The sequence below is a fragment of the Schistocerca gregaria genome, chromosome 4 (genome assembly GCF_023897955.1).
Source record: "Schistocerca gregaria isolate iqSchGreg1 chromosome 4, iqSchGreg1.2, whole genome shotgun sequence".
NCBI classification, from domain to species: domain Eukaryota; kingdom Metazoa; phylum Arthropoda; class Insecta; order Orthoptera; family Acrididae; genus Schistocerca; species Schistocerca gregaria.
In genome coordinates this window covers 635,516,725-635,588,813 of record NC_064923.1, presented here as the reverse complement: position 1 = coordinate 635,588,813, position 72,089 = coordinate 635,516,725, and the positions used below count along the sequence as shown (strand labels likewise).

General features: G+C 39.3%; 1 long non-coding RNA gene across 1 annotated transcript; it reads right to left on the bottom strand.

Annotated features, from left to right (window-relative positions):
* Nucleotides 1-31,162: 31,162 nt before the first annotated feature.
* Nucleotides 31,163-61,272, bottom strand: LOC126267258 (uncharacterized). The gene is made up of 3 exons (XR_007548972.1): nt 61,051-61,272; nt 34,593-34,756; nt 31,163-31,521 (listed from the first exon to the last, which is right to left on the bottom strand). It is a non-coding gene; the product is annotated as an uncharacterized LOC126267258 (long non-coding RNA).
* Nucleotides 61,273-72,089: the final 10,817 nt, after the last annotated feature.

Here is a 72,089-nt window from a genome sequence, read left to right as displayed (position 1 = left end):
TCCTCTTGGGTAAAATATTCCGGAGGTAAAATAGTCCCCCATTCAGATCTCCAGGCGGGGACTACTCAAGAGGATGTCGTTATCAGGAGAAAGAAAACTGGCGTTCTACAGATCGGAGCGTGGAATGTCAGATCCCTTAATCAGGCAGGTAGGTTAGAAAATTTAAAAAGGGAAATGGATAGGTTAAATTTAGACATAGTGGGAATTAGTGAGGAACAAGACTTCTGGTCAGGTGACTACAGGGTTATAAACAGAATATCAAATAGGGGTAATGCAGGAGTAGATTTAATAATGAATAGGAAAATAGGAATGCTGGTAAGCTACTACAAACAACGTAGTGAATGCATTATTGTGGCCAAGATAGATACGAAGCCCACACCTACTACAGTAGTACAAGTTTATATGCCAACTAGCTCTGCAGATGACGAAGAAATTGAAGAAATGTCTGATGAAATAAAAGAAATTAATCAGATAGTGAAGGGAGACGAAAATTTAATAGTCATGGGTGACTGGAATTCGAGAGTAGGAAAAGGGAGAGAAGGAAACGTAGTAGGTGAATATGGATTGGGGCTAAGAAATGAAAGAGGAAGTCGCCTGGTAGAATTTTGCACAGAGCACAACTTAACCATAGCTAACACTCGGTTTAAGAATCATGAAAGAAGTTTGTGTACATGGAAGAACCCTGGAGATACTAAAAGGTATCAGATAGATTATATAATGGTAAGACAGAGATTTAGGAACCAGGTTTTAAATTGTAAGACATTTTCAGGGGCTGATGTGGACTCTGACCACAATATATTGGTTATGACCTGTAGATTAAAACTGAAGAAACTGCGAAAAGGTGGAAATTTAAGGAGATGGGACCTGGATAAACTGACTAAACCAGAGGTTGTAGAGAGTTTCAGGGAGAGCATAAAGGAACAATTGACAGGAATGGGGGAAAGAAATACAGTAGAAGAAGAATGGGTAGCTTTGAGGGATGAAGTAGTGAAGGCGGCAGAGGAACAAGTAGGTAAAAAGACGAGGGCTAGTAGATATCCTTGGGTAACAGAAGAGATATTGAATTTAATTGATGAAAGGAGAAAATATAAAAATGCAGTAAATGAAGTAGGCAAAGAGGAATACAAACGTCTCAAAAATGAGATCGACAGGAAATGCAAAATGCCTAAGCAGGGATGGCTAGAGGACAAATGCAAGGATGTAGAGGCTTATCTCACTAGGAGTAAGATAGATACTGCCTACAGGAAAATTAAAGAGACCTTTGGATAAAAGAGAACCACTTGTATGAACATCAAGAGCTCAGATGGAAACCCAGTTCTAAGCAAAGAAGGGAAAGCAGAAAGGTGGAAGGAGTATATAGAGGGTCTATACAAGGGCGATGTACTTGAGGACAATATTATGGAAATTGAAGAGGATGTAGATGAAAATGAAATGGGAGATACGATACTGCATGAAGAATTTGTCAGAGCACTGAAAGACCTGAGTCGAAACAAGGTCCCCGGAGTAAACAACATTCCATTGGAACTACTGACGGCCTTGGGAGAGCCAGTCACAACAAAACTCTACCATCTGGTGAGCAAGATGTATGAAACAGGCGAAATATCCTCAGACTTAAAGAAGAATATAATAATTCCAATCCCAAAGAAAGCAGGTGCTCCCAGATGTGAAAATTACCGAACTATCAGTTTAATAAGTCACAGCTGCAAAATACTAACACGAATTCTTTACAGACGAATGGAAAAACTGGTAGATGCGGACCTTGGGGAGGATCAGTTTGGATTCCGTAGAAATGTTGGAACACGTGAGGCGATACTGACCTTACGATTTATCTTAGAAGAAAGATTAAGAAAAGGCAAACCTACATTTCTAGCATTTGTAGACTTAGAGAAAGCTTTTGACAATGTTGACTGGAATACTCTCTTTCAAATTCTAAAGGTGGCAGGGGTAAAATACAGGGAGCAAAAGGCTATTTACAATTTGTACAGAAACCAGATGGCAGTTATAAGAGTCGAGGGGCAGGAAAGGGAGGCAGTGGTTGGGAAGGGAGTGAGACAGGGTTGTAGCCTATCCCCGATGTTATTCAATCTGTATATTGAGCAAGCAGTAAAGGAAACAAAACAAAATTTCGGAGTAGGTATTAAAATTCATGGAGAAGAAATAAAAACTTTGAGGTTCGCCGATGACATTGTAATTCTGTCAGAGACAGCAAAGGACTTGGAAGAGCAGTTGAACGGAATGGATAGTGTCTTGAAAGGAGGATATAAGTTGAACATCAGCAAAGGTAAAACGAGGATAATGGAATGTAGTCGAATTAAGTCAGGTGATGCCGAGGGAATTAAATTAGGAAATGAGACACTTAAAGTAGTAAAGGAGTTTTGCTATTTGGGGAGCAAAATAACTGATGATGGTCGAAGTAGAGAGGATATAAAATGTAGACTGGCAATGACCTAAAAGATGCCGAGTCCTGCGGGGAACCTCAATGGCATCCTCATACATTGCACTCCGTCCACTCACCCGTCCTGCTGAGTGGTCGTTTGTACATGACTGACATTTTGTCATGGCTCACTTTCCTATTCGACACTGGTGCTGACGTGTCTATCATACCTACATCGATGGCTCCCCCTGTCTTTTCACTTCTATGGTCACTTCTATGAGCTGCCAATGCATCAACATTACAAACCTCAGGATTCTGTCAAAGTTATGGTGCACCTACCCCATTCTCTGTGTTTTCCATGGACTTTCTGCATTGCTGACATTGATGAACCAATTCTTGGTATGGATTTTTTGGTCCCATATAAACTCTCTCTGAACATAGTTCAGGGCTCAGTGCTACCCCATCCCACTAACATTCAGATACTGTGCTCCCGCACTTATGTTCCCCGCTGCACTTCTCTCTTGACGTGTGAGTTAGTACGAGAGTGCTCCACCCTCGCGGGTGACATTGTCATCTGTGTAACTAATCTAGTGTCAGAATATGACTCGGCGGCACAACTCCGCCGGGACAACGATGACCTGAAACAACAAATTGCATACACCTACAATGAGCTCGTCACAGCTTGTAACTCACTGTTGAAACTGCAGTCCACAGTTCTGCCACCTAATCAAGCTTCTCTGGCAGACACCAGCTCGAACACTCATCAGTTTAGTCCAAACACATTAATTGTGTGTGACAATATGCGTCCTGTATACTTCGCACCCCAACGCACTCGCCATGTTCAGTGCCTTGTGTTTCAAACAGTGCTCCTAATGACAGATGCGCATGCGACGCAACCACGTGCACTGTGCAAGCAGCCACCCCGCGTGTTGATAAATATTCCCCCTCTCTCATGTGCCAGCCATGTGACTCAGCAGTCATCGCTGTTCCACACATGACGCCAACACCGCTGTCGCCTGCGCCGGTTATCAAGTGCTAGGTCGACAGCAGGCACTCACCACACATTCTGACCCACTCCACACTATGTGCACAGCTGCCCTCTCCACACAAGTACACACCGTGCTCACATACTAGGCCTCTGACTTTCAGAATCCTCTTTCCCATTCATGCTAATGGCTACACCTCATCTCGCCCTGCTTATCCAAAACTTCATGTCAGAACAATGATCAGTCTTGTGTGCAGTTCTCAGTTTCTTCCGTCACTGATGGAATGATGCACAAGATAGTTACCACTGCCAGCCCTCCTATTAGGCACAAGGTTAGACGCCTCAACCCTATTAAGTTGCACGCAGCCCAGCAGCAAATTAAAGATTTTTTGGAGGCAGGTATCCTGCAACCATCAGACAGCAACTGGTCTTCACCGATTCACCTCGCTCTCAAATACGACGGTTCTTCCTGAATGTGCAGTGATTACAGACATCTAAACGCTCATACTGTCATGGACAATCACCCTGTGCCTAACAGATATGATTTCACTCATATGTTATCGGGTGCTACATTCTTCACTGTTATTGACTAAACATGCCTACCACCAGATTCCCGTAGCACCGGAAGACACCCCTAAAACAGCTATTATCATGCCACTTGGTTTGCTCCAATACAACGTCATGCCATTCGACCTGAAAAACGTGGCGCAAATGTGGCAGTGATTCATTGAATCCATCTTACAACAGTTCGAGTTTTGCTTTGCATATCTGGATGACATACTCATTTTCAGCAAGTCGGCTGAGGAACATAAAAATCATTTATCGATGGTCCTCCAGACTTTGAACCCCAACAGTGTCGAGGTCAACAAAGACAAATTCCAATTTCACCAGCCTTCCGTCAATTTCTTGGGTTATACCGTCTCCACCAACGGAATACAGCCTCCCAAATCTTGCATGCAGGCCATCACGTCAATGACGCCCCGTGCTACTTACAAAAAACTCTGACGTTTCCTGAGCACAATAAATTACTACTGCCATCACCTGCCCTCTTCCGCTGCCATGCAGGCCCCACTGACGGACTCGCTGTCGGGTAAACAAACTTCAGGACTCAAACCCATTCGCTGGACTGCACCTATGCTGTAGACTTCTTTAGCTCATGCCATGACACTAGCCCACCCTGACCCCTCAGCTGAGTTGTTCATCACTGTGGACGCCAGTAATATTGCGGTGGGAACGGTACTACAGCAACGCAAGGCAGACACGGTTTCCCCTCTTCATTTCTTCTCTAAAAAACTATTAACATCTCAGAAGAAATACTCCACTTTCGATAGAGAACTCCTTGTGATCTATGAAGCCATCAAACACTTCTGCCCCAACGTGGAGGGTTGCTTGTTCTTCATCCTCACAGATCACAAACCAGTCGCAGACACTTTCTGCACCTCCCCGAGGACCCACCCCCTCAGTGTTTCCGACACTTTGATCTAGTCTCCCAATTCAAATCCAACGTTCCCTACATCAAAGGCACAGACAACATCACCACAGATTTTTTTCTTGCGAATCAATACTATTTCGTGCATCACAGGCTTATCCAACCTGGCTGCCCTACAACCTTCAAAAAGGAATCTCAAGCTCTCCTCGTGGACCCTCCAACATCCCTTGTGTTTACCAAAGCTAAATTCCCTGGCACTGTGGATGAGGTGTGGTGTGACCCTTCTACCGGTACCATACGCCACAGATACATACTACACACAATCGACCACATGTCCCACTGGGTAGAAGCAGTTCCTTTACCTAACATAATGGCCGAGACCATGGTCTAAGGTTTCATCTACTCATGGATTGCTAGGCTCAGTTGTCCAACCACCATCACCACTGACCAGGGTTGGTAGGTCGGTAGGTCATATCAACCATGAACAGCATGATCTTTGAGAGCGGACATTCAAGCCGCCATGTTATTCTACCAGTCTGCTTCTATGTATCTTGCTGTGTACATGTGTATGACTACTGTGGAAATATATATATTTATGTGCAGATATTTGTGGGACGGTTTGTTCAGTATACCTCTACACCCATCACATTCCCATAGTACCTCTGTTCTTCTTCATTGTGTGGAGACCCTGCAAGAAGGGGTTGTAAAAGGAATTTGAGTCATTTTGTGAGGCTGCAGAAAGCAGATTTATTTTTTATTTTGTCTGTTTAAACTGTGCCATCATAATACGTGTAATGCTGCAGAATACAAATTTTTAAAAGTCCGGATATTTTATTTCATTTAGTATTTTGAGAATTACCTGATTTCCACAATCCTTTCATCGGTTAATGTTCTCTACACTAGAAGACAACTTGCAGACATTAATATGCCCCCAAAGAAGACAACAAAGCCAAAACCGAGATAATCATTTAAGTTGTTGTTGTTGTTGTTGTTATCTTCAGTCCTGAGACTGGTTTGATGCAGCTCTCCATGCTACTCTATCCTGTGCAAGCTTCTTGATCTCCCAGTACCTATTGCAACCTACATCCTTCTGAATCTGCTTAGTGTATTCATCTCTTGGTCTCCCTCTACGATTTTTACCCTCCACGCTGCCCTCCAATACTAAATTGGTGATCCCTTGATGCCTCAGAACATGTCCTACCAAACGATCCATTCTTGTGGTCAAGTTGTGCCACAAACTTCTCTTTTCCCCAATCCTATTCAATACTTCCTCATTAGTTACGTGATTTATCCACCTTATCTTCAGCATTCTTCTGTAGCACCACATTTCGAAAGCTTCTATTCTCTTCTTGTCCAAACTAGTTATCGTCCATGTTTCACTTCCATACATGGCTACACTCCAAACAAATACTCTCAGAAACGACTTCCTGATACATAAATCTATATTTGATGTTAACAACTTTCTCTTCTTCAGAAACGCTTTCCTTGCCATTGCCAGTCTACATTTTATATTCTCTCTACTTCGACCATCAGCAGTTATTTTACTTCCTAAATAGCAAAACTCCTTTGCTATTTTAAGTGTCTCATTTCCTAATCTAATTCCCTCAGCATCACCCGATTTAATTTGACTGCATTCCATTATCCTCGTTTTGCTTTTGTTGATGTTCATCTTATATCCTCCTTTCAAGACACTGTCCATTCCGTTCAACTGCTCTTCCAAGTCCTTTGCCGTCTCTGACAGAATTACAATGTCATTGGCGAACCTCAAAGTTTTCACTTCTTCTCCATGAATTTTAATATCTACTCCAAATATTTCTTTTGTTTCCTTTCCTGCATATACAGATTGAATAACATCGGGGAGAGGCTACAACCCTGTCTCACTCCTTTCCCAACCACTGCTTTCCTTTCATGCCCCTCGACTCTTATGACTGCCATCTGGTTTCTGTACAAATTGTAAATAGCCTTTCGCTCCGTGTATTTTACCCCTGCCACCTTCAGAATTTGAAAGAGAGTATTCCAGTCAACATTGTCAAAAGCTTTCTCTAAGTCTACAAATGCTAGAAATGTAGGTTTGCCTTTTCTTAATCTTTCTTCTAAGATAAATCGTAAGGTCAGTATCGCCTCACGTGTTCCAACATTTCTACGGAATCCAAACTGATCCTCCCCAAGGTCCGCATCTACCAGTTTTTCCATTCGTCTGTAAAGAATTCGTGTTAGTATTTTGCAGCTGTGACTTATTAAACTGATAGTTCGGTAATTTTCACATCTGGGAGCACCTGCTTTCTTTGGGATTGGAATTATTATATTCTTCTTTAAGTCTGAGGGTATTTCGCCTGTCTCATACATCTTGCTCACCAGCTGGTAGATTTTTGTCATGACTGGCTCTCGCAAGGCCGTCAGTAGTTCTAATGGAATGTTGTCTACTCCGGGGGCCTTGTTTCGAGTCAGGTCTTTCAGTGCTCTGTCAAACTCTTCATGCAGTATCTTATCTCCAATTTCGTCTTCATCTACATCCTCTTCCATTTCCATAATATTGTCCTCAAGTACATCGCCCTTGTATAGACCCTCTATATACTCCTTCCACCTTTCTGCTTTCCCTTCTTTGCTTAGAACTGGGTTTCCATCTGAGCTCTTGATATTCATACATGTGGTTCTCTTCTCTCCAAAGGTCTCTTTAATTTTCCTGTAGGCCGTATCTATCTTACCCCTAGTGAGATAAGCCTCTACATCCTTACATTTGTCCTCTAGCCATCCCTGCTTAGCCATTTTGCACTTCCTGTCGATCTCATTTTTGAGACGTTTGTATTCCTTTTTGCCTGCTTCATTTACTGCATTTTTATATTTTCTCCTTTCATCAATTAAATTCAATATTTCTTCTGTTACCCAAGGATTTCTAGCAGCCCTCGTCTTTTTACCTACTTTATCCTCTGCTGCCTTCACGACTTCATCCCTCACAGCTACCCATTCTTCTTCTACTGTGTTTCTTTCCCCCATTCCTGTCAATTGTTCCCTTATGCTCTCCTTGAAACTCTGTACAACCTCTGGTTCTTTCAGCTTATCCAGATCCCATGTCCTTAAATTCCCACCTTTTTGCAGTTTCTTCAGTTTTAACCTACAGGTCATAACCAATATATTGTGGTCAGAGTCCACATCTGCCCCTGGAAATGTCCTACAATTTAAAACCTGATTCCTAAATCTCTGCCTTACCATTATATAATCTATTTGATACCTTTTAGTATCTCCAGGATTCTTCCATATATACAACCTTCTTTTATGATTCTTGAACCAAGTGTTAGCTATGATTAAGTTATGCTCTGTGCAAAATTCTACCAGACGGCTTCCTCTTTCATTTCTTAGCCCCAATCCATAATCACCTACTATGTTTCCTTCTCTCCCTTTTCCTACTGACGAATTCCAGTCACCCATGACTATTAAATTTTCGTCTCCCTTCCCTACCTGAATAATTTCTTTTATCTCACCATACATTTCATCAATTTCTTCATCATCTGCAGAGCTAGTTGGCATATAAACTTGTACTACTGTAGTAGGCATGGGCTTTGTGTCTATCTTGGCCACAATAATGCGTTCACTATGCTGTTTGTAGTAGCTTACCCGCACTCCTATTTTTTCATTCATTATTAAACCTACTCCTGCATTACCCCTATTTGATTTTGTATTTATAACCCTGTATTCACCTGACCAAAAGTCTTGTTCCTCCTGCCACCGAACTTCACTAATTCCCACTATATCTAACTTTAACCTATCCATTTCCCTTTTTAAATTTTCTAGCCTACTGCCCGATTAAGGGATCTGACATTCCACGCTCCGATCCGTAGAACGTCAGTTTTCTTCCTCCTGATAACGACGTCCTCCTGAGTAGTCCCCGCCCGGAGATCCGAATGGGGACTATTTTACCTCTGGAATATTTTACCCAAGAGGACGCCATCATCATTTAATCATACAGTAAAGCTGCATGTCCTCGGGAAAAATTTCGGCTGTAGTTTCCCCTTGCTTTCAGCCATTCGTAGTACCAGCACAGCAAGGCCGTTTTGGTTAATGTTGCAAGGCCAGATCAGTCAATCATCCAGACTGTTGCCCCTGCAACTACTGAAAAGGTTGCTGCCCCTCTTCAGGAACCACATGTTTGTCTGGCCTCTCAACAGATACCCCTCCGTTGTGGTTGCACCTGCGGTACAGCCATCTGTAACACTGAGGCACACAAGCCTCCCCACCAACAGCAAGGTCCATGGTTCATGGGGGGATCATTTAAGTAAAACTTCATATTTCCACATGTGGATATGCCCTACAAGGCAACTCATTTCCGAATAGCAACTAACATCTGGTGAGGGCAAGTCACTGAATATGTTGCACTGAAGAGGCCCATTATAATAAGGATTACAACCCTTCACCAATAAGATAAAACTGTATGTGTCCATATGAATTAATTTTGGATCTTCAAAATGAGTTTTTGTAAATTCATAGTTAACTTGGTACATGTGGAGTTTAGATAAGATTTAGTCCCATTTAAAATTTCGCCAGGTGATCAGTTCTCTTCCACTACAATGACCATCTCATGAACTCACTAAGTATATATCGAGATGGTTTCTAATTTTCTGCATTGTTTTCCCAAAAATTGCATTAGTCATTAAGTTTTAAAAGTCTTTTTTCAGATGTAGCCATCACACAAACACTCTCTTCAATATTTTTATCAATCTATGCCCTCAAGCAAAGAAGGGAAAGCAGAAAGGTGGAAGGAGTATATAGAGGGTCTATACAAGGGTGATGTACTTCAGGGCATTATTATGGAAATGGAGGAGTATGTAGATGAAGTTGAAATGGGAGATGTGATACTGTGTGAAGAGTCTGACAGAGCACTGAAGGACCTGAGTCGAAACAAGGCCCCGGGAGTAGACAACATTCCATTAGAATTACTGACAACCCTGGGAGAGCCACTCCTGACATCCGGTGAGCAAGATGTATGAGACAGGCAAAATACCCTCAGAATTCAAGAAGAATATCATAATTCCAATCCCAAAGAAAGCAGGTGTTGACAGATGTGAAAATTACCAAACAATTAGTTTAAGAAGGCACCACTGCAAAATACTAATGCGAATTCTTTACAGACAAATGGAAAAACTGGTAGAAGCTGACCTTGGGGAAGATCAGTTTGGATTCCTTAGTAATATTGGAACATGTGAAGCAGTACTGACCCTGCGACTTATCTTATAAAATAGATTAAGTAAAGGCAAACCTATGTTTCTAGCATTTGTAAACTTAGAGAAAGCTTTTGACAATGTTGACTGGAACACTCTCTTCCAAATTCTAAATGTGGCAGGGGTAAAATACAGGGAGCAAAAGGCTATTTACAATTTGTACAGAAACTAGATGGCAGTTATAAGGAAGTTGTTTCTGGTAGTATTTGTATGGAGTTTAGCCATGTATGGAGGTGAAACATGGATGATAAATAGTTTAGACAAGAAGAGAATAGAAGCTTTCCAAATGTGGTGCTACAGAAGAATGCTGAAGATTAGATGGGTAGATCACATAACTAATGAGGAGCTATTGAACAGAATTGGGGAGAAGAGGAGTTTGTGGCACAACTTGACTAGAAGAAGGGATCAGTTGGTAGGACATGTTCTGAGGCAGCAAGGGACCACCAATTTAGTATTGGAGGACAGCGTGGAGGGTAAAAAACGTAGAGGGAGGCCAAGAGATGAATACACTAAGCAGATTCAGAAATATATAGATTGCAGTAGTTACTTGGAGATGAAGAAGCTTGCACAGGATAGAGTAGCATGGAGAGCTGTATCAAACCAGTCTCAGGAATGAAGACCACAACAACAACAGCATGCCCTCAATCAGGAGTGCTGCTTGAACTCAATAACACAGATCTTCTTTGTAGAAATGTCTAAGTATTTGGGCCTTGGCAGGTGTCATTCAATATATTTTTATAGCTACCACAGCTGCTATTTTAATACCTATGATTCAATAATGTGAGTGTTAATTACTCTTGCATACTAGATGATCAATATTTCCTTTTAAACTTATCTTGAAAATTATTTTGGGAAAAAATTTCTTCCAAATGAGCAGTTCCCCATTCAGCTGTGACCTCTTCCAAATTACTCAGGACAAAGTCAGTTTTCTTGGAATCATCTAAATACTTGGGCAAAGATTTAGAAAATACTCTTAAAACATAAGTGGAGTGAATGTCTGCTTCAGATTTAAATTAAGGAAATTGTTTGGCCAGGTTCATTCCACTTCCCTCTTCCGAGATGCCATTCATGTATTAATTCTGCAGGCAGCCCACTTTCTGTTTAACTCCTCCTTCAGTTTTGCTAGTTCATTCCACAGATTTTTCAGTTCACCTGCAGCCCTATTGATTTCAAATGTAGAATGATGTGAATTGACAGTTGATTCAATCTTTTCCTGTTTCTTTTGCTTAATTAAATCACTATCACAATTAAATTAAGCCACTAGAGTAGAACCTAATATTGCAGTTAAATCTGAATCTTTTTTCTACTCTGCAACATTTAATTGGAGCATGATGCCTTATGCTTATGCACTCCCATAAATTCCTGTTCAGTGAAATCTTTAATTTGATTTACATATGTATTTACCTGTCTAAACTGCTCATTATCTTCACTCTTACTAAGTGATTCTGCTTAATCACCTTCAAATGTAACTCATCTGCTGAAGGTGAAATAGCAGATGTAGTCTGGATATCTTATTGTGTATTTCTAACTGTTTTTGCATCAGTTCCTTCGGTGGTCATCAAATTTTTCTCATGCAACTTTTAACTTAATGCTTAATTAATCTCCTTGGGTCTCTAATTGTCCTACTACATTTGGATTACTGCTTCCTAATTTAGTATTAAATTTGGATTTTACCTAGTCACCCTGAACTTTTATTCTTGTATTCGTAGTGTTTAATTCATCACTTTGAGATTTTAATTGTCCCACTAATTCAGTTTTATTTGGATTTAGCTTGGTATCTAACACAGTTAATCAAGTTTCTGTTTCTTTCCCCTCTCTCTCTCGAATCCCGAACTTGTGTTTCTTAATTCAACATTCTGAAAAACTGTGTATTTAGTCTTAATGTGGACTTCTTCACTGTATCTATGCTAGAACTCTGAAAACTCTTTCAGCTTTCTACTAAAGATTGAAAACACTTCTAAAGTACAATTATGTCAGTCCTCCAGTTAGAATAAGTTGTGTGTGGTAGCTCATTACATACAATGCATAAACATATATTCATCTGACATTGCATCAAATATGTATGACATTCATGAATTGTAGCTCTGAACTGTCTAACAACTAGGCTTTCTTTGTCCTCTGTGACATCACTTCAATTGTCACAGTATGCACCATTTCATGGTGAACCTTGCTTCTCTGAACAGGCACATGGCTGTGTGGAATAATTGTCCCGCCAGCTACCGCAATGCCATCATTATCATCCCATCTTGAAGACACGTGACATTCATCCAAGCCAGAAAAATGGACAAATAGTAATAAACCACCAAACAGTACATGGTTTGAAACTCATTATCAAATAAAAGTATTTTCAACTATCAGGACCATCACTAACCCAGTATGTACATGTTGGGTAACACGTTATGATATTCAAAATGATATGCTACACCAAAAAGATTGGTTTTAGGCATGTTTTCTCTACAGTTCCTCTGAAAAGTGGTCATAGACACTAGCAAGGACAGCAAAATCTGGTCGCAAAATAAATTTTTATCTAATGAAATATTTGCATTTCAATTAATTGAAAATGTAGATAAAATACAACATATGTTTTCCCATCCATCAACACAAAATACACAAAAATAAAGAATGACTCTTAACGACACTTTGGTGTCCAAGAGAGTGTTTATGATGCCTTTGCAGAAAGTGGCAAAAAATAACTCATGTGGTCTGAGGTTTTCCCGGCATACAGAAATCCTGAAAATTTCTCGGGTATCAAGCTCACGATGAAGGTAGAAGAAAACAACCAGCTTCCATTTCTAGATGGGCCCATCACGCAATGACCAGATGGCACACTAGGACACAGCGTCTACTGTAAGCCAACACATACAGATTTGTACCTGCATGCCTCTAGCTATCATGCTCCTTCACAGTGAGGCAGTGTTATGAGCACACTGGTGCACAGAGCACATGAAATCTCAGACTGTGACAGCCTAGCAGCTGAAATGCAGGACTTTCAAGCCATGTTCCACTGAATGGTTACAACAACCAGCAGATAAAATGCGCCTTAAGAGCAAAGAAACCAAGACAGCAGCCTTGACAACAAACCGGTTGCAATGGTGATTATACCATACGTCGAGAACACATCAGCAAAGATTCACAGAATACTCAGAGAATACAATGTCAAGTGCGTGTTTTTCCCTCCATCCAAAATGAAAACATTATTAGGATCAGCCAAGGATGACTTAGGACTCTGGAAACTGGGAGTTTATAGCATCCCTTGCCAGTGGGGAAAATGTATATAGGCCAGACCATCCAGCATCCAGACAGTACAGAAGAGATATAGTGAACATAAATGCCACAGAGACAATGCACAGCATCTCACATGGACATGATAAGAACTATGATGGCACAAAGGTGTTACAGCAATTGAACACCTTCTGGGATTGTATCCTCAAAGAGGCAGTGGAGATCTGTCTGCATGATGAACTAATAAATAAAGACAGCAGTTTCAAGTTACACAAAGCCTGGGATCGAGCTTTGAGTATGATTAGAACAAGACAGTCTACAGGGAAATCTGCTCCTGTCGTCAGGACATCTGAAGAAGAAGAAGCATTGTCACCACAATGGCAGAGTTCTGCAAGCGACCACAGCCATGGAAGACCTCTCAGAAGCGCAAAGACAGAGGCTGTGGGAAAGGGGTGGAGATTATATAAAGTCGGCATCCATCAGAGATCAATTTGACTCCAAGAATGCCTGAAGATGGCAAGAAGTCGACTTGCCAAAATACTGTGCCTTTTGGACGATGCTGCCTGGCTGAATACCCGAGCAATGGTCCAAAAAAATAACACACCTGCAACTTTTTCTTCTGTCTGTGCAATGCGATTTAATGCAACCCAAACATAAAAATTAACAAAAAAGAAATGTTCCTTGTTGCTGACAATCTGATATTCGATAACTGGCACATTGCTAAGTGATAGAACAGATTACAGAACATAGTTTTATTTATCATCTGTATAAATAATAAAGAGTCATAAGATAGGAAACACTTACTTCACTGTAATGCTCCTTGGAATTTTCTTTCAGTTCTTCAAGCTTTTGTGGGGCGGTGGGTGGAAAATTAGAATTATTATTTTCTATTATTGTATGCTGTTCTCAACACAGCCTCTCTAACTACAATGTTGGCAACCAGAAAGCGATTAGCATAAACGTGATGCCTCTAATTAAAGTTCACTGAGCCCACTCTGATGGAGAAAAAGTTATTGATTATTGAAGCACATTACTCTGTGGATTTAGGATGATGTCTAGAATTAATAGAAAATGCAGTTTGCTATAACAGTTTTCACTATATTCTGAAAATAATAAAGTGTAAAACTCCAGACAAATAATTACCTATACCTACTATTGTACTATCAGAGCTGTTCAGAGTCTATTACATGGATCCTATTATCCCTAGATAATGAAACTGTTCAATAATCGTTATCAATGTAAATGTTCAAAGTGAATGCTCGCCAAAATTTGATGTTAATACTCATCAAACGCCATGCTGGTAATGGTAGAAAGTCTGTCCAGTGGTGACACATGAAAGTACAACATACGCAAACTGAGACTAAATCACTGGAGTTGTTCTGCTATTAACACTTTACCCCAATGCAAACTCACTGTTAAGTGCATCTCGAGTTACATAATATGGCATCCAAGGCTGTTCCTGGCAATTGCACATATGTGATGCAGCTTCCGACACAGAGTGCGCGCTGATACGAATCTAGAAGAGAACTGGGGCCTTACTCTAGCTCGCACACTCTTATTTACAGTAGAACCCCTCTAATCCGACCTTGGATGGTCCGTCACTCTGGTTAGTCTGGCGATGCTGAGGCTCGCGAGCCTGTGCCGACTTGGCACTGACTGGACGACTGTTGGGCCATTGTTCTGGTGTCTATCACTGTGCATATTGTTACACTGTACGTTATTGTGCAGTTTTATCCTTTGTTCGGATTAAACTTCATTGTTTGCTTTATTCCGTATTCTCTACCGTACTTATTACTGTAGATTCACTGTGTGTACAGTTGTCTGTTTTTGAACATGTCTGGATTCGAACGTAAACACGTACCTCTTTCACTAAATGAAAAATTAGCAGCGCTACAAAGACTGGACAAAGGAGATTCGCTCCAAAAAATTGCAAAGAAACTGAATGAAGGTGTTACGACAATTAAAGATTGGAGGAAGAATCAGAAAGACATTGACTGCTATACAGTTATGATTGATGGTGAAAACACTCTGAAGAATCACAAAACATTAAAAAAGCCTAAACTTGAACTGCTTGATAATGCATTGTGGATATGGTTTTGTCAAGGAAGAAGGAAAGGAACTCATATATCCGGGCCAATTCTCAAAGAAAAATCAAAGCGATTAGTTTTGCACAAAAAACTGGAGGCCGATAGTAAATTTGCTGCCAGTGAAGGCTGGTTTGTCCTTGGAAACCTTGTCAAAAATGTATCCCTGACTTTTTTCCAAGTAATTTGTTTTCGCTTTTACTGTAAAAACAATGCATACAGTATAATCATGTCTTAGTTTATACATACAGTAGTGGGTGGAAAATTAGAATTATTATTTTCTATTATTGTATGCTGTTCTCAACACAGCCTCTCTAACTACAATGTTGGCAACCAGAAAGCGATTAGCATAAACGTGATGCCTCTAATTAAAGTTCACTGAGCCCACTCTGATGGAGAAAAAGTTATTGATTATTGAAGCACATTACTCTGTGGATTTAGGATGATGTCTAGAATTAATAGAAAATGCAGTTTGCTATAACAGTTTTCACTATATTCTGAAAATAATAAAGTGTAAAACTCCAGACAAATAATTACCTATACCTACTATTGTACTATCAGAGCTGTTCAGAGTCTATTACATGGATCCTATTATCCCTAGATAATGAAACTGTTCAATAATCGTTATCAATGTAAATGTTCAAAGTGAATGCTCGCCAAAATTTGATGTTAATACTCATCAAACGCCATGCTGGTAATGGTAGAAAGTCTGTCCAGTGGTGACACATGAAAGTACAACATACGCAAACTGAGACTAAATCACTGGAGTTGTTCTGCTATTAACACTTTACCCCAATGCAAACTCACTGTTAAGTGCATCTCGAGTTACATAATATGGCATCCAAGGCTGTTCCTGGCAATTGCACATATGTGATGCAGCTTCCGACACAGAGTGCGCGCTGATACGAATCTAGAAGAGAACTGGGGCCTTACTCTAGCTCGCACACTCTTATTTACAGTAGAACCCCTCTAATCCGACCTTGGATGGTCCGTCACTCTGGTTAGTCTGGCGATGCTGAGGCTCGCGAGCCTGTGCCGACTTGGCACTGACTGGACGACTGTTGGGCCATTGTTCTGGTGTCTATCACTGTGCATATTGTTACACTGTACGTTATTGTGCAGTTTTATCCTTTGTTCGGATTAAACTTCATTGTTTGCTTTATTCCGTATTCTCTACCGTACTTATTACTGTAGATTCACTGTGTGTACAGTTGTCTGTTTTTGAACATGTCTGGATTCGAACGTAAACACGTACCTCTTTCACTAAATGAAAAATTAGCAGCGCTACAAAGACTGGACAAAGGAGATTCGCTCCAAAAAATTGCAAAGAAACTGAATGAAGGTGTTACGACAATTAAAGATTGGAGGAAGAATCAGAAAGACATTGACTGCTATACAGTTATGATTGATGGTGAAAACACTCTGAAGAATCACAAAACATTAAAAAAGCCTAAACTTGAACTGCTTGATAATGCATTGTGGATATGGTTTTGTCAAGGAAGAAGGAAAGGAACTCATATATCCGGGCCAATTCTCAAAGAAAAATCAAAGCGATTAGTTTTGCACAAAAAACTGGAGGCCGATAGTAAATTTGCTGCCAGTGAAGGCTGGTTTGTCCTTGGAAACCTTGTCAAAAATGTATCCCTGACTTTTTTCCAAGTAATTTGTTTTCGCTTTTACTGTAAAAACAATGCATACAGTATAATCATGTCTTAGTTTATACATACAGTAGTTTATTTCTTCGTAAAAAATTACTTTTTACTTTTACAGTATATATCGTTTATACGTTATCATGTACAGAACAGTGCTGTAATTTTTTGTCGTTTTTCCTTTTAAAACCAATACATATTATAGTGCGTGTAGACTTTTTTAGTTAATATACTGTTTAACACTGTGTAAAATAATCTTTTTATATTACTGTAACATCTTTTAGTTCTTAAATCGTTTAATTTTTTGTACTAAATGTCTTTTTATATTTTGTGCGATAAATATTAGATTTTTCGGATAATCCGATCTTTTTCTCATTCCGACCATAGTCCCGGTCCCGAAGGTGACAGATTAGAGGGGTTCTACTGTATATAGATGCGGTGCGGACTGCAAAAAGCGCAGCTGACAACATCTGTCTTCTTGACCAGCCGCTCGGGCTAGTAAAACGTCACTTCAAGTTACTAAACAATTAATTGCTTCATTCGCTGAAGGCCAATGAAGCTCTCGATTTAATTGTGCTATCAGCACACAGATAAGTATCTATAATAAAATTCTAATGTGGCTAGGTTAAATACTTTTGGTGGGAGAATTATTTTAGTTGTACTGCACGCAATAGATGAGCTCTGAACTTACCCTTTGGAGGGACGCTACAGCTATAGTTTTATAGCTACCTTTTTGAAACTTCTCACATCTTTGTTATTATAGCGTATCTCCATTCCACCTAAACCTAAACATCCTAGCTTTATCTAATCACTTACTTAATCTATCTTGCTTCTGTACTTTTGGGACACAAAAACAGAAAATCATGAATTTCAACCAAAATATTACTTTCTGAGACCCAGCATGCTGTTTCCATTAAATTACAATGGACAAGAAATCCTAATAAAAATTTTGAAGTTTTTAGCTCCTTCCTGTTGCGCTGATGATTTTTATGTAGAACGTCCAAATTTCGAAAACTGTTAAAGTTACTAAACTGAAACTTAACGCATTATTATTTTAGCATCACTCCTGACATGCTATTAACTTTTCAGATTATTTACTTTACTTTTAAGGTATTGTGCAACATTCATAACATCATAGCTAGTTACATCAGACTAGGCTCGCACACAATGGAAAGCATATGAACTTCATATGGCGTATGTAGGCTGCTTCCCTACACTTTGACTGGCGTTCCTCTTGCGACAAATTTTTGAACTGATCTTCAAGAGAGGTATTAAAGTGCCATTCAATTGAGTACTTTTTTGAATACATGAGGTTCCGATGACGTACTAAACATTAGGCATGTTTTTCGACAGCAGTGCAAAAGACATTAACTTCCCACTCAGGTTAAATAATGCTGACACGCCGCACCCCCTCTTTTTTGTCTGCTGCTGTTGACCATCCATCTCGATCCACAGTAGTGTTACATCTGTTGACTAACAGTTTTGTGTTGTATCAGTGCTTTTGACTATCAACACTTTTGAACGCTGTTGATGTGGTGGTCTGTCTTCCATACAAAGAGTACATACAGCGGCATGACGAGGCATGGCAGGCAGGCCACATGGTCAGCTAAGCAACACAGTTTGGCCACTACAACAACATACGAATTCACCCAGGTCACTGGCCTCGAGCGATCACGGGCACTAGCACCCCAGGGGCGCAGTTTGAATGATCCTGGCCTAAATGTTAGTGCTGGAGCCTTTATTGCAGCACTGGACACAGTATTAGGACCAGAACTGCTGGACAAAGTGACATTCTATGTAGATGATTTTTTATTAGGTACAGCTACATGGGAGGAGCAATTGGAGATAACAGAAAAGGTATCACGCACTTTTGCATTTCAGAGTAATTGTTAACCTAGAGAAATCTGAGTTTAGAACAGAGATTAAGTAGTGAAGGTTGCAGAGGATGAAATAGGGAAATGACGGAGCTCAGCAGACAAGCATTAAAAATGAGATATTGAATTTAATTGATGGAAGAAGAAAACATAAAACTGCAGTGAATGAAACAGGTAATAGGTACTATCAACATCTAAAACATGAGAGTATAGAAAGTGCAAAATGTCTAAGCTGGAATGGCTAGAGAACAAATGTGAGGCTGTAGAAGAAAGCATAACTAGTCAAAAGATAGATGCCATCTATAGGAAAATTAGAGAGACCATTGGAGAAAAGAGAAGCAACAGTATGAATATCAAAAGCTCAGAATACAAGCCAGTAGTGAGCAAAGAGTGGAAGTCTGGATGGTGGAAAAAATAAAGAGATGTGTATAAGGGGACCAAACTTGAGAACAATATTATAAAAACAAAAGAGGAAGTAGATAAGATGAGCTGAAGGATATGATGCTGTGAGAAGAATTTGACAGAGCACTGAAAGACCTAAGTCAAAACAAGGCTCTTGGAGTAGACAACATTCCCCAGAATTATCAGGATTATTGGGAGAGCCAGTGATGACAAAACTATTCTGCCTGGTATGCAAGATATAAGGGACAGCAAAATACCCCCAGACTTCAGGAAGAATGTAAACAATTACAGTTATGTAGGCAGCTGGTGACAGATTTGAATACTTCCAACCATCAGTTTAATAAGCCACACTTCCAAAATATTTACATGAATTATTATTTACAGAAGAGTGACAGGACTGGAAGAGGCCAGCCTTAGGGAATATCAGTTTGGATTCTGTATAAATAAAGGAACACTTGAGGCAATACTGCCCAATGACTTATCTTAGAAGATGGGTTGAAGAAAGGCAAATCTATGTTTAATGCATATGTAGACTTAGAGAAAGCTTTTGACAATGTGGACAGTGCTACACTCGATGAAATTATGAAGGCAGAAGGTATAGAACACAAAGATCAGAAAGTTATTTACAACTTGTGCAGAAACCAAATGCAGCTACAAGAGTTGAAGAACTTGAAATGGAAGCCACAATTGACAAGGTGTGATGATCGCCTACTTTATTTCTTCGTTGATAGTCTTAGGTGTCGATGTAATGTGTTGTTATGTTGTTATACTGGCTGAAAAAGAGATAAGAGGGGGCGGTGGGGCGTGGAAGTTCAACACTGACTACTGTAAATGGCCGAGAGTTGCATTTCACAGTTCACCCCCCCCCCCCCCCCCCCCAGTATTACACAGTTAATATGGCCAGTTAACTTTGGATAAGCCTCATTAATGGTTTGCAGGCAAACATTAGCATACTGCTACAGTAGTTTACCATTGAACATCTATGAGGAGCAAAAACCTAACCATACAGATCCTGCAGAATAATACGATACATGTAACACTATTGAACAGACACTTCTTAAGGACACTGTCATTATTTTAACACACGTCCTATTTGTGTTACATTTATTTCATGGTTAAGTTGATGCATTGTTGTTGATCTAACCAGTACTGCTTTCTCACCCTGAAAATCGGCCATGGACTGACTATCTCAGGACCAAAAATCGGGCCTTTATATATCCTCACAGTAATAGGTACTGAAACTATACATTGTTTGATGTTTAATTTACAGAAATTACAATTAAAACATAGCTCATTCAATTAACTGAATACATTGCAAAATACCTCCTTTTGAGCAGTTCCTTCTAGCACCAAGATTGGGCTGAATTATTTGTTTAAATAATGACATTAACAGATATAGTCATGCAAACAATGTTTTTGACGAATCTGGGAATTATTTTGGAATTAATTAAGGGCTGGCTTTTCTAATATGTTTTCAAATGGAGCTAAATAAACACTTAAAGACTCCTAGTAGTTTTTCTTCCAAAAGTTTATAATTAGTACAAAATTTATATTTGTTTATAAGTCAACAATAGAATCTAGGTCACAAAACAATTGCTGATTTCACTCTGTAACAAAAGTATTAGCTAGGAATGATCAAAATGAATTAGGAAATTGAGTACATACACAAAACTAACCACAAAATTAGATCTGGTGGTATATTCCTTAAGACTGAGGGCCAACCTTTCTCTTTTATGAAAATGCAGATTATACACATACATGTTAGTGGTAATTAGTCAAAAACTGAACAAATGAATTTAGGGAGACAGATGACAAAAAAAGAGAGGAAGTAAAAAGATCCCAGCTTGCTGCATCACATTAACCCCCCCCCCCCCCCCCCCCAATTGGGTTGACCAGATGGACAATTCAGTTACGACAAGTGAGCCCAGAAAATGGATGTAACTATCTACACATGTACACACAAAAAATTTACATAAGAAATCTTGTCAAAAACTACAGTACATATATTTTTCAAATTTCTACTTATGTGAACTGGCCATTGAAAATACCCATACAAAATATTTACATATAGTGTATTGTACAGTGGCATAAAATATCCACAAATTATATTTCTAATAAAATTAGGCATCTTCATCATGTGTGGTGTCATTCTTGGATAAACAAAGATCAAATTCAAAGATATGTATCACTTTATACAAGTCCTGTCTTGCTACAATAAATAAGTGATCATGGGTTGCAAAAAGTTAAATTGCACTGCACCTTGCAGTTAATTTTCAGACAGAAAATTTCACCTTTTCAGTATTTAGTGTTTTGCATAAGCACTTTCACTCTTTTATTGAGCTTTAACACACATTTTCTCGCCAAGTCGTCCCTGCCTTCAACAGGTCCAAGTGGCAGTTAGTACAGAAAAGAACTGCTATTAGTTTCCTTGGAGGTGGTTCTCCTCTGCCACAGTACATGAAAAAATTAGTCAAAACATTCTACTTTAGTACACTCACTTTCACTTCTAAGAAAGTGTAAGGAAAAAATGTTTCACACTAATGGCAAATGATAGTCATTACTGCATAAATAGATACATTACACAGTTCTCATAATATCACAAGAATCAGCACTAAAATTGACTATAGTATGAAGGGTGAGGACTAGTAAAAATTTTAAAATTGAGTACGCATTACACTACAAAACATTACTCTAGGTCATATTACTGTCTCAAACTGGTTAAACTTGCAAGATTTGGGTTTCTTTCCCATTTGAAAAATCACTAAAATGCGAAGTCCTGGTTTGAAATTCACATCATTTATGGACTCATATCACCTTAATGTCCAAAATATGTGCATTACCTCTCGCAAAAACTCAAGATGTGCAGTAGTATATATTTACTAATCATTACATCATGAAAAAAGAATAGAGTCACCATCACATAACTCAAATCAAAATTAAGGGAATGGAAGTTGTACCAAACCATTGCCTTACTTCCCCACTCAACTCTGAGTATGACTCTCATTCAGCCAGAAAATTAAATCCTCACAAAATGTTACCTAATAGTTGACCTGTCAGAATATTCACATCGCTCTAGCACCACAGTTATCAATTAATCAGCAAAATTACTTTTCTTCGTTCCAGTATTACCTGGAATTCCTCTGAACACAAATAGAAGTTTTCAGATGACCTGTAGATATACCTCATTAAAATGTCTCTCTTTCTGTTAAGCTCTATTTCCAACTGAAGTGTCATGAATGGCACAATATACACAGTACCCAATGTTGCCTAGTTCAAAAATAGACCATCAGTATAGATACACCACATTTGTTTGTATACAGTTATCTTTTTCATTACTAAATCATGTCTGTTAGCTCCATTACTTTACTTTCATTCTTACCTCTTTAGCTAGTGGAGTGTATTCTCAAAAAATATCCCTACTGCAGAGGCAGGCCCCTAACCATTAAGACCCTAACTTTATTCATTATTTGGTTTTTTCATTATTGCTTCATTATCTGGTAAACACGTGCTCTGCTTATCCCTACAAAATTTATTCTACTGAAAAACACTCCACAGTAACAGATCCTTATGCTAATGCAAACTTAACTCTCATTACTGATCAGACAAAATTATCACTTAGAAAATCTATTATATCACTGTATTCCATCAAATTGCTCAAGATTCTAGTCGAAGGTCAATATTCATACAACTCGAAGGTCGATATTCATACAACTCTTGCTTATTCTTTCCACATGCATTACTCCAGGCAACTTCATTTAAAGTTTTATTTCTTTAATGTTAGAAGAGACTGTACCATGACACACTTCTATCTCATAGATAGGTATCTTCATATATTGACTACACTGAACACAAACACTTCTATCACACCACAATAATATAGTATCTGAGATAGCTTTATATTGAATATTGCCTCTGCTGCTGCACCAATGAGCTGATTACTTCAGATGTTAATTACAGTTTTCAGATAATCTGCACATTCTCCTCCACATAGGCTACCACCTTTCATTTTCTGTTTACTTTACCACTTTGTTTGACAAAAATTCTGTAACCATGTCACCAATTTACTTTCATCGTATTTCACAAAATTAGAATAAACACAGTATCTCATAGATTTTTACCAAATACCACTGCTTATCTTGTTAAATTGCCTTTTCTTCCATCCTCTTATGATTCCATTATTTATCACTAACACAACATAATATACATACATAACACTGGAGAAACCTTTTCTAAAATATTCTTATACTAAAGTATCCTGCTGTACAAAATCACATGAAAGTCGAAGATAGAATGTTTTTTAATTCACTTATAAACTACAGATAGGATAGAAGAAAAGTCTGACTGTCTAAGGAAAAATGAAAAATGAGACAGACATGGTGTAACCATTGTCGCCACATAATGAATCCACTGCAGAATGTTGAACCCCCTACTTGCTTGTAGGTCTTACTTTTCGTTCAATGCACACTCCATTCTCCTAACAAAATCAATATTACCTAAGCTTAGAAATGTTTTAAGCTGCCATGGATCAATATTCAAACATCGAATTGGTGATACATAGCATTTGAGGACAATAATATTCTTTAATTCAAAAATCCTGTTAGTCTTTGTGTAAACCAATTCATAAGAGTTGTCATGTGAAATGCATACCACTCTGAAAGGACCATGATACACGTGCAAAAACTTCTTTATCTTATCGTTTACTTTGATAGATTTTTCTTTGGTTTTGATGAGGACAAGGTCACCTATTCTGAAACTTGTCAGATTCACTCCTTTGTCATTCCTTCTCTCCCTTCCTGCTGCTTTCTTTTTATCATCTCTTTAGCCAAACTGATCGTTTCATCCTGTGCTACTTCACTTACCTGAGGGAAATCCACTTCTTTGCTTATGATGTTGCTGGGTCTCTCATTGAACAGAAGCTCAGTGGGGCATCTCCTGTCGATTCGTTCCATAAGTTGTTGATAATATTTTCAAAATGTCGAATATTACCTGCCCAAGCCATGTGTTTCTTACTACAATAAGTTCTGCACAGTCTATAAATCTCCTTCATTCCTTCATAACCCTTTCACTCATGGTACCTTGCAGAAAATAGGTAGAAATCTTTATGTGTTTTATCTTGTGTATAACCATACAGTGTACAAACCCCTCTGAAACAAATTGTGGACCATTGTAAGAACGAAGTGATTTTGGTACCCCTCCACTGCAAAAGTAATCAGATGTCAACTTCTCAATTATAGTATGAGTATTTGCCTATGTCAACTTCTCAACTATAGCAGGAGTATTTCCTTCTTAATCGATACAGTTTTACATATTTTGAGAATGTGTCCAAAATAACAAAAATATATTTACTACCTCCTTTTGATGCAGGCAATGCCCCTATAAGGTCAACTGCTATAAGCTCTTTATGTTTGCTAGGAAGGACAGAATACATTAAGCCTTTTGGTGGCATACCAGTTGTCTTTACTCTCTGATATTTATCACACATTTCTAATCTTTGTTTAAATATTACTGTCTCCTGTATCTTAGCTACTATTTTCCTGGTCCCATAATGTCCATAACTCTCATGCAAGTAGTCAATAAATTTATCAACATGTTGGTCAGGAAAGCATAACTTCCAGCCCTGATCATTCAAATTTTTTCTCCTACACAAAAACCCTTTATGCATTGTATAGTACTGCTTCACATTTGGCATGTTGTCTGAATAGTAATACTGCTCAAACAACCTTAAATTTAGATCCTCATTCTGCTCCCTTCTCATGTGCTTCTAAATTTTCCTAATAAGCTTCTCACCCTTCACTCCCCACAAATAAAACAATCTTACTTGTTAATCATGGTTCTCACTACCGTCAGTATCCTTCTTCCTAGCTGGCATTCTAGATAATGGATCCGCCACAATATTGTCTTTTCCTTTTACACACCTTAACTCAAAATCAAATTGTTGCAAATACAAAGCCTCCACTTCTGAAGATAACTGAAAGCCTTATGATCCATATACACTATGGTCTTATGTCCAAGCAAACAGTACTCAAACTTTTGAAATCCAAAAATAATTGCCAAAGCCTCTAATTCTGAAATGTAATAGTTCTTTTATATGGCTGTAATGTTGTACTAACAAAAGCAGTAGTTTTGTGTTCAGCCCCCCTCTCAGTAGGTACTAATTGGTAAATTTCTACCCCCAAGCCACAAAACTTGCATCAGTACTCATACAGAAAAGCAGAGAAAAATTTGGATGTCCTAACATCTTACTATTTACTAATTCTTTTTTCAAACTCTGAAATTCCTCTTCACACTCGTCTGTCCAATTCCACACCACATTCTCTTTCAACAAATTACCAATGCAAAGACAGTTAAATGACTGATCTTATACAAACTTTCAGTATAAGCCAAACATAGCTTTAAGACCCTTCTTGTTCTTTGGGGGGTGGGTAATAAGCAATAGTGGCAAGCTTTTCTGCATCAGGTTTTATACCTTCCTCATTAATCCTGTGACCAAAAAATGAAATTTCCTTTTTTACAAATTCAGATTTACTTAATTTTAGTTTCATGCCTCCCCTATACATAGCTCTCAGTACTTCATTCAAAATCTTACAGTGCTTGAACCATTCTGCACTTGCTACTAGGATATCATCTACATAGACCGTGATTTCATTGGTTAATATCTCACCTAGCACCTTATCAATAGCTCTGATAAACACACAGACAAATTCAGACCAAATGGCACCACACAGTATTGGTAACACTTACCTTCATGCAAAAATGCTGTATATGATTTAGATTCTTTGGCCAAACTGATATTCCAATAGCCACAAGTCACATCAAAAGAAGTCAGAAATTTACATCCATGGAACTTTTGCAAAATTTCATCTGTGTTAGGTGGTCTGTCACTCTCCCCTACTACAATTTCATTTAATTTCCTGGCATCCAGAGCCAACCTGACACCACCATTCTTCTTCTTTACAACTACAAGTGGCTTATCATACTTGCTGCTTGACCTTTCAAATACCCCCCATGAGACCATCTTTTGAATTTCTTTTCTCATTGCTTCATTTTTTAAAAATGGAATAATATAAGGTTTCTTGAAAAATGTTTCATGATCCTTAAACTTTAATTTGCACTCAAAATCTTTTACCAAACCTGGCCTGTCTGAAAATGCCTTACAGTTGCTCAGGAGAACATCTTTTAATTCCTCCCTTTGATTATATGTAATACCTTCAATACCCTCAATATCTTTATTATATCCAACCTTACTCTCTCCTCCTCTTCTTCCTCAGTAACCTGCCCAGCGGTCAAAACTCTTAATGGCAAATCTAATTCAGACTGCACACACTTGTCCATACCTTCCAAAAATGACACTTCGTACCTACTTCCATTGCACTTAAAGCTAAACTTACCACTAGAAAAATCAATACTTACACACCATTTGCATAAGAAATTAGTCTCAAATATTACATCAATGTTGAGATTTTGAATCACCAAGAAACTGCACTCCAACAGCTGTCCTGCCAATTCCACAGGTAATAGTACCTCTCGTTTCACAGTCTTTGATAGTTTACCAGGAACACCAATAATTTCTATTCCAGAAACATGGATTACTATTATACCCTCTGTGTTCTTAATAGATCCAAAAAATGCCTGTGAAATGTCATTCAAATCACTAACACTGTCCGGTAAACACTTAACTTGTATACCTTGTACACTTGCTGTTATTACAGGTTGCCACACTTCCATTTTACTTACCATGTGATCTTCATGCAACAAATCCTCATTAATCCTGTCCCTGGAAAAAACTATCATCCTGCTTACCAAAATAACTATCAGGCACAGTCAAATGACAGATAGCATGATCCTCTTCCTCATTACCACTCTCAAACTCTAACTCTAAATCTTCATTAGGTCAAATATTATCCTCCTTTATTCTTTCTTTACTTAACACATTGCCATCATTATCAATTATAAATTCAAATACCTCATACTCATCACCACTGGATTCATCACTGTTATCATCATAACAACTACTGTCAGAATCAGAGCCACTGTCACTTTCATTCTACTCAAATACTTGGCTTATTAGCTGATCCTTCTTTCCAGTATTGGACCACAAAGCAAAACACCTGAATTACTTATGTTCTCTTAAAAATTTACCATCCATTTTGACGCTTTGGACATCCTGAGCAACAGCAACACACTCTGGTATTACAGAAGCATCCGATTCCACCAGTCTGATTTGATGTCACGAATATGGCGGAAACAACCATTCTCAATGTGTCCAATATGGTGCCTATGATGTCATTACATAAACACGACAACAAACGCGAAAATACATACAAAACCAACCATACCTCTCCTTCCAAATGTATAATCAAACTAACAGGACAAGTGCGGGAAACTGGTGGTTTTTGAGTGGGGACAAACTAAATATAAACACATACAGATACACATCACGATCCCAAACCACACAAAATGATGACATAAAAGCACCACAAAATTCCCAAATTTCGCTACACTAACAATATTGACAGAAATTGGCCACTTCCCTTCACCTACATAACTCAACAGCAATTGTCGAGACCACAAAATAAAAACCAACTATTCCAAAAATTATAATCAACCGCAACTGTCGGTACCACAAATCCATGGAATCTGACACTTCCCTTGACCTATATAAGTCAACAACAGCTCACGATACTGGAACACACATAGCTACAACAACAAATTGGAATTGGTCACTTCCCATGACCTATATAGCTCAAATACAAATGATGATACCAAAAAAATTGAAATCAAGCACTTCCCCTAAGATACAAAAATCAACCCCAAGTACCGATATCAAAATATCAACCCCCAACACGTGCAGTAAATAACACTGATCCGACAACACATAAAAACCCCACCAAATATCATAACACATGAACAATAGACCCAAAAAATGACTAATTACCACAAAAAGTTCTGGCACTACACACTGGGTCAGGCACCCCAATCACACACACACGCACACACACATACACAAACAAATAAAACAAAAAAAGAACACAACCAAAACAAACACTCAACTTGCATATTGTGCTTTAATATGCTGCATTTCACTATCTTCACCACAAGCCTAAAAAGTTGCAGAAACTTAATGACAGACATGTCATCCCCCATTTCAGCCTACAGACACACACTATTAAACTTAGAAGTCATATCCATACCTAACAAAAGAAGCCACAAATTGAATTAAATGACTTACCACACAACAAACAGCAAACCAATAACATCAAATGACAGTGCAATAACATAAACACAGTGGAAACTTAATTCTTAACTCACTCAAACTAATTTCTGTTCTTCTATAACAGTCATGACCAATGAATGCACACTTCAAGCACCGACACCCAAATGAACCCAATACACCACATAACACGCAGACCATACACACACCACCAGAGGACACCACCAACCACAACAAGAGGACATCTACAAACACAACACACTCATAAACTGAACTCCACGTCTTCATGACGTCACACACCACAACACCTTTACGTCACGGGTCAAAGCCAACGAGTGTGATCAGATGCCTCCGTTGACCCCACACTCTGTTTTATCACTTAATTTTATTATAATAAGTTCCTCCATGCTTTTAACAGGATAAACATTGCTATATGCACCTTCATTCAACATCTCACTAGAATTAGAATTTACATTTGTCTTACCACTATCATTTACATTACCCTAACCTGTGATTACAGCACATTTATATACATGTGGCTCTTTGTCACTACCTGCTCTAGTGCAAGCCAAAACTGGCGCATCATCTAATTTAACTTCCACTCAGCCATTCCTTGAATTTCTACTATAATTAATTCTTTTCATATTATTTCCCTGAAACTCTCACCTTGATTGATTACTGTCATCTAAATTTATCCTACAATCTTCCACTGAGGGCTTCACCCTCTCCACTTTATCAATATAATTCAAGAAATCACTAATATTACTCCTAGGGGCAGGTACAAGCAATTCCCTAATGTTCTGAGGCAACTTCATTTCTAAATCCATAATTATTGATTCACTAACTAGCTCTTTGTTCAAATATTTCACTTTGTTTATCCAAAGCTGACAGAAAACTTTCACAGTACCCTTCCTAGAGTCAAATCTCTCTCCTGCCCAAAATTCACTCAAAATTCTCTGCTGCTTCTCTTTGGACCAGTATTCATCTAAAAATGCTTCCTTAAAGCTTTGCCACAAAGAACAAGTATCAGCTACCTGAGCTGCCCATCCATAAGCATCCTCTTGCAAAAAACCTCTCACAAATGACATTTTCTGTTTGTCCTTCCATGTTTCAGGCAAATCATTAAATCCCGTAATGAAATTCAGTGGATGCACTTCCCCTTATGGTTCAAAATTATTAAATTTCTTACAACTAACAAATGAAGAACTGTTTGGGGCACTACATACTCTATGCTTTAGATTGTGTAACTCTTCCATCTTTTTCTCCATTTCAGCCAATTCTGAATCTACATTTTTATTTACTTTTATCAGTTTTTCCTCTACCACTGCTGCGCACTCGGTTTCTATCTCTGTTTCTGAATCATTTTTAATCTGATCAATTTGGTTTTGAACATTAATCCTATTTTCAGCACAAAATTTCTTCGCTGCTTTGACTTCATCTTTACACTGTTTATTGGAAGCCTCCACCTTCCTACTTTAGTCATCACAAAGTTTCTATCTCTCTTCTACACATTTACTACTCATCAATGTTAATTTCTCATTAGTGTTATGTACTACTTTCTTTATCTTTTCATCACAATCTTTAGCTACCACCTCAACCTTGTTATTTAATTCTGAAAGAATAGAGCTGACTACCTTAATCTTCTTTTTAATTTCTTTCTTCAGCTCATCCTTTAAGCTAACCACGTCAGTTCTATTACTTTCCACCCTACTAATGTCTTCTTTCATACTACTAATGTCTTCTTTTGTACTCATGTCTGATTTATAGACATACAGAACCAGTCCCCATTAAGTCTTCCTATTTATTTAAAAATAAATCACACCAATCCCCTGTTGTCCATTCTCTCCCATTACTCTGTCTTGTTCATTAAGGCCACTCATTACATATCACTTAATATAAAATGGCTTTTACTATGAAATTACCTTATTCTTATTCAAGTATCTCCTGCTGCTCCAGTTGTCATCTGGATTCGTCATCTGCATGGATGCTGCTAGCTGTAACCCAGTCACTGATTGACTGCTGTCATACTGTGGCCATGAAACCCATGCGCTGATTGGCTGTTGCACTGCCTTTCTTAAAATCAATGTATTGTAAACTGTTCTCAAGTTCACTGTTCAAAGATGTGGGTGCTAGTTTATTGTGCCCACATACAACATTCCTCACCTGAAAGGGCACCATATGTAATGTTTGCCTACTTTATTTCTTCATTGATAGTCTTCACTGTCAACGTAATGTGTTGTTATACTGGCTGCAAGTTTGGAAATTCAACACAGATTACAGTAAATAATTAAGCCGACAGTTGCACTGTTGAATTTCACAGATCTTTACTTTCACTGTTCATCCCCCCTCCCCCCCAGTATTACACAGTTAACATGGCCAGATCACTAATGGTTAACTTTTGATAAGCGTCATTAATGGTTTGCAGGCAAACGTCAGCATACTGCTAAAATAGTTTACCGTTGAACATCTAAGAGCAGTAAAAACTTAACCACACAGATCTTGCAGAATAATATGATACATGTCACACTATTGAATAGACACTGTCATTGTTTTAACACATAGCCTATTTGTGTTACACTTATTTCATGTTTAAGTTGATGCATTGTTGTTGATATAACCAATACAGGTTTCTTGTCTGAAAATTGGCCATGGACTGACTGTCCCAGCACCAAAAATCAGACCTCTATATATCCTCACCGTAATAAGTAATGAAACAATACATTGTTCAATGTTTAATTTACAGAAATTACAGTTAAAATGTAACTCATTCAACTAACTGAATACATCACAAAACACCTCCTTTTGAACAGTTCCTTCTACCACAAAGGTTAGGCTGAAGTATATGTTTAAATATTGAAATTAACAGATATAGTTATGCAAACAATGTTTTTGACAATTTGGTAATTATTTTGGAACTAATTAAGGGCTGGCTTTTCTAATATGTTTTCGAATACAGCCAAAAAATACTTAAAGAATCCTAGTAGTTCTTCTTCCAAATGTTTATATTTAGTACAGAATTTATATTTGTTTATAAGTCAACAATAGAATCTAGGTCACGAAACAATTACTGATTTCACCCTGTAACAAAAGTATTAGCTAGAAATGATCAAAATGAATTAGGAAATTGAGTACATACACAAAACTAACTACAAAATTAGATCTGGTGGTATATTCCTTAAGACACTGATGACCAACCTTTCTCTTTTACGAAATTGAAAATTATATTCATGCCTGATAATGATAACTTGTCAAAAAATGCATTTAGGGAGGCAGATGACAAAGTAATAGAGGAAGTAAAAAGATCCCAGCTTGCTTCGTCACAAAGGAAGTGAGACAGGGTTGTGTCTACCGTCAATGTTACTCAACCTGCACACTGGGCAAGCTTTGAAGGAAACCAAGGGAAAATTTGGAAATGGAATTAAAGTACATGGAGGAAAAATGAAAACTCTGCAGTTTGTCAATGACATTGTAACTCTGTCAGAGACAGCTAAGGACTTGGAAGTGCAATTGAATAGAATGAACAGTGTCTAGAAGAAAGATTATAAGATGAAAAACAATAAAACTGAAACAAAGATAATGGAAAGTATCCAAATAAAATCAGATTGGGATGAAGGAATTAGTTTAGGAAAATAGACTCCAGGAGTGGTATCTAAAATTTGCTATTTGAGCAGCAAAATAACTGATGATGGTCGAAGCAGGGCCAATATAAAACATAGACTGACAAAAGCGAGAAACCATTTCTGGAAATGAGGAACTGGTTAATTTCTAATACAAAGCTAAGTGTTAAAAAGTCATTTCTAAAGGTGTTCATCTGGAGTGTTGCCTTGTATGGGAGGGGAACATGGACGATGGTCATTTAAGTACAAAGAGAACAGAAGCTTTTGAAAAGAATGCTGTAGATTAGATGTATAGATCAAATAAAAACTGAGGAGACAATGAATCAAACTGATAGGACACATCAAGAGGCATCAAAGAATTGTCAATTTGGTGATGGAAAGGAGGGAGGCAGGGATGAGAGAGAGAGATGATGGGGGGGGGGGGGGGGGGAGGGAGAGAGAGAGAGAGAGAGAGAGAGAGAGAGAGAGAGAGAGAGAGAGAGAGAGAGAGAGAGTGTTTTGAGGAGGGGTGGACTAAAAATTGTAGAGGAGACCAAGACTTGACTACAGTAAGTAGGTTAAAATGGATGGTGGTTGTAGTAGGTATACAGATGAAGAGGTTTTCACAGGACAGACTACCATGGAGAGCTGCATGACACCAATTTTTGGGCAGAAAACCACAACAAGAAATTGTCTAGGGCACTTTTAACCTCCATTTGCATCTGTCATAAAATCTTCATCATCTGACACTTAAGATCAAATAACTTACTTTTACTAATCATGCAAACATAATATTTTGTAAACAATTTTAATTCTTTCTCATAAATAAGGTTATTTTTTGAGAATAATTTTCATTTCCTTTTATAAGTAATCTTCTTTTAACTATGCTGCAGAAGTTTTGCTGGGAAGCCTTTACACATCATACCTACAGCCCCAACTCTCCCCATGTACTTTCCATATTTTTGGAGCACTGAAGATTGACATTCGTGGCTGTCAATTTGCTTCAGACAAAGATGTAAACATATGGAATCGTGGTTCCATAGACAACCACAAACACTTTTCCACAAGCGAAAGGGTCATAGAAAGAAGCATATACAATAATAATCAAAATGCTCTGGGTGAGATAAATATATTAACAGTTATGGAAATTACTTTTGAAATAATAAACAGTTTACTTAGTTTTTTCCATCAGTCTCATTTTCATTTGGTTGCCTCTTGTAAATGTATCTGACATTTGCAAAAGCCATCATCTTGATGACTCCACACAAAAAAAAAATCTAAATAAATAAGCAAATAAATTGTAGATAATCTTGACCTTATCAGAGACCTGAATGAAATAAATATCTGGAGATATAATACTGACATCAATGAAGTTTCAAAAGATAAGAGATGATCTTATCGCTATATCTGCAACATACATCTTCTTCCCAATTATAAATTTCCCCACCAGAGTCACAAGCGTATCCAGCACCATTATTAATATAATACTGATAAACAAGGATAGTCATGAATACACAGCTAGAAATATCAACATGGTCCAGTAACCACTATGCACAGCTTCTTGAAATATCATCAACACTGAGCTTAATTAGGCAAACAGAAACCGCGAAAAGAGGAAGAAACTTCAGCAATCAAACCACTGACCGATATGTACAGATGCAAAAGCACAAATAAAAAGTTCTATGTATTTATGGGTATCTTATCATATTATTTAACACGTCACTTCCAATTAAAAAAATAGGAGATCAAATCTTATAAGCTTAACAGTAAAAACTGCTGGTTGACAACAGGTGTAAAAAAAAGTCGTGTGCTAAAATGTGATGATTATATGCAGAGGCAGTGGCAAGGGGCAAGGGGGAGGCTATGGGGGGCTATAGTCCCCCCCCCCCCCCCCCCCCACACACACACACACACCAACAGAGCGTCATATTACACTGGATAAAATGACTCCAACAGATTCAATTTTTTTTTAATTATGTAGCAATATAGGTTGCAATGTATTTCAAGGAATAAGAGCAACAGATAATCCATGCCCGTCCCACTCCCACCACACACCTTGCATGTCACCATTGATGCTATCTCTCTCTATATCAACATCCCCCATATACATGGCTGCTGCTGAACATTTCCTCAGTCAACGTCCACCTTTTTCCAAGCGTATGACATCCTTCTTGCTCACTTTAATCAACTTTATACTTACCAACAATTACTTCACCTTTGAGGGGGTAGACAAACAAACAGATCAGGGGTATGGCCATGGGAACCAGGGTGACTCCTTCCTATGCCATCCTTTCCGTGGGTCACTTGGAGGGGGCTTTTCTGGGATCCATAAGCCTTCCACCCCTGGTTTGGTTCAGATACATTGATGACATCTTTGTCATATGGACCCATGGTGAGGCTGACCTAAATCTCTAAATACCTTCTCCCAATTAAATTTCACATGGTCCTATTCTGAATCCCATGCCACTTTCCTTGATGTTGATCTCATCCTCACCAAACGCCAGCTACGCATTTCTGTCCACATCAAACCTACCAACAAACAACAGAACTTACATTTTGACAGCTGCCATCCCTTTCATGTCAAAAGTTCCCTCCCATGCAGCCTTGGCATTCGAGACAAACGTATTTGTTCGGATGCAGACCCTTTATAGCAATACACCACCACTCTCACTTCGGGCTTCACTGTGTAAAGGGACACCATCTCTAGCATTGCAATTCTGTAAGAGGAATAATCAATACAAAAAGTATTTTCAAATCTCATATAGGTGAACTTTATCTCAGCTGTTTAACTAAATGAATGTCATGTGATTTTGTATATGATGTATTATATTTTGGGCTAAAATGTACAAAAAGAAACCACTTCATTACAATCAATACATATTAACTCTGTATGTACCATTAAAATTACTCTTCTTTCAGAAACATTTGAAATTATGAAATATCTGGCATACTTAAAATTCCTATTATTAATTACACAATCTGACTATATTTATTAAATTTATTTCTGGATTCATTTCCAAAATAATGATATAACTTGGTGAAGGTTCTTCTTTTGTCAAGAAAGTTTGTAAACTCTTTGAAATATTGTTAGTACCACAGAGGGAGTAATAGTGGGCATGCCTCTGATGGAATCTGATGTGTTTTTATCTTTGGCTCTAGCAATGTAAATTTCTGTTTTAAAGTGGAGATTGTAAAGACAGTGTGACATAGAAATATAGGATTAAAAAAGGTCATAGAAACAGAAATTACGCAGTAGACTTACTTAACAGTTATCAAGTCAACTGGAACCCACAAAGTCAAAAATTTCAGCCTCAAGAATCTACCCCTAGATGTGATGAACTGCAGCCAACAACAAGGAAATGAAGATAAGTAAAATAGTTATTTGTACATCTTACTCCCCTCAAAGCTTATGGAATGAATTAATTGTTATGAAGAGACTGAAAATCTACTGGTGATATGATGGAGGGTAATATTACAATTGTGGGCATTATCTGGGATCAACTGACTGATGACAATGTCCTCTCTGTTGCAGTAGAAGAAGGGACAGTGATTTGTGTTAGTTGCAGTTTATATGAAATTCCAATCACTCGAAGAAAGAAGACTGAGAGCTGCCCAACAAAGTCATATCAACAGTGACAAGACACTACCAACAATAACAGACTGGATCAATTCAAAGAGGGCTTTACAACTGCAATGAGGGACATCAAACAGAAATGATAAATACAAACTATTTATGAAATTAATTTGTTTTTGGACTTGTGTGATTGCTAACAAATGAATAGAGATGAGGGTGCTAGTGACGTAGAAGTGAAAGTTGTAGGACAGAGCGAGGACATGTTTGAACCGTGTGAAATCACAGTCAGCAAAGAATCAATAAAAACTGATATGTTGCAGTTGATTTTGGCAAAACTAGAGAAAATGAAGACAGATAGCAATAGTAAATTGGACAGCGTGCAAGACCAAATGGATCAATTTAGTAATCAGGTCACAGAACTAAAATATGAGTTGTCAGAGGGATTAAGAAGTGTGAATGAAAAAGTAATATTATTGTTTTGGAAAATGAGTTTATTGAAGAGTTTCAAAATCAGAAGAAGAATGTTAATGACATCAGAATTTAACAGACGGCCCTAGAGGAAAAAATGGAACATAACTTTAAGAGTTTAGACCAAAAAGTTTTAAATGTTGAAAAAAATTTCAGCAGTTCAGGAAAATTGTATTTACAAAAATCTGTATTAAAACAATGGTACTGTGTGATACAACATTCCTATCAAAAATTTTCCATCAGATAATTTAAAGCCACTGGATTTTCTGCACCACTGAAGAGATAATTTTGCATCAGGCACGATTGATGATCAGAAAATTAGATTTGTTAAAAGGTATCTTGAAAGCAAAGCTCTTTCTTGGGTAAGTCTAAATTTTCTAAATTTAAATCAGCAGGAAACATATCAAAGTTCTGAAAAAAAGTTTTTTTAAATGAATTTTGGTCAGAAGTTGAACAGGGGAGAATTGAAAATGAATTTTTGAATGGTCCCAATTATAGGAATAGGGACAGTACTCTGAAAGACTTTTGTAAGAATTAACTTAAGGAAGTAACACATCTGGACAAACCATTTCACAAAATGACATTGATTGAGGCACTCAAAAGGAGATCACCAGAAAGATTGCAGTGGGATTTAGTACATGGACCTGACAATTGTCTTGAACAATTTTTACGATATGGTGACAGGCTGGATAGGGCAGTAGAAAGAAGCATGTACCATAATAATTGAAATGTTATAGATCAAAATGGCAATAACTACAGAAACAGAGACAATGGTAACTTCTATCAGGATCAAAATGGTAGTGTAGACAGAAATTTTGAACACCAGCAGAACATGAATAATGAGAATAACCATGGGCAGTTAAATCGAATAAACAATCATAGAGGTAAGTACTCTGGAAATGACAGTCTGTCTCAATGAAGGTCCACAGTTTTGGAGCGAGGAAACACAACACGTACAGGACCCCAAATCTACACTTGCAATTAGACAATAATAACAGTGGTAATAATGTGGCATAGGCATTTGAAGTTGAACAGAAAAAGGCATCAGATTTCTCATTTATGTTTTTATCAAAGGTTTTGGGATACTATACTATACTATACTACCCCCATGAACCATGGACCTTGCCATTGGTGGGGAGGCTTGCGTGCCTCAGCGGTACAGATGGCCGTACCGTAGGTGCAACCACAACGGAGGGGTATCTGTTGAGAGGCCAGACAAACATGTGGTTCCTGAAGAGGGGCAGCAGCCTTTTCAGTAGTTGCAGGGGCAACAGTCTGGATGATTGACTGATCTGGCCTTGCAACAGTAACCAAAACGGCCTTGATGTGCTGGTACTGCGAACGGCTGAACACAAGGGGAAACTACAGCCGAAATTTTTCCCGAGAACATGCAGCTTTACTGTATGATTAAATGATGATGGCGTCCTCTTGGGTAAAATATTCCGGAGGTAAAATAGTCCCCCATTCGGATCTCCGGGCGGGGACTACTCAGGAGGACGTCGTTATCAGGAGGAAGAAAACTGGCGTTCAACGGATCGGAGTGTGGAATGTCAGATCCCTTTATCGGGCAGGTAGGTTAGAAAATTTAAAAGGGGAAATGGATAGGTTGAAGTTAGATATAATGGGAATTAGAGAAGTTTGGTGGCTGGAGGAACAAGACTTTTGGTCAGGTGAATACAGGGTTATAAATACAAAATCAAATAGGGGTAATGCAGGAGTAGGTTTAATAATGAATTTAAAAAATTGGAGTGTGGGTAAGCTACTACCAACAGCATAGTGAACGCATTATTGTGGCCAAAATAGACACGTAGCCCATGCCTACTACAGTAATACAAGTTTATATGCCAACTAGCTCTGCAGATGATGCAGAAATTGATGACACGTATGATGAGATAAAAGAAATTATTCAGGTAGTGAAGGGAGACAAAAATTTAATAGTCATGGGTGACTGGAATTCGAGAGTAGGAAAAGGGAGAGAAGGAAACATAGTAGGTGAATATGGATTGGGGGGAAGAAATGAAAGAGGAAGCCGCCTGGTAGAATGTTGCACAGAGCATAACTTAATCATAGCTAACACTTGGTTCAAGAATCATGAAAGAAGGTTGTATACGTGGAAGAACCCTGGAGATACTAGAAGGTGTAAGATAGATTATATAATGGTAAGACAGAGAGTTAGGAACCAGGTTTTAAATTGTAAGACATTTCCAGGGGCAGATGTGGACTCTGACCACAATATATTGGTTATGACCTGTAGGTTAAAACTGAAGAAACTGCAAAAAGGTGGGAATTTAAGGAGCTGGGACCTGGATAAACTGACTAAACCAGAGGTTGTAGAGAGTTTCAGGGAGAGCATAAGGGAACAATTAACAGGAATAGGGGAAATAAATACAGTAGAAGAAGAATGGGTAACTCTGAGGGATGAAGTAGTGAAGGCAGCAGAGGATCAAGTAGGTAAAAAGATAAGGGCTAGTAGAACTCCATGGGTAACAGAAGAAATATTGAATTTAATTGATGAAAGGAGAAAATACAAAAATGCAGCAAATGAAGCAGGCAAAAAGGAATACAAACGTCTCAAAAATGATATCGACATGAAGTGCAAAATGGCTAAGCAGGGATGGCTTGAGGACAAATGTAAGGACGTTGAGGCTTATTTCACTAGGGGTAAGATAGACACTGCCTACAGGAAACTTAAAGAGACCTTTGGAGAAAAGAGAACCACTTGCATGAATATCAAGAGCTCAGATGGAAACCCAGTTCTAAGCAAAGAAGGGAATGCAGAAAGATGGAAGGAGTAATATAGAGGGTCTGTACAAGGGCATACAGCCTTGGGAGAGCCAGTCCTGAGAAAACTCTACCATCTGGTGAGCAAGACGTATGAGACAGGCGAAATACCCTCAGACTTCAAGAAGAATATAATAATTCCAATCCCAAAGAAAGCAGTTGTTGACAGATATGAAAATTACCGAACTATCAGTTTAATAAGTCACAGCTGCAAATTATTTACGCGAATTCTTTACAGACAAATGGATAAACTGGTAGAAGCCGACCTCGGTGAAGATCAGTTTGGATTCCGCAGAAATGTTGGAACACGTGCGGCAATACTGACCCTATGACTTGTCTTAATATACAGATTAAGGAAAGGCAAGCCTACATTTCTAGCATTTGTGGACTTAGAGAAAGCTTTTGACAATGTTGACTGGAATACCCTCTTTCAAATACTAAAGGAGGTAGGGTTAAAATACAGGGAGTGAAAGGCTATTTACAATTTGTACAGAAACCAGATGACAGTTATAAGAGTCGAGGGGCATGAAAGGAAGGCATCGGTTGGGAAGGGAGTGAGACAGGGTTGTAGCCTCTCCCAGATGTTATTAAATCTGTATATTGAGCAAGCAGGAAAGGAAACAAAAGAAAAATTTGGAGTAGGTATTAAAATTCATGGAGAAGAAGTGAAAACTTTGAGGTTCGCCAATGACATTGTAATTCTGTCAGAGACAGCAAAGGACTTGGAAGAGCAGTTGAACGGAATGGACAGTGTCTTGAAAGGAGGATATAAGATGAACATCAACAAAAGCAAAGCGAGGATAAGGGTATGTAGTTGAATTAAGTCGGTTAATGCTGAGGGAATTAGATTAGGAAATGAGATGCTTAAAGTAGTAAAGGAGTTTTGCTATTAGGGGAGCAAAATAACTGAATGATGGTTGAAGTAGAGAGGATATAAAATGTAGACTGGCAATGGCAAGGAAAGTGTTTCTGAAGAAGAGAAATTTGTTAACATTGAGTATAGATTTAAGTGTCAGGAAGACGTTTCTGAAAGTATTTGTATGGAGTGTAGCCATGTATGGAAGTGAAACATGGACGATAAATAGTTTGGACAAGAAGAGAATAGAAGCTTTCGAATTGTGGTGCTACAGAAGAATGCTGAAGAGTAGATGGGTAGATCACATAACTAATGAGGAGGTATTGAACAGAATTGGGGAGAAGAGAAGTTTGTGGCACAACTTGACAAGAAGAAGAGACCGGTTGGTAGGACATGTTCTGAGGCATCAAGGGATCACAAATTTAGCTTTGGAGGGCAGCATGGAGGGTAAAAATCATAGAGGGAGACCAAGAGATGAATATACTAAGCAGATTCAGAAGGATGTAGGCTGCAGTAAGTACTGGGAGATGAAGAAGCTTGCACAGGATAGATTAGCATGGAGAGCTGCATCAAACCAGTCTCAGGACTGAAGACAACAACAACAACAACAACAACAACAACAACAACATGTATAATTATAGTGTTGCAGGTGCTAATCACAAACCAGAATGTGAGAGTAATAAGAATTTTGATGTAGTGTGTACTAATGATTTCTACTCTTGGTCAGAAAACAGTGTTATGACATGAAATGAAATGAACGTATGGCATTGATGGCCGTCATGTGCAAGTCTTATTGCAGCCAACACCACATTGGGCAACTTGCATGGCATTGATGAGGATGAAATTATGATGAGGGCAACACATCACCCAGTCCATGAACAAAAAGATCTCCAACCCGGCCGGAAATCGAACCCGCTTGCACAGGAAGCAAGCACATTACCACCCAGCTAAGCAGGTGGACGCAGTGTTATTGATGTATATAAATCAGGTGGTGACAGTATTGTATCTGAATTAGGTAGAATTTTTGATACATATGTAACTGAGAGGTGTGAAGCAACTGAGAATGGTAAGTCTGAGACTGGTAGGTTATTGTAAATGAATGAAGGTGAGATGTGTGGCTTTGATTGCAATGAGACTTGTGTTGTTAATGATGTTGTTGATGTAGTAATTTTGGAGGAATATGATAATGATGATGGTGAATGTCAGGTATAAGTGGAGCTTAAGAATAATGAAGTTTCACAGTTATTTGTGAATAGAGGTAAGGTAAATGATGTAGGTGATGATGTAAGTGAGAGTCATGAGATACCAGTCCAGTCAAAGCAGTTTTTCATTAATGTCATGCAGAGTAGTGATCCAAACAGTAAAGGTGAATTATCTGTAAACCTAGAGAATAAAGGTGAAAACTTTTTGAAGTTTGTTTGGGACCAGATTGACGATAACATAGATACTGCGCATTCTGGAATAAGTTAGTTGTGGTTAGTAAAAAGTTTTATCCAAATTGGTGGAATGAAGTGAAAAAGATCTAAGTAGGAAATGTAATTTTGACAGTAACATATTTTATGTTCCTTCTGTAATAAGTGATATTAGTTGTGCTGTGAAATCTTCACCTGCAACATGAGTAACCAAAGTAATGCTACGAAACCAGTAAAGTTGACAGAGCCCCGGATTTAACATTTGATGAAACTGGAAGTGATCTTTTATGTGAAGTGTCTAACAACAGAGATGATGATTCAGATTCTGGGTGTCCTTACACTAAGATTCAGATTGATCAGTGGGAAGGGAACCGTTTGATTGATACAGGTAGCTTAATTTGTAGTATACATCAACAATTCAGAGACAAGATCCAGTATAGTAAGAGCTTGGTGGAAATGTCCATTGCACATTTAAAGATAAGAGGAGCTAATGGCAAGCAAAGAAAGTATGTAAAATGTCAATTACTTTTAACATTGAGCATTGAGGACAAGACCTTCGAATGTGATTGCATAATGATCCCCAGTCAAGAAGAAAATATACACTATGTCTGAAGATTTATAAGACTATATAATTGTGTTTTGTTTGTCATGAATTTAGAATGTAAGATTATGTAATTTCTAAGCTTCTATCTTATCCACTGATGTAGTTTAAATCTATCTGTAGATTCATAAAACTATAAAATTGTGTTTTGTTTGTCTGGAATTTAGTACGTAAGATGATTTGATTTCTAGAGTTCTGTCGTATCTATTGGCTGACTTAAAATCTATGATACACTATAATGTTATGTTCTGTAATAGATTTGTGCTTTAGAATTTCATACATATATGACATGAGACTAAATGAGTAGATCCTTTTACAATTTTGAAATGGGAAAATGTTCATAATCTGTACTGTAAAAATTAGGACTAGTATCTTAGCATATCTGCGGGTAGCACCTTATTAGTCCATCCTTTTTTTTATTATTGCACTTAACTCTGTTTATTAATGACTCATATGTGAACACTTTTTAATCACACCTTACATAGATCCCACATGATTGATCTTGGAAAATAAATAGGGAGAGCATATCTTGTGTGAAGTGAAGATGGTACTGAACAGCATATTTAGAACACAAAACAGTGTTTCAGGATGTGATGTGAATTCTGGACAGGAAGTTACCTATCCGTTGGAGCATGTGATGAGAACTTTAGGGGGGAAACTGAAAGATGCGGGCAGATCCACCACCACACTGCTCTATGGCTGTACCCTGGTGGATCAGTCGACTTACGAGAGATCATAGGTGCTGTGTTATGTGCTCAAGCATTTATCATCTGCATCAGTGTTGTGACTGAGATTTGTAAATTGTTAGCCAAGACTGCCAAAGACAGTGTTATTTCACAAAAATGTATGCTTTTCCAAGTAGGGGGATTGACTTTCCAATACAATATGTAACTTAAAATCAGTTTATATATTTTTTATCAGTTGCAAATGAATCTTCTAGGCTTTTACAAACATAGGTTAGTCTGTATGGACAATTAGAAAATACCTTATGTTTTTTGAGTGGAAGACATTTACTAGTATAGACAATATAACAAGATGTATACATGTCTGCTTTCATACACTGATTTTGGTCCTGAAGCTACTCAATTATTTCATCATTCAGAGCTATTTATGACTCTGTTTATCTGTGTTTATCCTGAGTATTGTTATATTGTATTTGATTGGAACTTGAGTTGTGGACAGATCCATGCTTAACTCTGTTTTGGGTACCCTTGGTCACCGCAACTGTGTGTACTCAAGGAGAGCATACAAATATTGAATGAGGTTAGATGCATCTTATAATTACTCTTTGCACATAATTGAACTTCCTGATATGATTATGAGCTTTATTCATTTCATTGTGTCGAAACAATTTTTGCTGGTTTATACCTGCTGTGGTTTGGATTCATGCGTCGGTCCCCCGTAAGCTTAGGCCTGTTTCATTATTTTGTCCTTTCATGAGCCAAAATATCCTCAAATACTCTGGTTTATGTGGCTGATTGATTTTGTACTATATTTCTACTCATGATGGAGTATATTCTTCTAGTTTGTACCTGTTGTAGTGGGTTTTGTGAGTCATCTCACTCATCGTACACTTAGGCTCTAAAATTTTTCTCTTCTCTTTTGAAGATTTTATCGTATGGATGTAAACTTACAATTTTTAATTCTAGTAATTTACCTTATCTCTGTATTTATTTCTATAGTTGAGGGTTGTAGTGTTCACCTTGTATTATTTGTCTTGTGACAGTATGTTCCACAGATCTGAAAATCTGAATGCTATATACTGATATATGTATAGATAATGACTTGTGTAGTAATTTTTTTCTTATGTTTTTTGTAATATGTTATGCATCAGATACTTATATACATGTGTAATCTATCTTTTGGAATCATTTTGTACACTGTTTGGCAAACCTTATAGTCTGTCACAAAATGTTGTAAACACACTGTTTCCAAATTTTGTGAGGGGGATATTGCAAAGGGATGTCATGCTCTAGCATTACCTTTCTTTAACAGGAGTAATCGATACCAAAAATATTTTCAAGTCTTGTATAGGTGAACATTATCTCAGCTGTTTAGCTAAATGAATTTCATATGATTTTGTATAAAATTATTTTGAGCTAATAAAATATCTGGCATACTTAATATTCCTATTATTAACTACAAACTCTGATGATATTTATTAAATTTATTTCTGGACTCATTTCCAAAATAATGATATAACTTGGTGAAGGTTCTTCTTTTGTCAATAAAGTTTGTAAACTCTTTGTAATATTGTTAGTACCACAGAAGGAGTAGTAGTGAGCATGCCTCTGATGGAATCAGATGTGTTTTTATCTTTGGCAATAGCAATGTAAATTTCTGTTTTAAAGTGGAAATTGTTGAGGCAGTATGACATAGAAAAATGGGGGGAAAAAAGCCATAGAAACAGAAATTACGCAGCAGCCTCAAGAATCTACTCCTAGACGTGATGAACTGCAGCCAACAACTAGAAAATGAAGATAAGTAAAAAAGTTATTTGTACATCTTACTCCTCTCAAAGCTTATGAAATGAATTTATTATTGTGAAGAGACTGAAAATCTACTGGTGATGTGAGGGAGGGTAAGCTTACAACTGGACATAATTATCCCAACAGCCTAGTTCAAAAGCAGATTTCCCGGGCCATCACATCGAGTCCTGGTACTGCTGATCCCTCCAAAAAACAAATTAGGAGCACACCACTTTTCACCCAGTGTTATTCTGGTCTTGAATGTATCAATCAGCTACTTCAACAAGGCCATGACTTCCTAAAATCATGACCTGAAATTAGATCCATTCTGTCTGACATTTTTCCCACCACATGCAGAATAGCTTTTTGTCGCCCTTCCAATCTCTGCAACATCCTTGTCTGACCCTATGTTATTTCTGCACCCATCTCCCTATTCTATGGCTCCTACACCTGTGGCCAACCCCACTGCAAGACTTGCCTTGTGCACCCTCCTACCACCGCCTATTCCAGCCCTGTAACTGGCAAAATATACACTATCAATGGGAGAGCCACCTGTGAAACAACACACGTCATATACCAGCTGTTACGTAAACACTGTTCGGCCTTTTACATCAGCATGACTACCATCCAGCTATCAGTCAGGATGAATGGGCATAGGTAGAGGGTGTATACAGGCAACACACAATATCCTGTTGCAGAGCATGCTGTACAACATGAAAGACATGACCTCGGTGCCTGTTTTACCACATGCGCCATCTGGATTCTTCCATCAGACACCAGTTTCTCTGAACTCCACATGTGGGAACTAGCACTACAACATGTCCTTGGTTCTTGCCACTCACCTGACCTTAATTTACTTTAATTCCTTCAATGTCAGCATTTATTCACACCCTACTCCTTTCTTCACTCCATTACAGTTTCCTACAGCTTTAATTTTCTGACTCATCTGTTTTTTGCCATCCGCCCTCCACCTCTGTTATATACAATGCACTTAGCTTTTGACTCTTATTATCTCATGCATGATGTTTTAGTAGTAGTCTCTGCCTTGCCTATTACCCTGTCTTCCACCTTTACGCTCTCAGGTTTTCAAATATCACCCAGTGCAGTTCCCAACAATCATCCCGTCCGGGAAGTCTCTCTCTTGACCCGGAGTTCTGGATGACTTTTCTGAACTGTACCTCTTCTCCTAAACCTCTCCAGTCTTTTTCCTTCACCTCTCTTCCTTCCCCTTCAACTCTTCTGCCAGAATGAGGAACTGGCTCTGAAAGCTTGTAATAGTTAAATGCTTTTGTGTGTGTTTTCCCCTGCTGCCACTTGGTAAGTAGACTTTTTATCTATCCAATTATATTATATTATCAATAACTGATTATATATATATATATATATATATATATATATATATATATATATAAATCAAATAATGTAATGAAAGCTTTGTGGAATACAGTGAAACAGCAAACTGATAATAATTCTCCCCAGAATTCCAGTATTAAAATGAACTATAATGGCAAAGCAATTACTGATCCTGAAGAAATAGCGAAAGTGTTTAATACTCATTTCAGCAATATGAGTGAATAGTTAGTCACTGAAATCAAATTTTTCATCAAAAATTCTCTGGCATCATTTGAAAACTCCAACATTAATCCTACTTCAGTATTTATCTTTTCAACAAACCAGAAAGAAGTCCTGTCAGTTATCAGAACATTAAAATGAAACACTCCACTGGAATAGTGGTAACCCACACAGTCATATTTTTTAAAAAATGTGGCAATCTCATTGTTGAACCATTAGCTCAACTTTGTAACTGTTCTTTTCAAACTGGAACTTTTTCCCATCGAGCCTAAAAAGCGTCAAGCTTAAAACGCTATTGAAAAAAGGTAAAAAGGACAAAGTGGCTAACTTCAGACCCATTGTTCTACTACCTGTATTCTCAAAAACTATAAAAAAAATTTCCAACCATGAGTAGCAGATTTCCTGAAAAAGCACAATGTACTATCTACAGTACAACATGGTTGCTGCAAGGGCCAATCAACTGATACAACAATTTTTTGACTTTTAACTGAATTACTTTGAAAACTAGATATGGTGAAAATGTCATTGGAGTAGGTCTAGATCTCTCTAAAGCTTTTGATATTATAGATCACACTAAATTATTGCTTAAGCAACATAGGAATCAGAGAAACATCAAACAACTGAATAGAACCATACCTAAACAGATGAAAGCAAACGGATGAAATGCAACATACATTTCAACAAATTAACTCAACATTATTCATACTATGGTCGTGAAATATGGGGTGCAACAGGGCTCAGTACTTGAACCTCTTCTATTTCTATTGTATGTGAGTGAGCTGAACAAATTCTGTGAGAACACGATTCAGTTTGCTGCCGATACTAGTGTGCTAGTTCGTGGTAAATGCTTCAGAAGTCTACAACAGAGATGCTGAACAATACTGAAAACTGGATCAGTCACAATTTGGTAATAAATGCAAGTAAGACAAGTGGCATTAGATTTCTATAACATGAAAAAGAGATAGTGAACTGTTCAGATCTATATCTGATAAGGGCCTTCAGAGTGTATACGACACAGACAACTTGTGCATATGGCTCCAAAATTATCTTACATGGACTAAATATATTGAAAACCTCTACAAAAAATTTAGCACAGATTGATACTTGATGAGAATATTAGAAGGATGCCACAACAAAAGAGTGTTTGAAAACTGTGTACCTTGTCAATATATATGCACAACTGAAATATGGAATTATTTTCTTGGGCACCTCTTCTCTCAGCCAAAATCTCTTTAGGCTACAAAAAAGGAGTATAAGAACAATGAAAGATGTAAACCGGAACAAAGCCACTATTAAAAAGCTGGAGATCCTCTCACTTCCATGTATCTATGTGTATGAGATAACTGCTCTACAAAAAAAAAAAAAAAAAAAAAAAAAAAAAAAAAAAAAAAAAAAAAAAAAAAAAAAAAATGGCAGTGGAAAATGCCATTCTCTTCCAAAAATATGTAAATATTCACTCCCATAACATTAGGCAAAAAGAAAACTTTCTTATAGATCCAGTGAACACCAGCCTATATTAAAAAGGAACCCTGTATTATGGGAAAGCTATTTATATTAAGCTTTCCCCAGAAATCAGTAAGTGGCCTGTCAAAGTTCAAGTCAGCTGCTAAGGCATATTTGACTCATCACTACTTCTGTAGCCTGCACAAATTCTTTCAGGAAGTACACTAAATATTTGTGTCTGTACCTATCTGATGTATTATATGAGGGGAGCCAGAAAGTAATGTTGTTTCTATGCATGCCGATATGCATTTGTCATTTTTCAGCTAGCATCTCAGTGTATACTTCAAAATTATGTGAAAGATGTTTTAAGGCTAGCTTACCTGTAAAAGGCTTGTTACCTGTAAAAAGGCTTGTTTACCTGTAAATAATTAAATCCTTTTTTCCTACAATTTATGGTGAGATGGCCAGCCAAATACCAGAAGTGGTACATATCTGGCATCATATGCTTTTTGAGTTTCATAAGGGTATAACCCAACAGTTGCTACATTTGTCTTACTTATTCAAGTGCTTTAGATATTTGTAGATGCCAAAAGTGGTTTTCTAAGTTCAAATCCAGTAATTTTGATCCCTCTGACTTGTATCACTCACGAGGACCAATAACTTAAGACAATGACATGTTAAGGGCACAAGTGTGGAAGCAATTTCATGTCAAACAATCAAGGAACTGTCAAATATTCTTAACCAACTGTGGTTGCTCTTCCCAGAAAATTTGCAACAGTTTGGCAAAGACAAACCTAACCAATTCACCACAAGTAACTTATCGCTTCCATGGCACAATACAGAAAGTTTTTTGATTGGTTGATCACTGGATCTGACATTGAAAATTTGCACACTAGATGGCAGAAGATTGTTGGTGATGAGTGTGATTACATCATTGATGCAAAATAAAAAGTTGTTAACAATTTGCCTGTTTATAACATTACTTTGCAGTCCCCCTAATACAAATGTTAGTAGCTCCTAAGAACCTTAATGATCTACTGTGTAAATATTACTGTTATACAAATATGAATCTACCTGTATAGCACACATTCTTCCTGCTTTTACATTATATTCTCTTTACACTTGTACAATATATAGTGATCACAGCTGTCAACCTCCAAGACAATGAAATGATAACTTAATCCATGTGTTTGATCTATTGTTTCTCTCTCTCTTTGTTTTTATATCGATGGCACAGGTGTAGACTTGTTTTCCTCTATGGTCTGCTTTTGTGGTTCCCGCTATTTCGGTGTTGACCCACGAGCCGTTCAGTCATCTGATGTCCATCGCCATGAGTAAGAGGACCATGCAGGAGGGCCTCGTCAATGACACTAGGCGCTGCACGCATCTTCCAACTGTTTCACCATGCACCATCTCCCATCCTTCGGTTTGGCCTTCTATATGCAACAGTGATCATTTCAGTAAATCATCGTAAATACTAAATTAGACAATATGATTGAACTTGCTTTTTCTCGTTGAGGATTAAGCCCGGGTCTTTCTTTTTGTTGGTGTATATTTCAACTTCTTTTAAAATGTTAAGAAACCGTCCCTTATGAGCTCTATGTAGGACTTCTAAGTTTTGTTATGTTTGTGACTGAGTGCTTTAAGGCAGCCAAATGTGTCCCAAATGCTGTTTTGTTTTGAGAGTAGGTGTGCTCCCAGAATCTAGTTTCAGAGTTCCTATCAGTCTGCCCTATGTATTGTTTACTGGAGTCATAACATTTGTTCTTATATAAACCTGAATCCTGAAATTTGTTCCTACTATTACATATTTTGTGAAGGAGCTTCAATTTTAGCGTGTTATTTGTTCGGAATCCTATTTTAACGTTGGATTTACGAAAGCATCTTTCAATCTTATATGTAATTCTTCCACTGTAAGTGAGAGCCACGTATTTTTTCTTGCTGTTCCTCTTAACTGCGACTTGACTTCCTTCTAATTGTTTCATTTGCCTCTTCTTTATCTTACTATAAATATTCATCACCTCCTTACTCATATATCCATTTGCTATGTCCACTTGTTTTAAAATACTTCTTTTTCTACTTACTGTTGGTTTAGTAAAAATCGTAGTAGCCTGTATACCATCGAAGTAAAATATACCCATTTGTATCGCGAAAGCAGATCATGGAGGAAAACAAGTCTACACCAGTGCCATGGATATAGAAATTGCCCTTTTTTTTCGATCACACAAAAACGATAATTTTATTGTGTATTTTAATTTTGACAAGTGCAGATTTTAACCTTGACAACTGTAGATCTTAACTAAGTATTTTTATAGATAAAAGCAAATTAGAAAAATCTATTTAATACAGTATGTGCATATGTAATGTAACAAATGTACCAGATGCCACATGTTGGTAAGAGTTTTATAATTCATATGAATGATGTGCATTCTGCCAACCAATTTAATGTGATGCAGCATGTGAAGGTTGCTGAGTGTGGACGGGTTATTCCTGTAACCAAAATTGCAGGTACGTTCTGGTGAATTTGATGTTGATTGGGTAGGATGAAATAGGCTTGCATTTGTGAAATAGTAAATTAGTATCATTGTCATTTCAGATCTGAAGATGGTTCTAGAGGAACCAAAACCGGTCATGTGAATAAAAAAATTTTTGCAATCAAGATGGATTATAAGTAACATTTGCAATTTAGTTTACTTATGTAGCACATTTATATCCTCAATATTTTGCCTAAGTTTAATCATGTAAGCTGGAAGAGTCAGTCTGGTGTTTTTTACATTTTGGTTGTGAGTCACTACTTTCTTAATTTCTTTAACTGGGCAGCAAAAATTAAGATATTGTAAAATAACATTGTAAAATTTGGCCCATTTGTATTTGGACCCTTTTTGCTGATGAACTAGTTGCCATTCCTCAGATGCTAGTTTACTTTTAAAAGCATTAATAATGTTTTTCTCTTTAAGCATTCTTTTACGTTCTACAACTTGAGTCCTTTCTTAGATGCTTGTGTGTTCATAGTCTACAAATTGACATTTGTGGTCTGAGTAGTGGAAGTCCACATTCCAGCATCTAATGCTATATTTTACCTCTATACTTAGTCTTATGTAGTCTATTCTACTAGAAGTAGACTGAGTTACTCTTGTATCTGAGTTTACTGCATTCATACGATTATACGAGTTAAGGGTATCTATTAGCCTGCTGTTACGGTTATTGCAAGATGTTGCCTCTATATTCAAGTCACCAAGTATTGTTACCTCGTTCGGGTCACAGTGTCCCACTATTATACTAAAAATATCTGTGAAATGCCCTACCTCTGATTTTGGTGGACAATAAATCCCAATAATTTTATGTTTCACCGCACCCTTTCCGCAACCTTTGATATGGAGTTCAACGTCTGTCACATCCATGAAGCCTTCATTATTATACTGATCTAGATGGTTTAACTTATTTACTTTGAGCTGCTCTCTAACAAATACTGCTACACCTCCACCTTTATGATGCTGTCTACAGTCACTGTTTCCTAGGAAATATCCATCTAGTTTAAAGTAAATAATTTCCTCAGATTTCAGTCTGTGCTCGGTTAACACAACTACATGAGGCGAATGATCATTTACAAAAGTCTGCAAAACATTGAGTTTATTTCTAAGATATTGTATATTTAAGTGCATGAGCCTTAATGGTACTTTTAGTTTGTCACTTTGTATTTTGTCCTCTTGTTCAGGATTGTTTATATTGGGCCAAATCCAGTTGTAGTTGGCCCTTTCCACTGGCTTCCCTGCGTGTTGGGATTTAGGGCGATAGCCTGTCTGTTTCCACAGCTGTTTTCACAAATTATTATGTCAACAATTTTGTTTATGTCTGTTTCAAGTCTCTTCTTATCAGGTAGGTTTAAATGTTGACCATGTGTTGTGAAACTAGTGTTTTTGTAGCTGCAGATGTCAAGAAGTCTTTCTTTTTTAAACTTGGAGCAGAAATGTTGTAATTTTTTATTTGTTCGTCGAATTTCACTATTTACACAAGACCAGTCCACTAGATCAAATCTCAGAGGTAAATTCGCTACTATCACATTTGTAGTCGATAGCAACTGCATGGAGCAGAAATGTTGTAATTTTTTATTTGTTCATCGAATTTCACTATTTACACAAGACCAGTCTACCAGATCAAATCTCAGAGGTAAATTCACTGCTATCACATTTGTAGTCGATAGCAACTGCATGATAACGATCAGATTTCTTATAAATGCACTGGCCTCGTTGCAGTAAATGTCATTTGATCCCACTTTTAGTGGAAATGGCACATTCTTTTTTTATATTGCTGGTTACATTTCCAAATTTCGCTCCAGGCTTAACAACAGCTGACACACTCATGTTCTCCTTAGCAGAGTTTGATACAAAGTTTGAAACATTGTGTGCATGGCTGCCTCTGATTTTTTTTTTTTTTTTAATTTTAATCCATAATGCATTTGTTTTTGCATGGCTGACAAATTGTTCTTTGGAGATTTCGTGTTTGTTTTTGTGATTTTTAACACTGTACAGCTGTCTTCTTCATCGTCAGATATAAGCTTTTTTTTGGTTCAGGTTTTGAATATTTATGGAACACTGGTGCTCATCTGATATTCTTACACTATTTTTACCTGAATTGTCGTATTCTATTTTTTCAGGTGTAGCACATTTCTTGGGTGCATGTGATTCAATAGTTACAGTACATTTGTTTTCATTCACTTTTAAATTATTGCTGCTCCCCAAGATTGTGCATTTGTGTTCTGAAGCAGCACACTTTATTTTTAGTGCTTCAATATCACTTTGCAACATTTCAATTATTGAATCCTTGTCTCTGATAATGTTTATATACTTCTTTTCATATATTTCTATTACACACACATGCAACCACGAGTAGTCCACAGTTATTAATTTTATGTTTATCTTGCAACAATTTTTTGAAACCACCATTTACAATATTTGCACTGGATACCTTTCCTGACATTTTTGTTACATAACTTGCAGTTGAAAATGGACAAATTAACATGAAAAATAGTGATCTTCATCCTCAGTTTTCACCCTTTACCACTGACTATTTGAATGTTCAAATAGTGGTAGGATTCCCAATTACATGATTTTTGAGCAGAGATTAAAAAATTAGAATCAGTAGGAGAATACCGGCTTTTTTTTAAATAGTCAACCATTTATCACTTTTCAAAAAAAAAGCAGTGAATGGTGGAGAGACTTTTATTTGCCTATTTAATTTAATATTTTGATTCTATGTATCTTGAAACTAAGGGAATCAAAATTTTACTATCATGGTTCAACTTTTGTGTTTACTGCAGGAAATACAGTAACACGAATACAAAGGGACCAAAAAATCAGGAGTTCGTGTTAAAAAAATCGTGTTAAGTGAATAACACAGATTTTAATAAGTATACATGTACAGCAGTACACTAATGTGTAATACACTACACTATCAATCACGTTATTGTAGACTTATAACACTATAAAGTGATTGTAAAATTACAAGTACTCAGAAATTATGTACATTAATTTCTTAGAAAAAATTTGGTCATGGTTCGCTGACATTCATGGGAACAATAATTTTTTTGTAAATTCACAACCAATTGTAATGATATCATCCATAAACCCAGCAGTGACGTCGGATGTTGAAGCGAACCGTTCTAAACAGTCCAAGGCTGTAAACATCTCCTGACAGGTAGGTGGAATTGTATCTGTATTCTCTTCCTCTTCACTTTCTTCTGATGGCCCTTCTTGCACCTCGTTCGCAGATTTTGGCACATCCGATTCCACAGAAGCACATATGGCAACATTGTCGTCTACACTAATGAATTCTTCGAAACTAATCCCAGGGTTCGCAATGTCCTGCATAACTGTCCATTCATCAGGTGAAGTGGCATCTTCTAACTTGTGGACATCTTCAGTGTTGCTATGTCTCCAAGCTCTGTTAAAGCACATCCCTAATTGAGGTAGTGATGAGTTCCAGGCTGCTGCAATGGCTTTAATTGCGTCAGCAGATTCCAATTTGGGGTTGCACTATTGTTTTCAGCAGCACAAATTGCACCTCTTACAAGTCGCTTATGATAAGCTCTCTTTATGAGAGAGATTACGCCTTGGTCCAGAGGCTGAAGGCAGCTTGTGGCGTTGGTTGGAAAAAACTGAACCTTTTTGTTGGATAGGTTCAGATTATGAACGTTATGGGCAGTACATTTGTCCAATGTAAGAAAAACATGTCTATTTTCAGCAACCATCTGACTGTTGAAACGAAGAAGCCATTTGCAAAATGGTGTGCCATCTATCCAAGTTTTCTTGTGGTGAAAGTAAATGCAAGGTAAAGAGTCCGTATTTATGTTTTTAAAACAACATGGTTTCTTGGATTTACTGATAACCCAGGGACAAAACTTCTCACTGCCATCAGCATTACAGCACAGTACAACAGTCACACGTTGTTTGCTTTGTGCTCCACCGTGACACTTATCACCTTTTATCCCCAGGGTGTGATTTGGAAAAAAGATTGTAGAAAAATCCAGTTTCATCCTTGTTAAACACATCACATGAGGCATACTTTTCCCTCACTCGGTTGAATTCATGCTACCAGCTCTTCGCACTTTCTTCATCAACTTTATTTGCTTCACCACAAATTTGTACAGATGAAATTGAATGTCTCTTTTGGAACCAATACAACCAACCAGCAGAACAACGGAAGTCTTCGAAGCACATATCTTTAGCAATATTATTTGCTTTTGACTGAATCACAGGGCCAGTTAAAGGTACGTTAGATGCACGTATATGATTGAACCATTCCAGCAGTAATGTCTTGATATCTTCATACTTGGTAGTACGAAGTTGTTTAGATTTGTTTCCAGAACCTGATGCCACAGCGTCAATAATTTTTTCTCGATTCTTAATAATCATAGATAGAGTAGATTTAGGTATTCCAAACTGCTCTGCAATTGCTGTTTTCTTGGTACCATGGTCCACTTCATCTAGAATCTTAAGCTTTAACTGTACATTTAGAGCTATCTGTTTCCTCTTTGCCATTTTCGCGTGCTACGGTCCCAATTGTAAACTGTGGTTTTTATTCAGTATTCCAATTCAATACGGTCACGACTAACAGAACATCTGTCAAATCTGGCACTGAGTACATTCCTAAATGCTGCTGCACACATTATTGAATGTCTTAAAATGTACAGCATACGCTGATTGTTGAGGTGATAATCGCAGCTACTGACCTATAAAACGTTAAAAATGAGTAAAAAATAAGTAAAAAATAAGTATAATTAGTTTTGTAGCTACATTTCCTACATTCATTTCGGAAAAAAAATTATGCTTTAGAATACTCTGAGGTCGGAAGTTTGTGTTACAGTGAAATTTAATTACGCTAGGAACTTAAACAGAGTTTGTAATTCACCTTAACTGAAATTTGTGTTAACCAATAAGATATACCACAAGAACTAATGTATTCCTGGTGGGACCAATATTTTTTTCACGTTAACCGTGAGTTCGTCTTATGTGAGTTCGCACTAATGAGGTTATACTGTAATAGGAAAAAACCAAAAGTCAGTTATTTCATAAACCAATTATTTTGAGTGGTTTTAACATCTGGGTTAAACTGGTGTTGTAAAAACCAATGTAACCAAGAACCAGGTGTTTCAGTGATAACCGCCATCCCTAGCTTACAGAGGCTGTTCATACCACAGAAATATTGGCACATAGTCTTTGGTGATTATCAGAACATGGTGCATCCCAGCATGTGGACTATGTCAGACTTGTTGCAAAGAAAGTTGTGTGATTGAGAATGAAAAGGGATTGCCACTGTTGGGCCCAAGCTTTCATAAAGTGCCAACAATCCAAAAATTGTTCGAAATGTGTCAGTACCTGTGTGAACCTTTGATACGCAAACAGCTTACTTCATGCATATCCATGTTGGTATAGCCATATCATTGCCATCCTCTGAGTCAATTAACTGCATAATGATGGTGACTACAGCGGCACACATTGGCTGGAAATTTTTCCAATAGCTGACATGGCAGAAACAGTAGCATGGGCCTTAGTGACAGGCTGGATTGTGAGGTTTGATATGCTGAAAGTAATAATGACAGACTGCGAAAGGCGCTTTGAATCAGTGCTTTTTCATGAGATTTTACATATGTGTGGCTGTGCACATTTAAGAACAACCTGCTACCACTCCACCAGCAATAGCATGGTACAAAGGTTTCATGGACCCTTTAAAGCAGCCTCAATGTGCAGTAAAGGGAAAGTGCGCAGATGCATTACCACTGATTCTCTTGAGTCTACAAACTGTGATTAAGGACAAACTAGATTGTTCATCAGTCCACCTGACTTGAACAATTGTAAGGTTGAGCCAGACAGTAGGGGATTCCATGATTAATTTATTTCAAAAGGTTAATTTCATTCTCTCGTTACAGTCCAGCATTAGCCAGCAGCTTCGACTGCCTGTAATTTTCTCGGTCCACAGACTGGTAACAGCAAGTCAGCACCGGGATGGGCAATCTCGAGCATGCACCTCCCTCATGTGCTGATCAGGTAATGCCGCCTAGGCGACCCTGACCAGCCCACAATTCGGAACTTTCCATGCCGCCCGTGGGTTTCGCCGCTTCTGACCAATCAGGGCGGAGGAAGCCACATGGGCATGCTGGATGTACCCCACCACCAGTCGGTGAGACTCTCTCTCTGCTGCATGCCCTTTAGCTGTGAACACCACTTGCCTCTCCCGGTGCTGCGGCACCATGGACTTTGTCTCTGTAACTGCCAAGCCATTCGGATTTGTCCGAATGGCAGACACCACTGTTCATTAACTTCGTCCAGATTTGATGCGAATATGCATCGTCTACCACTATGCTCTGGCTCACCCTCACCTCCCTAGGCCTGACTCATGTTGCCCACTTGAATGCATTTCTGCCAATAAATGGCCTTGTCATACAAAAATTGTCCAAATGATTTATTTCCACCCACTGCCTAGGCCATCCAGCAATCTTGAACAAACTGGTGTCAGAATCAGGATACATTTCCATAGAAACTTTGTCACTAATCCAAACTCTTTCGGCAAATGTATTTTGCCAATAGCCCCATTCCACAGTATCTTGTACTTCAATACAGTTCTAGAGCCGAGCAGTTCGCTCCTATAGAATGTGTTAGCCAGCTACCACGTTTGTACCGTACAGGCTGTGGCTGTGTCAGTAGAAATGAACAGGGTGCACGCTGCAGTGACATGGCCATCTGAATCTGAGGGACCCAGCCACAAGAGCCGGACACCATCACCGCTGCTCGCGCCGCCCATCGCCGTGCCAGGGGCCTGTGGCCGCGTTCCAGACGAACCACCATTGCCCGCCGCCAACGTATCTGCTGCCGCCCAAGGGTCCAGTAGCCACCTGGCCACCAATGATCCTGCCAACGGCCGCTCCACCACGCTGTTGCCGCCGCTAACACGTCTCGCTGACTCAACCTTCACATAAGTCGCAGGATCACTTCAAACTTTAACATCACAAGCTATCCACTGATGGATTAGGTTATTTTGTGACCCCTCTCTTTGTAACATTCACTTTTGGGTCACTAGTGCCCCCTGATTTTGTAAGCATGGCGAAGGGAACTCGAATCAACCGAACGGGATACTCCCGAAGAGGCAGCTGTCTCGCAAGACCCGCTCAAAGCTATTAAAACTAGAATGAACCAATTGTTCATCCAAAATCGTGAGTTAATCGAGCAAAACCGCGTCTTGAAACAGACGCTCGAAGCAAGTGTATGAACTTCTGTACCTGTGACTAGCTCCACACCTGTAACAAATGTACAACCCATGACAGCTAATACTTATTCTGTCACTAATACAACTGCCACAATCTCAGCTAACATGGCAACTGTAAGTAATTTTCCTGTGACTTCTTTCATTTCCACCTGTTCTGGAAAGTCCTACGAAAATGTGGTTATGTTCATACAGAACACTCACGATGTGGTTCGCACTTGCACCTGTCCGGATGATCTGTTGGTCAACGTAACCAGATTGAAGTTGACAGGGGAAGCACAAAAGAGACAGTGGACGAATTGCGTGATAGGCAAGACTTTGAAGTTTTGGCCCGCAGATTAACTACGCATTATTCTGACACCATTGGTACTGGATATTACTGAGACCAATTATCTACTCTTAGACAGAAGCCTAGTGAGGATTTTGATGCATTTGCAGATTGACTACAAGCCATATCTTGTCGTACCTACAAGCTCAGTGAAAACACCAGTGAGAATAGGATTTTGCACTCAGAAGAAGAAGCTCAAGCTATTGATGTGTATTGACCCCCGAATTGGTGAGAAGTTAAAGCGGCCTCCCCCCTCCTCTCTGTTTGAAGCTGTTCATTTGGCAATAATACACAAAGATGTATTGCACTTCTGCGCTGCTGCAGTGCATCTGCCACATCTATTACCGGTATCAGCAAAGGAAATGTTTTGTCAGTGTTGTGGGAGACCCAAACACACGGCCATGCACTGTCATGCACCGTTCTGCACTATTTGCCAGACTATAGGCCATCTCAGTAATGATTGTCCAACAAAGTCACTATTTTTTAACCAGATGCATGGTCACCGCAGCAACGCGGGGTCAAATCAGGAAAACGAATGGGGAGCAGGCTTTGTCACCCTGCCGCGCCCCCAACTAGAATAATACACCCGGTGAAGACCGGAGAGAATAAAGAGGTGGAACATGTTAGTGTAAGTGGCATACTGAGGAACAAATTAGTTATAGATGATAATAAATACAGTCAGGAGATGGAAATAGTGAGACTAAAGAAATGCAATTTTGACATCATGTTAGGGAATTACTTCTTGCACCATTATCAGGGGATAGTGAATTATCGAATGCAAACTGTGCAGTTTGGTGAAGCAGTTCATCGTTTCAGCACTGCACCAACCCATCAGGCAGAAGTGGAAAACTTTTTGGATAGATGTCATAAATCAGAAGCAGCCAAAGACAGACATTCTGGTGGACCCGCTCACCCAGAATGATGTATTAGATCGTCAATCTGTGCATATTAAGAGAAGAATTTGCCAACCGCAAAGAAAACAAAGGTTTTGCAATACCGGTGAGTATAGATAACTTTGGTGTGGAAGATGTTGTAATACTGAAAGGTGCTATTGTTGCTAGTGGACAGGAGATTTTGGAAGAAGTAGGAGGAGCCGGGACTCAATGAAGTACAGATGAGAAGGGACAGTGGAGAAAGAAGTTTCCGGTTAGAAAAGTGTGTTATGTAGCATCGCCATTACGGAATCAGTTGACAGAGAAGTTAAGTCATTTAAGCATTGAGGAGAAAAAGATGCTACAGCCAGTGTTAGAGGAATTTTCTTGGTTGTTTGAAGAGAGGCAGTTTCTACCAGTCACAGATTTTGCTACCAGCCATAGATTTGGTTCAGCACGAAATCCCAACCGGTGGAGCTCGACTGATTGCGCAGAGGCCATATCATATACCGTAGCATTTGCAATCAGTAGTTGAAGATACGATTCAGCAGCAGCTTGTAGCAGGAATAATTCAGCCCTCCTCAATCTCTTGGGTGTCTCCCGTGGTCATCGTGCCGAAGAAGTCAGTAAGTGGTGAGAAAGCCTATTTCTATGTGTCGATATGAAGGCGGACACACACCCCCTACTGCATATTGACGAAACCTTAGACCGACTAGGCAACAATAAATTTTTCACCAGCCTTCATTTGTGCTCTGGATATCATAAAATACCTGTGGCACCCCAGGATCACCATAAAACTGCTTTTCTTGTACCTATGGGACTAAATGAATTTGTAAGAATGTCATTTGGTTTGAGGAATGCGCCCGCCACTTTTCAAAGATTTGCAGATTTGTTGTTGCGTGGACTGAAACCCACAACATGTTTTCCAAGATGATAAAGGAACATGCAGAGAGACTGAGGGATGTATTGGAACGGCTGAAAGGAGATCACCTGAGTGTGAAACTGGAGAAGAGTGCCTTCGCCCAATCGCAGCTACAATATTTAGGACATATAATAAGTGAGGAAGATGTCAAACTGGATCCCCATTTGACCACAGCAGTAAAGGACATTCCACCACCAACAAATATCAAAGAACTACAGTCGTTTTTAGGCCTTGCAAATTATTATGCTACCATTGCTAAGCCCCTGACTAAGATAGTGAAGAAGGGAGTTAGTTTCACTTGGACCAAGGAAAGTGGTGCGGCAGTGCAACATTTTCAACATGCTTTGACTGGAGCCCCTACCCAGATTTTGAAAAACCATTCATGCTGTCAGTAGATGCCTCAGATTATGCTTCAGGAGCCATTTTGTTGCAAGAAATTGATGGAGAAGAGCGACCAATTGGTTATGCATCTTGACAGCTTAACAAATATTGAATTACAGTACAACTGAGAAGAAACTTTTAGCACTCATGTTTGCCATAACCTGCTTTTGATGCTATTTGTACAGGAGGAAGTTTACTGTCATTACAGATCACGCCGCATTACAGTGGATATTGAGCCTGAAAGGTCCTAGTAGCAGGTTAACTCATTGAGCTTTAAAATTGAGTGAATCTGAATATGAGGTAAACATAAACAGGGCAAGTTGCATCAAAATGCCAATGCGCTAAGCCAGAAAGTTAGAGTGATTGTTACCAATGATGTTTCTATTGAAGAAATGAGGGAAGCACAGCAAAGAGATGTTAAATGTCAGAAGTACAAAACTTTGCTTAAATTTCTGTTGAAGATGGGATATTGTATCAAAAAACCCCACTGGGTAAACGAATAGTAATCCCAAAAGAATTACGTCCGAGGATAATAGCACAATGTCACAATAGGCTGCAAGTGTGTCATAATGGTCTGCGCACCACCAATTGTCGAATAGCTGCCCGTTATTTCTGGGAAGGCAGACGATGAGACATACAAAAGTATATACAAAATTGCTTGCCCTTTGTTAAGAGGTCATTGTCACCTCAAACTAAGGTACCTTTGCAACAAGTGCCAGAAGCCACTTGTCCCTGGGCCTTAGTAGCCGCAGATATTGTCAGCTTTTCCCCTTTGAGTCCACAGAATAACAAATATATGTTGTCAATAATAGATCATTTTTTCCAGATTCTTAATTCTTGTTCCCATACCAGGTATGTCAGCAGAAACTGTAGCTCGAACATTTGTCACCCATCTAGTGTTGCCATATGGAAGTCCTGAAGCTGTACTTACAGATCAAGGCACGAATTTTATGTCAGCATTATTTACAGAAGTTGTGAATCCAAAAGTGGAGAACAACACCATTTCACCCTAAAGCGAACGGACGGTTACAGTGAGTCCACTGCACCGTTACGTTCATGCTTTCTTACTCTGTCAATAAAAATCACTCGGACTGGGACAGGTGCATCCAATACAATACGTCATGTCGGCATATAACAGCTGTGTCCATGAGGCCACAGGATACTCCCCTTATGAAGTGGTATATGGCCGACCTATGAATACGCCTTTTGAGATTGACACACTGCCCCCAGGAATTAAATTTTTAATGAATCTTTAAAACAAGGTATTGTGCCACTTAGATTAAAATATGCCTGTGTGAAACCACTTTTCAAGAAAGGTAAAAAACTGGTGTAACAAACCTGAACAGCCATAACATTCTCAGTCAATGTCAGTTTGGGTCCAGCAAGGCCTATCAATTGGTAATGCTATTTTCTCTTTTACCTATCAAATTCTCGAATCTTTTAACAGAAAATTGGCACTAACTGGAATCCTATTTGACCTATCCAAAGCTTTTGACTGTGTCGATCATGAAATTCTGGTAAATAAATCAGACTGCTATGTGTTAAGTGGAATAATGGTGACATGCATGTAAACCTACCTTACATATAGGAGACGGAAGGTAATAACTACTGACAATAATGGAATCCCAGCTTTATCCAAGAGGGGCACAGTCAACACTGGAGTGCCTCAAGGGTCTGCATTGGAACCCTTATTGTTTCTTATATTTATAAATGGCCTCCCAACAGCACCACGTCAGTGAGCAAGTTCATCCTATTCACTGACAATACTTCTCTTCTAGTTGATAAAGCAACAGGGAACAACCAGGAAACATCTGTGAACAATGCATTTGATGACATTCTGAAATGGTTTAATAACTGTAATGGACACTCTCAGGCAGGCAGGGGGGGAGACCTCATTATATTACAGTTTCACATGCCACATAAAGAACTGGGGGATATAAATATAGAATTAGATTGTAACAGACAACAAATAAAGCAAGTCGACTCAGCTAAGTTCCTGGGTGTGTCCATAGACTGCAAGCTAAATTGGTCCAATCTTAAACCTAAGGTTGCTTTCAGCAACATTTGCCTTACAAATAACTGCATCCACCACATATAAGGAGGATTATTTCAGATATTTCCGTGAACTTTCATCTTAAAAAATTATCTTTTGGGGCTACTCTACCCTGTGGCAAGATTCTTCATCTCCCAGTACCTGCTGCAGCCTACATCCTTCTGAATCTGCTTAGTGTATTCATCTCTTGGTCTCCCACTACGATTTTTACCCTCCACGCTGCCCTCCAATACTAAATTGGTGATCCTTTGATGCCTCAGAACATGTCCTACCAACCGATCCCTTCTTCTAGTCAAGTTGTCCCACAAACTTCTCTTCTCCCCAATTCTATTCAATACCTCCTCATTAGTTATGTGATATACCCATCTAATCCTCAGCATTCTTCTGTAGCACCACATTTCGAAAGCTTCTATTCTCTTCTTATCCAAACTATTTCTCGTCCATGTTTCACTTCCATACATGGCTACACTCCATACAAATACTTTCAGAAACGTCTTCCTGACACTTAAATCTATACTCAATGTAAACAAATTTCTCTTCTTCAGAAACACTTTCCTTTCCATTGCCAGGGTACATTTTATATCCTCTCTACTTCGACCATCATTCAGTTATTTTGCTCCCCAAATAGCAAAACTCGTTTACTACTATAAGTGTCTCATTTCCTAATCTAATTCCCTCAGCATCACCAAACTTAATTCGACTACATTCCATTATCCTCGTTTTGCTTTTATTGATGTTCATCTTATATCCTCCTTTCAAGACACTATCCAATCTGTTCAACAGCTATTCCACGTCCTTTGCTGTCTCTGGCAGAATTACAATGTCATTGGCGAACCACAAAGTTTTTATTTCTTCTCCATGGATTTTAATGCCTACTCTGAACTTTTCTTTTGTTTCCTTTACTGCTTGGTCAATATACAGATTGAATAGCATCGGGGATAGGCTAAAACCCTGTCTCACTCCCTTCCCAACCACTGCTTCCCTTTCGTGCCCCTCGACTGCCATCTGGTTTCTGTACAAATTGAAAATAGCCTTTCGCTCCCTGTATTTTACCCCTGCCACCTTCAGAATTTGAAAGAGAGTATTCCACTCAACATTGTCAAAAGCTTTCTCTAAGTCTACAAATGCTACAAACGTAGGTTTGCCTTTCTTTAATCTAGCTTCTAAGAGAAGTCGTAGGGTCAGTATTGCTACATGTGTTCCAATATTTCTACGGAATCCAAACTGATCTTCCCCGAGGTTGGCTTCTACTAAGTTTTCCATTCGTCTGTAAAGACGCATTAGTATTTTGCAGCTGTAGCTTATTAAACTGATTGTTCGGTAATTTACGCATCTGTCAACACCTGCTTTCTTTGGGATTGGAATTATTATATACTTCTTGAAGTCTGAGGACATTTTGCCTGTCTCATACATCTTGCTCACCAGATGGTAGAGTTTTGTCAGGACTGGCTCTCCCAAGGCTGTCAGTAGTTCTAATGGAATGTTGTCTACTCCCTGGGCCTTGTTTCGACTCAGGTCTTTCACTGCTCTGTCAAACTCTTCACACAGTATCATATTTCCCATTTCACCTTCATCTACATCCTCTTCCATTTCCATAATATTGTCCTCAAGTGTATCACACTTGTATAGACCCTCTATATTACTCCTTCCACCTTTTTTGCTTTCCCTTCTTTGCTTAGAACTGGGTTTCCATCTGAATTGATATTCATACAAGTGGTTCTCTTTTCTCCAAAGGTCTCTTTAATTTTCCTTTAGGCTGTAACTATCTTACCCCTAGTGAAATAAGCCTCAACGTCCTTACATTTGTCCTCTAGCCATCCCTGCTTAGCCATTTTGCACTTAATGTCGATATCATTTTTGAGACGTTTGTATTCCTTTTTGCCTGCTTCATTTGCTGCATATTTGTATTTTCTCCTTTCATCAATTAAATTCAATATCTCTTCTGTTACCCATGGAGTTCTACTAGCCCTCATCTTTTTACCTACTTGATCCTCTGCTGCCTTCACTACTCCATACCTCAAAGCTACCCATTCCTCTTCTACTGTATTTCTTTCAACCATTCCTGTCAATTGTTCCTTTATGCTCTCCTTGAAACTCTGTACAACCTCTGGTTCTTTCAGTTTATCCAGGCCCATCTCCTTAAATTGCCACCTTTTTGCAGTTTCTTCAGTTTTAATCGACAGTTCATAACCAATAGATTGTGGTCAGACTTCACATCTGCCCCTGGAAATGTTTTACAATTTAGAACCTGGTTCCTAAATCTCTGTCTTACCATTACATAATCTGTCTGAAACCTGTCAGTATATCCAGGCTTCTTCCATGTATACAGCCTTCTTTTATGATTCTTGAACCAAATGTTAGCTATGATTAAGTTGTGTTCTGTGCAAAATTCTACCATGCGACTTCCTCTTTCATTTTTTAGCCCCAATCCATATTCACCTACTACAATTCCTTCTCTCCCCTTTCCTACTACCAAATTCCAGTCACCCGTGACTATTAAATTTTCGTCTCCCTTCACTATCTGAATAATTTCTTTGATTTCATCATACAGTTCTTCAATTTCTTCATCATCTGCAGAGCTAGTTGGCATATAAATTTGTATGCTATGGTTAAATGATGATGGCGTCCTCTTGGGTAAAATATTCCGGAGGTAAAATAGTCCCCCATTCGGATCTCCGGGTGGGGACTACTCAGGAGGACGTCGTTATCAGGAGAAAGAAAACTGGCGTTCTGCGGATCGGAGCGTGGAATGTCAGATCCCTTAATAGGGCAGGCTGTTGCCCCTGAAACTACTGAAAAGGCGGCTGCCCCTCTTCAGGAACCACACGTTTGTCTGGCCTCTCAACAGATACCCCTCCGTTGTGGTTGAACCTACAGTATGGCTATTTGTATCGCTGAGGCACGGCAAGCCTCCCCACCAACGGCAAGGTTCATGTTTCACGGGGGGAGGATGTTGTTTCTATGAGTGTTGTAATGAATTAATATATTCTGTGCTGCTTTATTGTTAATATTGTAAAAATACTGACTCGTTCCATATCCTTGCAACTCCTATGTTTTTGCATTTTGATGAGGGCATTGTTTTACATTTCTGAAAATCTCTTGATTTATGAATCTCTCTTGATCTTCTCTCCACTCTGTCCATCTTTGCACATTGCTTTATATCAATACTTATGATATCATTTGAGACACATATGTCTACACTTACAAAGAAACCAATCAGCATGACACACTTGAGAGATTTAGAGATAAAAGTGTCAAGAAGTTAACTTACTTCCCCTTTTGTTGTTCATGCAGGTATTGTGGCATAATATTTTGGTGCAAGTCTTCATTGCTCAGCAACTTACAGAAAAGACAACATGTGGTACATCTCCTTTGACCTCCTGTAGGGACCTCTCCAGACATTAAGTCATGAACTTTTGTTCTCCATCCAAATGGCCAAAGTCTGGTAAATCTGTCATCAGTGCATACTCTGTATCATAAAGTTTATCAATGTTGAATTCTACATCAGGAACAATAGCACAGAGGGACACAAGAGGGTGCTCTCCCACCCCCACCCAGTTCAGTTAGATCTTGTACAGTTTTACTAAGTAATTTGTGCCCCCAAGAATTCATAACTCTTAATTAACTTTGGCAATCAGTGATTTAGAGTATAAATGCATCTATAGCCTCTTTTGTTGTAATAATGTCCATTTTTTCGGCATTTTGCTTCTGATGACTACTTATTTTTATAAATTAAAACATTGATTCCATATAAACTTATTACTGTCATTTTGCGTTTACAAAACAAAGTAGTAGTAGTAGTAGTAGTAGTAGTAGTAGTAGAGGGGTTTTGGGCGCACGACAGAAAGGTCTTCAGCACCCGTTCAGTAACTTAGTGAGACGGGTGTCAAGAAAAATCCCAGAACAGGAATATAAAATGGAACAGAAAACATGGGTAATAATTGTCGAAAAACATGTGCTCAGCCACACCAAAGCGTGGGATGAAGCAGAGCGTCAGCAGTAAAACATGGACAACACAGGAAGAAAATGATAGAAGAAGCTAAAACAATGTAGCAGATGGAAGTGGCTGGCTGACCGCAAGGAAAAAAGGGGAGGAGTCAGCCACCCTCTGCAATACACTAAAACCTCCAGCCTAAAATTTTAGGCCAGAGTCCAGACACATCACAAAACTTAAAAACCCTAGACACACACGTCTCATCATTAGCTAAAACAGAAGGCAGATCCCCAGCAACTTACGCTTCTGTCCGTGCATCACGGTATAAAATGCAGTATGTTAAAATGTGCCAGACAGAGATGTGCACACCGCAAGCATCACAAAACGGTGGATCCTCCCGCCATAATAAAAAGCTATGTGTGAGAGGACAGTGCCCGATCCAAAGACGTGTGAGGGCCACCTCCTCCCGCCTGAGCAACCGGCAGGAGGAACGCCACGGTCGAGTGGTTGACTTTATCAACCGCAGTTTATTGGCCGTCACCGCCAGCCATTCGTCCTCCCACAACTCCATGCACTTCCTGTGGAGTGCAACGATGACTGACTGCAAGGGAATAGGACACTGGACCACATCCTGCTCTCTGCAGGCCTCCTTGGCAGCCCAATCGGCCTGTTCATTGCCCCAAATGCCAACATGACCAGGCACCCAGCAGAAGGATACTTCTGTACCCTGCCGTTGGAGCAAGTACAGTTGGTCATGTATCAGCTGGACCATCGCCTCAGTCGGATATAGGTTCTGCAGTGATTGTAAGGCACTAAGAGAATCGGAGCAGAGAAGAAATCGATCGCCCCGAACACGATTCATCTGTTCCAGTGCCTTCAGGATCACGTGGAGCTCTGCTGCGAAAACGGTATATTCAGCAGGGAGGCGAATCCGGGTAACTTGATCAGGGAACACTACAGAACAGCCCAGGAAATTCTCCTGTTTGGAGCCATCAGTGTACACGACAGTGAAACCGTGATGCACATCTAAAATGTAAAAAAAAAGACATTGGAATGTAAAATCTGGTATGCGATCTTTCTTAAAATTAGTCAAATCTAAAATAAGTTTGGGTCTCCGGAGGAGCTAAGGTGGGGATCTGCACCAACCGCGATGCAAAACACGAAGACCAGCCATAGACATCGCAGCGGGGCAATCCTGTGCGCGAATCCAATAGGGCTGCGTCGCACATTGCCGGTTATGAAATAACTGTGCCAGAGGAGGCTGAGCAATGGCAGGGTATGCAGGGGTGTATGGTGTGGACAAAGTTTTATACGCCTGGCGCACTGTAAGTAGCCGTCGCCGCATAGAAAGTGGCGGTTCACCAGCCTCTGCACAGAGGCTTGGTATGGGGCTAGTTCGGAATGCCCCAGTGGCCAACCGAAGCCCTTCATGGTGCACAACGTCCAACATCTTCAAGTAAGAAGGCCTCGCAGACCCATACACCGTGCACCCATAATCGAGCGGAGATCGCACAAACGCCCTGTAAAACTGGAGCAGACAAGTCCTGTCAGCTCCCCATGTACTGTGGCTAAGACATTTTAAAATACTTAAAGCTTTAAGTGACCGCCATTTCAGGTCTTTAAGATGGGGTAAGCACGTAAGCTTCGAGTCAAAAATGAGCCCCAGAAACCTCACCGTGTCTTTAAAAATGAGAATAGTGTCCCTCATCCGCAACTCAGGAAAGGTTAAAATCGAATGAGAATGGTTAAAAAGAACACATACAGACTTCTTGGTGGAAAACTTAAAACCACTCTTCCGCGCCCAGTCATCCAAACATCTAATCGTAAGTTGCAACTGACGAGTTGTCGTTGCAAGGCTTGAAGACGATCAAAACAAAGAGAAATCATCCACAAACAAAGAACAGGACTTTTCAATATGGACGTAATGCTATTAATAGCGATGGCAAAGAGAGTCACACTTAAAACGCTACCCTGAGGGACACCGTTCTCCTGCTCAAAGCGATCAGACAGGACGTCACCAATTCGGTATCTAAAATATCGTGGCGAGAGGAAAGACAATAAAAAGAGGAAGACAATCCCGAAAACCCCATTCGTGAAGTTGCTCCAGGATGAGACACCTCCAAGTGGTATCGTAGGCCTTCTCAATGTCAAAAAATACACCTAGAAGGTGATGACGGTGTAGGAAAGCTTGTTGTATAGCCGCCTCCAGTAGGGCCAGGTTATCAAAGGTGGAACGAAACCTCCTGAACCCACACTGAAAGCGACTAAGGAGTTGCCGGGATTCTAACATCCAGATAAGGCGGCCGTTGACCATCCGCTCCAAGCTCTTCCCTATGCAACTAGTGAGGGCAACACTACGGTAGCTACTCGGGCTCGTGCGGTCTTTCCCAGGTTTTAAAAAAGGGATTAAAACTGCCTCACGCCATGCGTCAGGAAAGTGACCCGACGCCCAAATTCCATTAAAAAGTGCGAGGAGGATTTCTTTGTTGCGCATTGTGAGGTGCCATAGCATACTGTAATGGACCCTGTCGTGACCAGGGGAGGTGTCACGAGCTCCAGACAATGCAGAATCCAGCTCCCACATAGAAAATGGGCAGTTGTAAACTTCATGAGATGTGGACTGGAAGATCAGACTACATCTCTCAGCAACGGCCCTATGGCACTGGAAACCTGGATCCTGACTGGTTGTTGCAGTAACTGTGGCAAAATATGCTGCCATAGTCTGGGCAATGTTTCGTGGATCCGTGTGGAGAGTGCCGTTATTCATTACAGCAGCTATGGGACACCTCCCTCCTCTGCCAGAAATTCTCCTGATGGTCTCTCACACAATGGAACTTTTGGTGGAACGATTAATGGTGTTCAGGAACTGTTGCCATGACCTCTTCTTGCTCTCACGAATGATGCGGCGACACCTTGTCCTCGCCACCCGAAATACTGCAAGATTCTCAGCAGTCGGCCGAGACTTGAACCGACGCAGAGCCGCACGCCTGGTCCTGATGGCAGAGAGGCAGTCGGCACTCCACCAAGGCACAGGTGGCCTCTTCTGGGGGCCCATGGACTGTGGAACGGATGCTGCAGCGGCGTGGTGGACCGTTTCGGTAATATGATCCAACCACACCTCAACAGTCGCACAGTGTTCGAATTGGGCCAACTGGCTATAAAGTGTCCAGTCAGCTCCACTGAGCACCCATCATGGTGGTCTTCTTTCGGGGACCACGCCATCTGGCAGGTGAATCCAGATGGGGAAATGATCACTGCCTTGCAAGTCAGCGACCATTTCCCAGTGAGCACTGGCGGCAAGAGTTGGAGAGCAAAGCGAGAGATCAATGGCAGAGAAAGACATAGTCGCTATGCAGAAATGAGTACTCTGTCCTCCATTGAGCAAGTAGGCACAGGATGACAGGAGAAGCCTCTCAATTGCTCTACCCCTGGGGTAGGTAATTGCAGAGCCCCAAAGCACATTGTGGGCATTAAAATCACCACAAATAATGAATGGTTGGGGGAGCTGTGTAAGAAGGTCGGTGAGGGCCACTTCATCAAGTGCCTCATGTGGGGGCAAGTAAAGCGAACAGACAGTCAATGGATGACGTACTTGCACAAACACAGCAACAGCCTGTAAAGTCGTCATAAGCGAGAGAGGCGAGGAGTGGTAGTCCGTCCTGATGAAAATACCTACACCTCCTCTAGCTCTCTCTCCACGCAGGTCGTCCTTTTTGTGGAGTGTATAGCCTCGCAGCTCAGGGGAGTATGAGGGATGGAAATAAGTTTCCTGGAGACAGAGACACAGTGGTCTACCCTAAGAGAGTTGACTAAGTTCCTCCACATGCGTCCTGAACCCTTGCAAGTTCTACTGAAGTATGGGAGCCATCTATGTTGGGGGTAGCACCTTCATCCTGTCTCTCTGACGGAGCGGGGAGACCGCAGCAGGTGGAGGGGCAGGTGTGGGGTGAGCTGATTGCCCCACACATACTTCGTATTCCATCAACTCTAGGGAAGAGTCAGATGAAGCCTCACGTAAAACAGCCGCATGGTCAGACGGTTTACCACGGGATTTGACCCGGTGTTGCTGCGGTACAGGAGCTTTCTGTGGTTTGGTGGGCTTTGGGGGAGCTGATGTGGGAGTGGTATTGGCGCACTGGGCTTGGGAACAGCCTCAGCTGTTGGAGGCGACAGGGGCTGGCCCAAGTTCGCCACTATACCCTTGTCTGCCGTTCGAGTAGGGGCTACCGGCTCTGAAACACTGGCTGTGTTGCAAGTGCACTGACAGCTGCAGGTGTTAGTGCCAACACTCACCACCTCGGTCTGCGTTGAGGCATCGACTTTTGGAGTAGGCTTCTGAACCAGGGATGCGAAAGATGTATCAAATGTGGGAGGTTGCATCGACTTACAGATCTTCTTGGCCTCACCATAGGGGATTCGCTTGGTTGTTTTGATTTCCTGGACTTTGTGTTCCTCTAAAAATATTCGGCAGTCCCTACGCCAAACAGGGTGGTTCCCAGAGCAATTAATACATTTAGCCGGAGACGAGCAACCAACTCCTTCATGAGCAGCCTTACCACAGTTGCCACAAGTCACTTAGCCTTTACATCCTAAGGTGGTATGCCCAAAACGCTGGCATTTAAAACAGCACACTGGGGTCGGGAAATAAGGCCTCACACTAAGGCGAAGGAAGCCAGCTTTAACATGTTCAGGAAGTTTTGTGCTACTGAAGGTCAGAATAAAGGAGTCGGATTTGACAAGATTGCCATCAACCCTCTTCATGATGTGTTGGACATCAACGATACCTTCCGGAGCCCACTCACGTTGTAGTTCAAGGTGCTGTGCAATTCAGTGTCTATGACATACTCTCCAAGACATTTAGCAGATTGGAGGTTAGTTGCTTGCTGGGAAGTGGAAGTTTCCACTAGCAAGGTCCCATTACGTAAGCACTTCACCGATTTCAAGGAGCCACAGATGCCCTCCAATCCCTTTTGTATATAGAAGGGCGAAACCTTCTCGAAACTACCCTCCTTCCGTTTCACAATGAGAAACACATTCTGAGCACCAGAATGCATCCTGTTACTAAAGACTTCACTTGTCAAAGATGTGCTGCAGTCAGGGGTCCCCTCTTCAGAGACTGGGTGTTAGAACCCACCAGCGGCCCACACTTTCCGCTGGGAGGAGGAAAAGAGGATTTCGAAGGAGCCATCTCGGTCCCAAGAGCAGCTAGGGAACTAAGAGTCCACCTAGACAGAGCCCCACGTGCCTAGGTAAGCCTTATACAACTGAGGTGCGGCAGGTTCCCCAGAGGTTGCCCGCTAACGACTGTTGCACCTCAACAGCCATGCATCTCATCAGCGCGCAGCACACCTTGAGATTGAGGGGTGGTTTATAGAGGTTTATTCCATCCTCGCGATCCGGGCGGCCAAGCCAAGATCCCCACTCCCTGAGACACACAACATTCCACTGCCGCGCCACACGGTGGTCGTTGAAGCATGCCCAGAGCTTACGGTGACAGGGGACTGGCGGCGCTTACTAGTCCCCAGCTCAGGAACCCCGGGGTCGCCAAGCCTGTACCCGGCAAATGAATGCTGAGCCCCTGGGGGCACAAAACAAAGGTTTCCAGTGTTATTTATATGAAGATATCAAGCAGTTTCCCTACAAAATAGTAGCATATGATATTATGGTTTGGAAACATAAAAAAATAACATGTTCTAACATATATTTCAGGTATACAGCCCATTAGCTGCTTTAACAAATAAATTACCCTAGATAACTTTCTTCTAATATATTTAACATGTTGATCCCAAAGTTTTTTATCACATAAATATACCTTCAAAAACTTTCCTCATCTCAGGGAAGCCTTTGTTTTAGAGTAACACCCATCTGTTGAGGTTTGTTTTTATTCTCCAGTAATACATTTGCTCCAAACCAATAATATGCTTGAGTGAGTGTCTTTCCAACCCAAGTTTTAAGGCCACTGAGGACATTGTTACTGTGAAGAAAAGTTGTGTCACCTGTATCAGTATTGTACTGGATCTAATAAGTGAGGATAGGTCATCAGTCACTGAAACTAATGTCTATTGGTGGTGCATGCAGTGTCTGGATAAGTAGATTAGATTAGATCTTTATTGGTTCAGATAATCATGTAGTAAACAAATGGTACATTCTTATGTAGGATGAGTCAGTGCATAACAAAATGTAATATTACAAACTGTAATATCACATAATTTAAATTTACATTTGTTACACTATTTTGCTATTAAACTTCTGATCCAAAAAACATAAGCTTATTTTCCATATAAAACAATAAAAACCTTTTGCTGTGAACAGATTACACAGCAAAATGCACAAAAAACAGTAAACAATGAGAGTGAAAGAAAATATCAAACATACAGATTAAATTATCTTATATTTGTCCCACTGATTGATAGCTGTGGTTGTTACAGCATCATCCTCTTTTTTGAAGCCAAGGGTGACAGAAATGTCTGGCAGCCCAATGATTATAGCTGGACTTGCAGGTGATGGGGATGCCATGTGGTGGAAAGCTTGCATAGTGGCCGGGGCATCTGCCTGTCCTTCTGATACATTCAGTGTAGCCTGTGTGTATGAACTGCTGAACCCCATCAGGGTCATTTGATGTCATTCTG